Source organism: Centroberyx gerrardi, chromosome 10 (genome assembly GCF_048128805.1).
Source record: "Centroberyx gerrardi isolate f3 chromosome 10, fCenGer3.hap1.cur.20231027, whole genome shotgun sequence".
NCBI classification, from domain to species: Eukaryota; Metazoa; Chordata; class Actinopteri; order Beryciformes; family Berycidae; genus Centroberyx; species Centroberyx gerrardi.
The window spans coordinates 28501875-28573963 of NC_136006.1; the positions used below are offsets into that span (position 1 = coordinate 28501875).

The 72089-nt window shown below is 40.5% G+C and overlaps 3 protein-coding genes and 1 pseudogene across 3 annotated transcripts; all 4 read left to right on the forward strand.

The window, feature by feature from the left end:
- The first annotated feature begins 17300 nt into the window (after nt 1–17300).
- Nucleotides 17301–29420, forward strand: poglut2 (protein O-glucosyltransferase 2). Its single transcript, XM_071915731.1, has 10 exons — nt 17301–17788; nt 19176–19381; nt 20939–21144; nt 23381–23458; nt 23845–24017; nt 24727–24964; nt 25547–25756; nt 26223–26312; nt 28932–29036; nt 29310–29420. The coding sequence occupies exons 1-10, from the start codon at nt 17598–17600 to the stop codon at nt 29325–29327; spliced, it is 1515 nt and encodes a 504-aa protein (XP_071771832.1). The 5' UTR covers nt 17301–17597; the 3' UTR covers nt 29328–29420.
- A 797-nt stretch (nt 29421–30217) lies between these two features.
- On the forward strand, nt 30218–39163 carry LOC139924605 (testis-expressed protein 30-like; annotated as a pseudogene).
- Nucleotides 39164–39679: 516 nt separating this feature from the next.
- Nucleotides 39680–45094, forward strand: LOC139924620 (ADP-ribosylhydrolase ARH1-like). Its single transcript, XM_071915717.2, has 4 exons — nt 39680–39749; nt 40626–40983; nt 42339–42702; nt 43363–45094. The coding sequence occupies exons 2-4, from the start codon at nt 40659–40661 to the stop codon at nt 43772–43774; spliced, it is 1101 nt and encodes a 366-aa protein (XP_071771818.1). The 5' UTR covers nt 39680–39749; nt 40626–40658; the 3' UTR covers nt 43775–45094.
- Nucleotides 45095–46023: 929 nt separating this feature from the next.
- Nucleotides 46024–49057, forward strand: LOC139924685 (testis-expressed protein 30-like). The gene is made up of 5 exons (XM_071915792.2): nt 46024–46052; nt 46672–46908; nt 47427–47478; nt 48424–48638; nt 48808–49057. The coding sequence occupies exons 1-5, from the start codon at nt 46035–46037 to the stop codon at nt 48967–48969; spliced, it is 684 nt and encodes a 227-aa protein (XP_071771893.1). The 5' UTR covers nt 46024–46034; the 3' UTR covers nt 48970–49057.
- Nucleotides 49058–72089: the final 23032 nt, after the last annotated feature.

Below are 72089 nucleotides of genomic sequence, written 5' to 3' on the forward strand. Positions count from 1 at the left end.
ACCTGTTATACCTGTGGAAAGAAAACGGTTATACACTTACCTGACATACTTGTGAAGCACTTTGTGTTGTGAAGCACTTTGTTACCTGTTTTGAAAAGTGATATACAAATAAAGTTAGTATTATTACAAAACAACGAAACAAAATGGGTATACACTTACCTGACATACTTACCTGATATAGTTGTGGTAAAAAACGTTTATATACTTACACTTACCTGACATACCTGCTATAGCTGTGTAAAAAAAGTTCATACATTTACACTTACCTGCCATACTTACCTGACATACCTGTGGAAACAAAATGGTTATACACTTACCTGACAAACGTACCTGATATACCATGGAAACAAAACGGTTATACACTTACCTGACATACTTACCTGCCATAGCTGTGGTAAAAAACGTTTATACACTTACCTGACATACTTGTGAAGAACTTTGTGTTGTGAAGCACTTTGTTACCTGTATTGAAAAGTGATATACATATAAAGTTGGTATTATTACAAAACAACGAAACAAAACAGGTATACACTTACCTGACATACTTACCTGATATAATCGTGGTAAAAAACGTTTATATACTTACACTTACCTGACATACTTACCTGATATAGCTATGTAAAAAAAGTTCATACATTTACACTTACCTGCCATACTTACCTGACATACCTGTGGAAACAAAATGGTTATACACTTACCTGACAAACTTACCTGATATACCATGGAAACAAAATGGTTATACACTTACCTGACATACTTACCTGCCATAGCTGTGGTAAAAAACGTTTATACACTTACACTTACCTGAAATACTTACCTGTTATACCTGTGGAAACTAAACGGTTATACACTTACCTGGCATACTTGTGAAGCACTTTGTGTTGTGAAGCACTTTGTTACCTGTATTGAAAAGTGATATACAAATAAAGTTAGTATTATTACAAAACAACAAAACAAAACGGGTATACACTTACCTGACATACTTACCTGATATAGCTGTGGTAAAAAACGTTTATACACTTACACTTACCTGACATACTTACCTGTTATACCTGTGGAAAGAAAACGGTTATACACTTACCTGACATACTTGTGAAGCACTTTGTGTTGTGAAGCACTTTGTTACCTGTATTGAAAAGTGATATACAAATAAAGTTAGTATTATTACAAAACAACGAAACTAAACGGGTATACACTTACCTGACATACTTACCTGATATAGCTGTGGTAAAAAACGTTTATACACTTACACTTACCTGACATACTTACCTGTTATACCTGTGGAAAGAAAACGGTTATACACTTAACTGACATACTTGTGAAGCACTTTGTGTTGTGAAGCACTATGTTACCTGTATTGAAAAGTGATATACAAATAAAGTTAGTACTATTACAAAACAACGAAACAAAACGGGTATACACTTACCTAACATACTTACCTGCCATAGCTGTGGTAAAAAACGTTTATACACTTACACTTACCTGACATACTTACCTGTTATACCTGCGGAAAGAAAACGGTTATACACTTACCTGACATACTTGTGAAGCACTTTGTGTTGTGAAGCACTTTGTTACCTGTATTGAAAAGTTATATACAAATAAAGTTAGTATTATTACAAAACAACGAAACTAAATGGGTATACACTTACCTGACATACTTACCTGCCATAGCTGTGGTAAAAAACGTTTATACACTTACACTTACCTGACATACTTACCTGTTATACCTGTGGAAAGAAAACGGTTATACACTTACCTGACATACTTGTGAAGCACTTTGTGTTGTGAAGCATTATGTTACCTGTATTGAAAAGTGATATACAAATAAAGTTAGTATTATTACAAAACAACGAAACAAAACGGGTATACACTTACCTAACATACTTACCTGCCATAGCTGTGGTAAAAAACGTTTATACACTTACACTTACCTGACATAGTTACCTGTTATACCTGTGGAAAGAAAACGGTTATACACTTACCTGACATACTTGTGAAGCACTTTGTGTTGTGAAGCACTTTGTTACCTGTATTGAAAAGTGATATACAAATAAAGTTAGTATTATTACAAAACAATGAAACAAAACGGGTATACACTTACCTGACATACTTACCTGTTATACCTGTGGAAAGAAAACGGTTATACACTTACCTGAGAAAATAGTTGTGAAGCACTTTGTGTTGTGAAGCACTATGTTACCTGTATTGAAAAGTGATATACAAATAAAGTTAGTATTATTACAAAACAACGAAACAAAATGGTTATACACTTACCTGACATACTTACCTGCCATAGCTGTGGTAAAAAACGTTTATACACTTACACTTACCTGAAATACTTACCTGTTATACCTGTGGAAACTAAACGGTTATACACTTACCTGGCATACTTGTGAAGCACTTTGTGTTGTGAAGCACTTTGTTACCTGTATTGAAAAGTGATATACAAATAAAGTTAGTATTATTACAAAACAACAAAACAAAACGGGTATACACTTACCTGACATACTTACCTGATATAGCTGTGGTAAAAAACGTTTATACACTTACACTTACCTGACATACTTACCTGTTATACCTGTGGAAAGAAAACGGTTATACACTTACCTGACATACTTGTGAAGAACTTTGTGTTGTGAAGCACTTTGTTACCTGTATTGAAAAGTGATATACAAATAAAGTTAGTATTATTACAAAACAACGAAACAAAACGGGTATACACTTACCTGACATACTTACCTGCCATAGCTGTGGTAAAAAACTTTTATACACTTACACTTACCTTAAATACTTACCTGTTATACCTGTGGAAACTAAACGGTTATACACTTACCTGGCATACTTGTGAAGCACTTTGTGTTGTGAAGCACTTTGTTACCTGTATTGAAAAGTGATATACAAATAAAGTTAGTATTATTACAAAACAACGAAACAAAACGGGTATACACTTACCTGACATACTTACCTGATATAGCTGTGGTAAAAAACGTTTATACACTTACACTTACCTGACATACTTACCTGTTATACCTGTCGAAAGAAAACGGTTATACACTTACCTGACATACTTGTGAAGCACTTTGTGTTGTGAAGCACTTTGTTACCTGTTTTGAAAAGTGATATACAAATAAAGTTAGTATTATTACAAAACAACGAAACAAAATGGGTATACACTTACCTGACATACTTACCTGATATAGTTGTGGTAAAAAACGTTTATATACTTACACTTACCTGACATACCTGCTATAGCTGTGTAAAAAAAGTTCATACATTTACACTTACCTGCCATACTTACCTGACATACCTGTGGAAACAAAATGGTTATACACTTACCTGACAAACTTACCTGATATACCATGGAAACAAAACTGTTATACACTTACCTGACATACTTACCTGCCATAGCTGTGGTAAAAAACGTTTATACACTTACCTGACATACTTGTGAAGAACTTTGTGTTGTGAAGCACTTTGTTACCTGTATTGAAAAGTGATATACATATAAAGTTGGTATTATTACAAAACAACGAAACAAAACAGGTATACACTTACCTGACATACTTACCTGATATAATCATGGTAAAAAACGTTTATATACTTACACTTACCTGACATACTTACCTGATATAGCTGTGTAAAAAAAGTTCATACATTTACACTTACCTGCCATACTTACCTGACATACCTGTGGAAACAAAATGGTTATACACTTACCTGACAAACTTACCTGATATACCAAGGAAACAAAATGGTTATACACTTACCTGACATACTTACCTGCCATAGCTGTGGTAAAAAACGTTTATACACTTACACTTACCTGAAATACTTACCTGTTATACCTGTGGAAACTAAACGGTTATACACTTACCTGGCATACTTGTGAAGCACTTTGTGTTGTGAAGCATTATGTTACCTGTATTGAAAAGTGATATACAAATAAAGTTAGTATTATTACAAAACAACGAAACAAAACGGGTATACACTTACCTAACATACTTACCTGCCATAGCTGTGGTAAAAAACGTTTATACACTTACACTTACCTGACATAGTTACCTGTTATACCTGTGGAAAGAAAACGGTTATACACTTACCTGACATACTTGTGAAGCACTTTGTGTTGTGAAGCACTTTGTTACCTGTATTGAAAAGTGATATACAAATAAAGTTAGTATTATTACAAAACAATGAAACAAAACGGGTATACACTTACCTGACATACTTACCTGTTATACCTGTGGAAAGAAAACGGTTATACACTTACCTGAGAAAATAGTTGTGAAGCACTTTGTGTTGTGAAGCACTATGTTACCTGTATTGAAAAGTGATATACAAATAAAGTTAGTATTATTACAAAACAACGAAACAAAATGGTTATACACTTACCTGACATACTTACCTGCCATAGCTGTGGTAAAAAACGTTTATACACTTACACTTACCTGAAATACTTACCTGTTATACCTGTGGAAACTAAACGGTTATACACTTACCTGGCATACTTGTGAAGCACTTTGTGTTGTGAAGCACTTTGTTACCTGTATTGAAAAGTGATATACAAATAAAGTTAGTATTATTACAAAACAACAAAACAAAATGGGTATACACTTACCTGACATACTTACCTGATATAGCTGTGGTAAAAAACGTTTATACACTTACACTTACCTGACATACTTACCTGTTATACCTGTGGAAAGAAAACGGTTATACACTTACCTGACATACTTGTGAAGAACTTTGTGTTGTGAAGCACTTTGTTACCTGTATTGAAAAGTGATATACAAATAAAGTTAGTATTATTACAAAACAACGAAACAAAACGGGTATACACTTACCTGACATACTTACCTGCCATAGCTGTGGTAAAAAACTTTTATACACTTACACTTACCTTAAATACTTACCTGTTATACCTGTGGAAACTAAACGGTTATACACTTACCTGGCATACTTGTGAAGCACTTTGTGTTGTGAAGCACTTTGTTACCTGTATTGAAAAGTGATATACAAATAAAGTTAGTATTATTACAAAACAACGAAACAAAACGGGTATACACTTACCTGACATACTTACCTGATATAGCTGTGGTAAAAAACGTTTATACACTTACACTTACCTGACATACTTACCTGTTATACCTGTGGAAAGAAAACGGTTATACACTTACCTGACATACTTGTGAAGCACTTTGTGTTGTGAAGCACTTTGTTACCTGTTTTGAAAAGTGATATACAAATAAAGTTAGTATTGTTACAAAACAACGAAACAAAATGGGTATACACTTACCTGACATACTTACCTGATATAGTTGTGTTAAAAAACGTTTATATACTTACACTTACCTGACATACTTACCTGTTATACCTGTGGAAAGAAAACAGTTATACACTTACCTGACATACCTTATATACCTGTGAAAACAAAACGGTTATACACTTACTTGACATACTTACCTGATATAGCTGTGTACACATTTTTTATACATTTACACTTACCTGCCATACTTACTTGACATACCTGTGGAAACAAAATGGTTATACACTTACCTGACATACTTACTTGCCATAGCTGTGGTAAAAAACGTTTATACACTTACACTTACCTGAAATACTTACCTGTTATACCTGTGGAAAGAAAACGGTTATACACTTACCTGACATACTTGTGAAGAACTTTGTGTTGTGAAGCACTTTGTTACCTGTATTGAAAAGTGATATACAAGTAAAGTTAGTATTATTACAAAACAACGAAACTAAACGGGTATACACTTACCTGACATACTTACCTGATATAGCTGTGGTAAAAAACGTTTATACACTTACACTTACCTGACATACTTACCTGTTATACCTGTGGAAAGAAAACGGTTATACACTTACCTGACATACTTGTGAAGCACTTTGTGTTGTGAAGCACTTTGTTACCTGTATTGAAAAGTGATATACAAATAAAGTTAGTATTATTACAAAACAACGAAACAAAACGGGTATACACTTACCTGACATACTTACCTGATATAATTGTGGTAAAAAACGTTTATATACTTACACTTACCTGACATACTTACTTGATATAGCTGTGTAAAAAAAGTTCATACATTTACACTTACCTGCCATACTTACCTGACATACCTGTGGAAACAAAATGGTTATACACTTACCTGACAAACTTACCTGATATACCATGGAAACAAAATGGTTATACACTTACCTGACATACTTACCTGCCATAGCTGTGGTAAAAAACGTTTATACACTTACACTTACCTGAAATACTTACCTGTTATACCTGTGGAAACTAAACGGTTATACACTTACCTGGCATACTTGTGAAGCACTTTGTGTTGTGAAGCACTTTGTTACCTGTATTGAAAAGTGATATACAAATAAAGTTAGTATTATTACAAAACAACAAAACAAAACGGGTATACATTTACCTGACATACTTACCTGATATAGCTGTGGTAAAAAACGTTTATACACTTACACTTACCTGACATAGTTACCTGTTATACCTGTGGAAAGAAAACGGTTATACACTTACCTGACATACTTGTGAAGAACTTTGTGTTGTGAAGCACTTTGTTACCTGTATTGAAAAGTGATATACAAATAAAGTTAGTATTATTACAAAACAACGAAACAAAACGGCTATACACTTACCTGACATACTTACTTGTTATACTTGTGGAAAGAAAACGGTTATACACTTACCTGACATACTTGTGAAGCACTTTGTGTTGTGAAGCACTTTGTTACCTGTATTGAAAAGTGATATACAAGTAAAGTTAGTATTATTACAAAACAACGAAACAAAACGGGTATACACTTACCTGACATACTTACCTGCCATAGCTTTGGTAAAAAATGTTTATACACTTACACTTACCTGACATACTTACCTGTTATACCTGTGGAAAGAAAACGGTTATACACTTACCTGACATACTTGTGAAGCACTTTGTGTTGTGAAGCACTTTGTTACCTGTATTGAAAAGTGATATACAAATAAAGTTAGTATTATTACAAAACAACGAAACAAAATGGGTATACACTTACCTGACATACTTACCTGATATAGTTGTGGTAAAAAACATTTATATACTTACACTTACCTGACATACTTACCTGATATAGCTGTGTAAAAAAAGTTCATACATTTACACTTACCTGCCATACTTACCTGACATACCTGTGGAAACAAAATGGTTATACACTTACCTGACAAACTTACCTGATATACCATGGAAACAAAACGGTTATACACTTACCTGACATACTTACCTGCCATAGCTGTGGTAAAAAACGTTTATACACTTACACTTACCTGAAATACTTACCTGTTATACCTGTGGAAGCTAAACGGTTATACACTTACCTGGCATACTTGTGAAGCACTTTGTGTTGTGAAGCACTTTGTTACCTGTATTGAAAAGTGATATACAAATAAAGTTAGTATTATTACAAAACAACGAAACAAAACGGGTATACACTTACCTGACATACTTACCTCATATAGCTGTGGTAAAAAACGTTTATACACTTACACTTACCTGACATACTTACCTGTTATACCTGTGGAAAGAAAACGGTTATACACTTACCTGACATACTTGTGAAGCACTTTGTGTTGTGAAGCACTTTGTTACCTGTATTGAAAAGTGATATACAAATAAAGTTAGTATTATTACAAAACAAGAAACAAAATGGGTATACACTTACCTGACATACTTACCTGATATAGTTGTGTTAAAAAACGTTTATATACTTACACTTACCTGACATACTTACCTGATATAGCTGTGTAAAAAAAGTTCATACATTTACACTTACCTGACATACCTGTGGAAACAAAATGGTTATACACTTACCTGATAAACTTACCTGATATACCATGGAAACAAAACGGTTATACACTTACCTGACATACTTACCTGCCATAGCTGTGGTAAAAAACGTTTATACACTTACACTTACCTGAAATACTTACCTGTTATACCTGTGGAAACTAAACGGTTATACACTTACCTGGCATACTTGTGAAGCACTTTGTGTTGTGAAGCACTTTGTTACCTGTATTGAAAAGTGATATACAAATAAAGTTAGTATTATTACAACACAACGAAACAAAACGGGTATACACTTACCTGACATACTTACCTGATATAGCTGTGGTAAAAAACGTTTATACACTTACACTTACCTGACATACTTACCTGTTATACCTGTGGAAAGAAAACAGTTATACACTTACCTGACATACTTGTGAAGCACTTTGTGTTGTGAAGCACTTTGTTACCTGTATTGAAAAGTGATATACAAATAAAGTTAGTATTATTACAAAACAACGAAACAAAATGGGTATACACTTACCTGACATACTTACCTGATATAGTTGTGTTAAAAAACGTTTATATACTTACACTTACCTGACATACTTACCTGTTATACCTGTGGAAAGAAAACAGTTATACACTTACCTGACATACCTTATATACCTGTGAAAACAAAACGGTTATACACTTACTTGACATACTTACCTGATATAGCTGTGTACACATTTTTTATACATTTACACTTACCTGCCATACTTACTTGACATACCTGTGGAAACAAAATGGTTATACACTTACCTGACATACTTACTTGCCATAGCTGTGGTAAAAAACGTTTATACACTTACACTTACCTGACATACTTACCTGTTATACCTGTGGAAAGAAAACGGTTATACACTTACCTGACATACCTTATATACCTGTGGAAACAAATCAGTTATACACTTACCTGTCAAACTTACCTGATATACCTGTGGAATCAAAGCGGTTATACACTTACCTGACATACATACCTTACATACCTGTGGAAATAAAATGGTTATACACTTACCTGACATCCTTACCTGTCATAGCTGTGGTAAAAAACGTTTATCCAATCACGCTTACCTGACATAGTTACCTGTTATACCTGTGGAAACAAAACAGATATACACTTACTTGACATACTTACCTTAGATACCTGTGGAAACAAAACAGTTATACACTTACCTGACATACTTACCTTATATACCTGTGGAAATAAAATGGTTATACACTTACCTGACATCCTTACCTGTCATAGCTGTGGTAAAAAACGTTTATCCAATCACGCTTACCTGACATAGTTACCTGCTATACCTGTGGAAACAAAACAGATATACACTTACTTGACATACTTACCTTAGATACCTGTGGAAACAAAACGGTTATACACTTACCTGACATACTTACCTGATATAACTGTTGTAAAAAGCGTTTATACATTTACACTTACCTGTCATACTTACCTGATATAACTGTTGTAAAAAGCGTTTATACATTTACACTTACCTGATAAACTTACCTGATATACCTGTGGAAACAAAACGGTTATACACTTACCTGACATACTTACCTGATATAACTGTTGTAAAAAGCGTTTATACATTTACTCTTACCTGTCATACTTACCTGATATAACTGTTGTTAAAAGCGTTTATACATTTACACTTACCTGATAAACTTACCTGATATACCTGTGGTAACAAAACGTTTATATATTTAAAGTTACCTGACATACTCATCTGATATATCTGTGGAAACAAAACAGATATACACTTACTTGACATACTTACCTTAGATACCTGTGGAAACAAAACAGTTATACACTTACCTGACATACTTACCTGATATACCTGTCGAAACAAAACTTATATACACTTACCTGACATACTTACCTTATATACCTGTGGAAACATAAACAAGTATACACTTACCTGATAAACTTACCTGATATACCTGTGGAAACAAAACGGTTATACACTTAACTGTCATACTTGCCTGATATAGTTGTGAAAACAAAACGGGTATACACTTAACTGACATACTTGTTACATGCTGATAGAATTACTTGATTTACCTGTGAAAACAAAATTTTAAATATACATACCAAATATAATATATTATATTATTATAATATATAATATAATATAATAACGTGATGTACTTACCTGATACACCTGTTAAAATGAGTATTATCCTTACATATCTTTCCTTTAAAAAAAATAGTAACGTACTTAGTTGATTTAGATTTCATCCTTACAAATGTAAACATCCACAGTTCTTGCATGTAGACAGCGTTACACATATTAACCACATTTCCTGTGTGTAGACAGTGCTACACAGATAAACAATCACACTTACTGTATGGCACTACACATATAAACAGTCACATTTACTGTATGTAGACGGTGCTACACATATAAACAGCCACATTTACTGTATGGAACTACACATATAAACAACCACATTTACTGTGTGTAGACGGTGATACACATATAAAGATGCTTTGCAAATAACACCACGGCGGGTGAGACAAAAGCAACACAAAAGTGAACTTAAAACAGTTTTTGTCACTTCTCTGACACACACACATGCATACACACATGCACACACACAGAAAAACACACACACCGGTTAATGGCACGGCAGCCTAAAACCAAGCAGCAAAGACTAGAATAAAACGGAATAGAATAGAATAGAATAGATGCATGTCCTACCTTATGTGGGAAGACACCTCAGAAGTGTGCTCTTCTCTGCCACCCTGTCAATAACTCCATCTGGGTCCAAAACCATCAAAATGTCTTCTTCCAATTTGCCATCAGCAGGAATGCTCGGAGATGCTCTAGTGAAGTTGAACTCCTCCATCAGTTTTTGATGTATTTGAGTGTTGAGAATCTTCTCTCACAAGCCACTTGTGTGACTGAGAATGTTAACAAAAACTTCATCCATGTCAGTATCGACAAAGGACCTGATAGCAACAAATTGGTCAGTTCTTACACGATAAGCATGACTTGTTCACGAGATCCCATTCATTCCCGGTCCATTTACATCCTCTGTGTCCTTTGTTCAGGTTCTAACCAAATATTCATCCAAAATAAGTTTAACTCATCCCAGTGGGCAGCCAGACTCTGTAGCTCCGTCCTCAAGGCCTCAGTGGTATCTCTGCTGTCATATCTAAGCAGCTGTTTACTCAGCTCAACCAGCCCTCATGCAGGGATGCCTTTATTTTGGAGTTCAGGGAAGTTTGGGGGTTCAAGAAGAACAAAAGTTTTGTACACCTTCCCGTTCCTTTCAAAACGTTGGTCAGTGCTCTATGATTGTATCCAGGATGACATTATGAACCTTCATCTCGTAGTTGGTGTTTGCATCAGATATGCTAATGCTCTCATCCTCTGCTAAGCGCTAAATCACCTGGCCTCATCTTCCTGTCTTCCTCATCCTTCCACCAAGTAGCAACTTTGACGTACTGACATGAAAAACTGACAGTAAGTAGTGTAGTCTACATACAGTCTGTATGTAGACGGCGCTACACAGATAAACAACCACATTTAATGTGTGTAGACAGCGCTACACATGTAAACAGCCACATTTACTGTATGTAGACGGCGCTACACAGATAAACACATTCAATGAGTGTAGACAGCGCCTCACATACTATAAACAGCCACATTTAATGTATGTAGACGGCACTACTGAAATAAACAACCACATTTATGTAGACGACGCTACACATATTTTGACCACACTAGACGGTGCTACACAGATAAACAACTACATTTAATGTGTGTAGATGGCGCTACACAGATAAACAACCACATTTACTGTGTGTAGACGGCGTTACAGAGATAAACAGACACATTTAATGTGTGTAGATGGCACTACACAAACAGCCACATTTACTGTACGACGTACAAATATAAACAACTACATTTACTGTATGTAGACAGTGCTACACATAAAAAAACACATTTAGGCTACTGTATGTAGACAGCACTACACAGATAAACAACCACATTTACTGTATGGCACTACACAGATAAATAGCCACATTTACTGTATGTAGACGGCGCTACACAGATATACAAACACATTTATTGTGTGTAGACGGTGCTATAGAAATAAACAACCACATTTATTGTATGTAGACGGCGCTACACAGATAAACAACTACATTGCTTATTATTCCCTTTGATAGTTTAGAGTGGAGCAGGACTGTAGAGGAAATACGCTGTAATCCTAGGTTACTGGTTCAAATTTGTCTCAAAGGAGGAAGCTTTAGTGAGAGGCTGACTTTTATTGTCTAAATTTAATTAAATAAAATGCAATCAAAAGTTTTGTTTTGCTCTCCTGTAAAATGAGGAAAATGTCACTTACCTTTCATGTTAATCCCTCATTAAACTTGTCTGTTGTATCTTCTTACTTACCAAGTTACTTCTTTTCTTGCTATCCATCACTCAGCTTCTGTCCCTCTGTGAAACTTTGTCTCTGAATTTAATGCACCAGAAGCACATGGCATCACAAATGCTGCATTGTGACCTCACAGGCAAAATGGAAACAGAACACTGAAGCAGCAACATTTGAATGTAATTCCAATTCATATAATAACATGTTATATGAATGAATGAATGAATGAATGAAATCTTATTTCCGTGTCATGCCAAATGAATGGCCCATCCCACATGAGATTCCATGACACAGTGTTTTGCAAACAAAAAAAATTGCCATATAGGACAAGGCTGTGTTTCTGTTATGTAGAAAATGCCTGTAATTTTGTCTTTCTAAATGAATTCTAATTAAAATGCAATTGTCCCCCCCCAAAAAAAACAACAACAACAACAACATGTAGGCCTATTGCAAGATGCCACGAAAAAGACACAAATAATCCATTTCATACCATGAACCATAACTACAATCTAATCTTTATAGCATCTCTTTTACACCATTACTTTACATTTTAAAAACCTTTCTTTACAAAAATACATTTCCTGTGAATTGGCTGCCTATAGAGCCACTTCTCTGCATATATGCATTTCCATATTTATAATTATTTATACTCTGGAATCCAGTGCAGTATATTATCTAGATCTGTATATATTTCTGTTTCTTTTTTCTTATCTATTACTGACTTCCATGGCTTCACATCAGTGCATCAGTCAGGGTTCAACAGAGAACCATGTGCATACTGTACAGAAAAATATGCCCTAAATTTCGATTTTTAATTTTTATATACTACATATACTTTTTATTCAACGGATATACAATTTTTATATAGGTCTGCAACTCCTAGAGGCATCCTAGAGACCTATTCCATACATTTATTTTATTTTTATACCACTTACAGCCTTATACTGTGTTGTTATGTTTAACATGACTGACGTGAGAAACCGAGTCAAATTCCTTATATGTACAAACGTACTTGGCCTATAAAACAAATTCTGATTCTGGGAAAAAAAACAAAAACAAAAAAAAACATTCCTTGCCACAAAAAAATCGTCTAGACTTTTCCTTCCGGGTTTTCGTCCAATCATATTCTCGCTCGACGCTCATTCACCCAATCGGTTCCAGATGCAGTGGAGGAGCGACCAATCAGATCGCTACACCCCGCATGCCTGTCTGATCTGTCCCGCCCAGTGGTAGTTTACAGTTTATTGAGCCGATAGTCAGTAAAATGAACGTTTTTGGAAATAACGAGAAAGAGACAGCGACTTCACTGGACGGATACTAACAAAACCAATGTTACGTTTGCCAAAAAGAAAACATTGGCATTGCGCCATGGCGTTTTTCTAAATGGAAACTGCTAAAGAACGAAATAAACAACTACTATTGTATGTAGACGGCGCTACACAGATAAACAACTACATTTAATGTGTGCAGACGGCGCTACACAGATAAACAGCCACATTTAATGTGTGTAGACGGCGCTACACAGATAAACAACCACATTTAATGTGTGTAGACGGCGCTACACAGATAAACAACCACATTTAATGTGTGTAGACGGCGCTACACAGATAAACAAGCACATTTACTGTATGTAGACGGCGCTACACAGATAAACAACTACATTTACTGTATGGCACTAGACAGATAAACAGCCACATTTACTGTATGTAGACGGCGCTACACAGATAAACAACCACATTTATTGTATGTAGACGGCGCTACACAGATAAACAAAGTTGTTTATCTGTGTAGCGCCGTCTACATTCAATAAATGTAGTTCTACATTTATTGAATGTAGACGGCGCTACACAGATAAACAAGCACATTTACTGTATGTAGACGGCGCTACACAGATAAACAACCACATTTATTGTATGTAGACGGCGCTACACAGATAAACAACTACATTTATTGAATGTAGACGGCGCTACACATAAACAACCGCATTTACTGTATGGCACTAGACAGATAAATAGCCACATTTACTGTATGTAGACAGCACTACACAGATAAACAACCTTAATTTACTGTATGGCACTACACAGTCACATTTATTGTATGCAGACGGCGCTACACAGATAAACAACCACATTTACTGCGTGTAGACGGCGCTACACATGTAAACATGCATTGTAAACAACACCACAGCGGGTGAGACAAAAGCAACACATACAAAGTGAACTTAAAACATTGTTTTTGTCACTTCTCTGACACACACACGTGCACGCCCACATGCACAGACACACGCACCTGCCAACACCAGGATAATGGCATGGCAGCCTAAAACCAAGCAGCAAAGAATAGAATAGAATAGAATAGAATAGATGCATGTCCTACCTTATGTAGTCAGAAGACGCGTCAGAAGTGTGCTCTCTTCTGATACCCTGTTGATAACTACATCTGTGTTCTTTTTCCAACTTGCCATCAGCAGGAATGCTTGGAGACGTTCCAGTGAAGTAGAACTCCTCAATCAGTTTTTGATGAATTTCAAGGTTGAGAATCTCTCGCAAGCCACTTGTGTGACTGACAATGGTAACAAAAACTTAATCGATATCAGTATTGATCAGTTCAGTCTCACACTTGTTCCCGAGATCCCATTCTTCCTCTGTTGGTCACAAAGTCACTAAACATAAAACAAAACTTGCAAACAAAATGTAGTTGTTTTTTCTCTAAATATAATAGCCCAAACTGGCACCAAGTGGCCGACTGAGTGATAATTGCAGTAACATGGTATAATACACCATGGGGGCATTTTCAGTACACTTTTAATAGCCTACACAATATAACTGACTCACTTGTACTGATCACTTGTATGCCGAAGTTAACAAAACACCCTAACAATCTCAAAAAGCTCTGAAGTCATGTTCTATCAGGTATGTACTTTTGCCAATAATCAAAGCACATTAAATTGACAGATTTTTGACGTTAATAGAACATATCGGGGCTAACAGAGAGCCTAGGCTAGTAAATAGTGAATGAATTATAAAATATATTGTTTTCCCAGGGATATTAAACGAATCTTATAGCCTACACGTAGTAGTCTATTAATGGAGAATTGTTTAGAATTAGGTTTGAATGTTACTTTGATGTACTAGCCAACGGTACTGATGTTTGTGCTTGCGCTGCTACTAAGCTAGCTAATATTACAGTAACCGTGTGTGTAATCCCCCCCCCCCCCCCCCACCCCCCCCCCCCCCCACACACACACACACACACACACACACACACACACACACACACACACACATAGACAGGTTAACAAACTTAAATGAAGAGTGGCAGTAAATAGTAAAAGGTTGTTGTTCTTTTTTTCAAAAACACCACTGTGAGTAAGGAGATGGAACCTTACATAATATGCTCATCTGTTTTCAATCATAAAATGTCAATCAACCTGGCCTAATAAACAACATGCACCAATTTATAATTTTATAGACTCTGAAACAGGGCCATCCAGTGGTTAAAGGCTGTGACAGCTCACTGTGCTGCTTATTATTCCCTTTGATAGTTTAAAGTGGAGCAGGACTGTAGAGGAAATACGCTGTAATCCTAGGTTACTGGTTCAAATTTGTCTCAAAGGAGGAAGCTTTAGTGAGAGGCTGACTTTTATTGTCTAAATTTAATTAAATAAAATGCAATCAAAGGTTTTGTTTTGCTCTCCTGTAAAATGAGGAAAATGTCACTTACCTTTCATGTTAATCCCTCATTAAACTTGTCTGTTGTATCTTCTTACTTACCAAGTTACTTCTTTTCTTGCTATCCATCACTCAGCTTCTGTCCCTCTGTGAAACTTTGTCTCTGAATTTAATGCACCAGAAGCACATGGCATCACAAATGCTGCATTGTGACCTCACAGGCAAAATGGAAACAGAACACTGAAGCAGCAACATTTGAATGTAATGACAATTCATATAATAACATGTTATATGAATGAATGAATGAATGAATGAATGAATGAATGAATGAAATCTTATTTCCGTGTCATGCCAAATGAATGGCCCATCCCACATGAGATTCCATGACACAGTGTTTTGCAAACAAAAAAACTGCCATATAGGACAAGGCTGTGTTTCTGTTATGTAGACAATGCCTGTAATTTTGTCTTTCTAAATGAATTCTAAATGAATTAAAATGCAATTCCCCCCCCCCCCCAAAAAAAAAACAACAACAACAACAACAACAACAACATGTAGGCCTATGCAAGATGCCACGAAAAAGACACAAATAATCCATTTCATACCATGAACCATAACTACAATCTAATCTTTATAGCATCTCTTTTACACCATTACTTTACAAAAACCTTTCTTTACAAAAATACATTTCCTGTGAATTGGCTGCCTATAGAGCCACTTCTCTGCATATATGCATTTCCATATTTATAATTATTTATACTCTGGAATCCAGTGCAGTATATTATCTAGATCTGTATATATTTCTGTTTCTTTTTTCTTATCTATTACTGACATCCATGGCTTCACATCAGTGCATCAGTCAGGGTTCAACAGAGAACCATGTGCATACTGTACAGAAAAATATGCCCTAAATTTCGATTTTTAATTTTTATATACTACATATACTTTTTATTCAACTGATATACAATTTTTATATAGGTCTGCAACTCCTAGAGGCATCCTAGAGACCTATTCCATACATTTATTTTATTTTTATACCACTTACAGCCTATTATACTGTGTTGTTATGTTTAACATGACTGACGTGAGAAACCGAATCAAATTCCTTATATGTACAAACTTACTTGGCCTATAAAGCAAATTCTGATTCTGAAAAAAACAAAACAAAACATTCCTTGCCACAAAAAAATCGTCTAGACTTTTCCTTCCGGGTTTTCGTCCAATCATATTCTCGCTCGACGCTCATTCACCCAATCGGTTCCAGATGCAGTGGAGCAGCGACCAATCAGATCGCTACACCCCGCATGCCTGTCTGACCTGTCCCGCCCAGTGGTAGTTTACCGTTTATTGAGCCGATAGTCAGTAAAATGAACGTTTTTGGAAATAACGAGAAAGAGACAGCGACTTCACTGGACGGATACTAACAAAACCAATGTTACGTTTGCCAAAAAGAAAACATTGGCATTGCGCCATGGCGTTTTTCTAAATGGAAACTGCTAAAGAACGAACTAAAATGTATACTACCAGACGTCTATTCCTCCTCCGGTTATGTGGACATTACGCCGGGAATGGCAATTTTGGGGAGTGAAAGTCTGTAGGAAGGGACGGAATAGTAAAAGAATAACGGTAAAAGGGGAGTCGACGGAAAACAATGTCCCCGAGACCGTTTTCGTGGTTGCTGCTACTATATTGTCTGGGACTGTTCAGACATGAATTGGGGGCTCTGGCCGGGTCGGTACCCAGTGCTGCAAAAACTTTGGTATGGGGACCCGGACTGGAGCCAAACATCGTCCTTCCAGCTCGCTTTTTCTTCATACAGGCAGTGGACAGCTCAGGGAGAAAGTAAGTAGGCCTGCTGTGGCGTCGTTTTTGCAGCATTGAGTCCAGCCTCAATAACCTGTAAAAATTCGGCAAGTGATGTGGCAAGCAGTGCTGCTTTCAGTGTTCCTCGTAACATCTTGCCTCCGAGTAAATGACTTGTTCTTTCAAGTGCTAACGGTCGGAAATAATAACAAAATGGACAAAAGTATTTTAGAAATCATGTGGCACAGAGCTACTTGGCAGAATGAAGACGAGAAAATGTGCACCAGGCATGTGGTTTGTGTTATTTATTAAAAACAATAAAATGTATGATAACCAAAAGAGTGAAAATATAAATATGCTACAATACTAATTATTTTTTTAAGAATGCCATACAATAACACTGGAAGGCACTCAGTTACAGTGATGGGGAAAGTTACCTTTGAAAATAACTAGTTACTTTACTTCGTTACTTGCCCTAAATAGTAGGCTAGGCCTAACTAGTTGCTTTACTAAAGTTAGTCTTTATTCAAAGTAACTTAGAGTACTGTGAAGTTACATGCTTAAAAATGTGCCCTAACCCTAACCTCTTCTGGTGATGTCCTTACTCTTATTGTATAGAAATCATCACTGAGTACACAATCTACTGTTAACCTATCTAAAGAATACATCAACCTCTGAAAGGCAAGGTAGCTTTCATTCATTTAGTTACCATTGATATACAGTAAATTAGTAAGATCACAGATGTAGATCATGTCTGGTCTCAAAATAAACAGAGTGCAGAATGTACTCACAACACATTGGCAAGTGCTTGAAATTCAAATCTTCAGTATGATAGTGAAAGGTAAGCTTACAGTTAATAATGTTCTTACCCTTCTGTTCGATCAGTTCAAAGTAATGCCAATGTACAATGAAAGGAAAGTATAGTAAGTGCTTAACACGTGTAGTGCAACATTAAAGTTGAAATTACAAGATAACAGTGAGAGAGTAGACATGAAAGACAGTGCCCCAGGGAAGAAGATGTTATTTGGAGACAGCCTCTATTGACTCTTTTCACTGAACGTCTCCCTTGGGCCCAATGAAGGTGTCCCTCCCCCTGTGTCTAGTTGCTCAGTGGGTGTCATATTCACTCATGTTTGGGGTTCCAAGGCACCTATCTGTTACTCAGCTCCATTCATGCCTGCTACAAAAAAAACATAAATTGGTGTCTACTACTACTGAGGGAAGACACAACAACAGCATGACAATACTATGAAGCTATGAAATTGTGTCAGCAATGGACCATGTATCCTGTTATTCACCTACATTAGAAACAATTGTCCACTTCTGTACTAAGTCATATCCAACAACAAAAATCTTCTCAGGTGGTGGCCCCTCAGCCTAAAGCTTATCAAGAGGGGATTCATTGTCCATATTCCCTCCTCCACAGTTTTACAGCATCACCTGGTGAGAAGACTTTTGAAGTGAAGATTGAGTCTCCAGTGGAGCAGTTCACCAGAATCTGGGTCCAGGTCCTGGACCGCCAGGATGGTTCCTTCCTGGTTCGTTACAGGATGTACGCCAGCTACACTGACCTTCACATCCACGTTCTGCTCAACGACAAGCATGTCGCCAAGTCTCCATTCATTCTCAAAGGTAGAGCATAATCCACGGTGCCTAGGAAATATAATTTGAGATGAGGGAAATAAGATATAAGAAGATATTATCAAAGACAGACATACCGCAAAAACCCAAGGAGGCAAGTAAATATTCACATACACTTACAAATCTGTCTTACTAGTAAACATTATCACAAGTGACATTCATTTGTGTTTTGTTCGTTGTTCATTAACCCAAACACACAAAATGCCTAACCTTAACTTTCATCAATCTGTCTTTATTTATATACCACATTTTGTTCTGTATTGAACATAATAGAATTCAATGTGCTGCAGAGTAGCATCAGCTTGAGTAAAATAGACAGTAATAGAAGGGTTATAAAACAGTTGATATGAGATAGAAAACAAGCAGCCCAGCTAGCAGCAGGTTGTCATGAAGAGCAAGTTGTGTTTTGACATGTGATTGCGCCCCACTTGAGGGCAGGGCCAAGGGTCAAGATTTGTTCAACTGAAAACTTGGATATCCAATCATCATAAATTCTATGATGACAAAGTCACCTCATTAGCGTGGGTTTGCTGGCTTAGATCAAAGTGTGTCCCACACAGAGCTGCCACGTCTGCCAGGCTAACTTTATTAGGCATACCTCCCCATTTTCACAAACCAGACAGGGTTGTTTGGCTGTGACTTAGTATATAAAGCATGCATACAGTGTGGAAAGGTTCAGTTACTATTCGACTAAACATTTGAATGGGAAAGACATCTGATCTAAGCGACTTTGAACGTGGTTTAATCATTAGTGCTAGATGGTCCTGTTCCAGCATCTCAGAAATGGCTGACCTGGATTTAGAGTCTAGAGTTTACCAAGAATGGTGCCATAAACAACCAGTCAGCTACAGGCCTGAGGGTGAGAACATCTTGTTGATGTGAGAGAGTAAAATGGCAAGACTTGTTCAAGCTAACAGGTGGGCCACAAGCATGCAAATAACAGCTTAGTACAACACTAATGTGCAGAAGGGCGTCTCAACCCACAACTCGAACCTTGAAGCAGATGCACTTCAGCAGCAGAAGACTTTATCGACTTCCACTCCTGCCAGCCATGAACAAAAACATTAGGCTACAGTGGGCACATGATCACCAAAGCAGGGACAATTGAAAAGTGGAAAAATTACGCCTGGTCTGAGGGATCCTGGTTTCTGTTGTGTCACGCTGATAGCAGGGTCAGAGTTTGGTGTTAATAGAATGAATCCATGAATCCATCCTGCTTGGTGTCAACGGTACAGGTTGGTGGTGTTGAAATGGTGTGGGAAATGCATCCCAGGTGCATTTTTCAAATATATACTTCCAGCAGGATAATGTGCCACCATCTCAAGATCGTTCCAGGTAACATGATAGTGACTTTAGTTCAGTATCCAGATCTCAACCCAATAGATCATTTTTAGGATGAGGTGGAACGGGGTGTTTGCAGCATGATCATGCTGCTGAAAAATCTGCAGGCGTTTTTGCTGTATCCAAATACCATCTGATGACCCAGGACACATGTTAATACCAGGTGGAAAGGGGGTCATTCTATCTCCCTCTCTTTTTCTTCTGAAGGCCCAGTCTACCATGAGGGCTGTGACTGTCCCCAGCCGAGTGGTTCAGTATGGCAGGACAACATGCACTGTCCTGCCTCCTTCCCCCAGATAGACAGTGACCTGGCCCTCTACCCCAGAGTCGACCCGGAGCGCAACGCCCAGGAGATCCCACAGCGCTTTGGACAGCGACAGAGTCTCTGCCACTACACCGTCAAAGACAACAAGGTACCACAAGAGTGGGCTGAGTATTCCGCCAGATCTGCCAGACATAAAATAGCAGTATAGGGTGTGAAATGAAACAGTGAATATCAGGCAAAAGAACACAAACAGCTTCTGAAGACTTGTGTAAATTGTTTACCAAAACCATGTTAAAACTAGGGTTAGAACAATATGAGTTTTTGAAGGCTGATACCGATATTTTTAGATTGAAGCTGTCGATAGCCAATATTTTTAGCTGATACTCAGTATCTTTAATTTTGACCATTTTCATGTCAAAAAATTACAAGGATTAAGTGTTTCCCCCAGAGTTTTATTCTTGTCAGGGTGGAAAAGCCTCTGAAGCAGCATTTAGACCATCATGGGACACTAAAACTCTCCATTAAAAGCCTACTAATAAAATTCTTTCAGGTGAGTTAGCAGATCCTTAAGGCAGGGTGAGGCAGGTTTCATTGCAGGCTTTACAATAATAAAGACCAATATCAGTCTGCTGTAACACTAAACTGATATATTGATCCAACGTTAGTTAAAATAACAGTGATGAGGTCAAACTTTAGCTCTCTGTACCAATGCTCTTATTATTGACTGTAGTGTGATATGACTACTTAATGTAACATAACGTTATGTGCAGTTTCACCAGAAATTCTTCAGTTTTTCCACATAGCTTCATCAAAGGGTAGTATTTATTTCCTTAGGCTGGTAACTAGTCGGGGCCATATAATAGCAGAAAGTAAGCAGAAGGGAGTGCCTGGAGCTATAGTCCTATATGACACACCTGTTAGACCAACGCAGCAGCCAGGTATTGAAGGGTAAAGCCTTCTCAAAATACCACTTTCATTCCAGGTTGCTGTAATAGTGTTATGTCTAAAGCCGTATTCGCACGCTACTAGTATTACCTGGGGAGCTCCAGTAATTTGTCAGTTGTCTGTGATTTCCAGTCCCATGTGAATTTGTTGTTTTGCAAATTAGATATTGTGTTTCCAGGATGGCCAAGCTCCCCTTATAATACTAGTTCAGTGCAAATCACAATTCCACAAATTTTCGGGCACATCACTGGCTTTGGTGTAGGCTACATTTTGATCCAAAAAAATAGTTTTGATTCCTGCTTGATGATTTTTTTCAAAATGTAGTAATTCCACAATCATCCATTATTTTTGACTTGCTAAACTGACATGGCAGTATGAGTTTGTTTCTGGAATAGAATTCTATATTATGAAATCCAGCCCTTCAAGACAGGGCGGAAAATCTTACATTTGTGGCTTCCTAGGTTAAGGTCACATCATAATGATCAAATTTGCCATTTTCATTCTTGATACACATTGGTAAAAAAAATTATTCTTTACATGCACCACTGGGAAATATAAAGGTTGGGTGGTAATTCTCAATTACATAAAGTCTCGATGTGAACAGGGCTCAAGACAAAAAACAGCGGCAGAACTGTTAACACAACCAAAATGTGCCGTTTGTTAGCTGCGAGCATAAAGGATTCATTTTCATCTTCTTCCCATATTCCCTCTAAAAGGGTCTTTATCAGATAAAATGTGTCTTTATCAGATAAAATGTGATTCAAGTTACAATTTTCTGTGCAGTTTAGAAGTAATTGGAATTTGCTGCGAACATAACTCATTCATGTGAAAAAACAGACTTTTCATTTTTTGCCCATGTTATCCTGCACAAAACCTTGTCTTTATCAGACAAAATGTGATTATATTTACTATTTTCTGTGCAGTTTAGAAGTAATTGGAATACATGGAGCCTGTTTCAATGGCTCCTGCTGTAGGCTATTGTTTTTTTTAATTATACAGCTTGCTACTGATGTGGAGAGTGGAAATTGACACGTTATAATATTGTGAAACTTTGTTTGCAATATTTTATTAATACAATGATGCTAAATTATTTAGATTTCAAGGCTGCGTAATGAATTTCCACATAATGATGTTTATCAAATGATGTTTTTGAAAATGGCAGGAAGAATGGCCATTGAGGAGAGCTTGAAAGTCTGAGAGACCTTGAATCTCAACTAATAATCTATCTGTGGCCTTTTAATCCAAAACTGGTGTGATGAGTAGTGGTTGTGAAGCTGAGCTTGGGCTGAGATAGGCCTCTCTTTCAGCTTTCACAATGCTTTATTACCCTGTAAACTAAAGCCACAGTATAAGATTGTCCTAACCATCACCACCACTGTGGGTAAATGTATTTTTAAATCATTCTTGTGAAGTTTATATGATGTTTATATTGTCTTTAGGTCTACATTAAGACGTTGGGAGAGCATGTAGGTTTTAGAATCTTCATGGATGCCCTCCTCCTGTCACTCAGTAGAAAGGTAAGCACCAGCAGAAACGTGTAACACCGTCCTGACTGAATTCCTGAATTCTTTGCCCAGAATTTGATTAAGTTTTATTCATTGTTTCCATTTGAATGAGTAGACATAGACATGACAGATATTTAGATTGCAAATTTTGTTGCAATTCTGCACTCCATTCTCCCACTGGAAGGCTATGACTTTATACAGTGATGATGAGGCCACCTAGTGGTTTTGCTGTGCATTCTTGATGAATGTGCAAGCATGAGCAGGCGGCAGTGTCTCTCCTGTTATGTTCCATTACCTTCTGAATAATATTAAACATTTTTAAATAAACAGTGTTTCCCTTTATGTTGATTGAGGGATGCATCCTCCATATCCTCCCCTGTGGTGTTGTATTTGTCCAGGTTCGTCTCCCCGATTTAGAGTTTTTTGTTAACCTGGGCGACTGGCCGCTGGAGAAGAGGAGGCCCACGGAGAAGCTCCACCCTATTTTCTCCTGGTGTGGTTCCAACAATACCCGAGACATCGTCATGCCCACCTATGACCTGACTGAGTCTGTCCTTGAGACCATGGGAAGGCAAGGCTATGCATCCCTTTCATCCATAACACAAACATGTTCAGCTTTTCTGGTTATATAATCAAGCTAAATAAGATCTGCAAACTCTGGTCTAGGCTCACTATGATTGCATTGCGAGGGCAATCTATGCATTTTTTTGCGCCTCAGTTGCTTGAGTCTCCAAAACCTTCTCTTTTGCTTGCTTGACTTGCTGGTGATGATGCCTGCGTCTTCACATTTACGCAAAGTCTTGGCGGCACCTTTCAAAGGATCCAGCATACAGTACAGTAATTTGGGGGAGTTAGTGTTGCGAAATGTTAGTGAATTGGGTGCAATCTCAATTTGCATGGTCTTACTTACAAATAACTATTACATGAGTAAAATAATGAGAATTATATATGTGCCATTAGACACACTTAGTTAGTGAAAAACATGGCATTCTGATTTGGTCATTTTGGTGATATAGCGCGCTCTTTCCTGCGCAAACCTATAGTGAATCTGGGCCTCTATGTCTTCTTTAAGATAAAACTGAAAACTTGTAACAGATAACTTGTCATTATGCTGTAACAGCTGAGTCACACAGACACACTGATATATTCCACCCTCTGATTCTACATCTTAGTACCTGATATAAGTCAGTGTCTTCGACTGATTGTACCAATAGATGCAGAAATTCATTTACAAATTGCACAAAACAATTTGACTAACGCATCATCTGTCCCATGAGCAGAGTAAGCCTGGACATGATGTCGGTGCAGGCCAACACGGGGCCGCCGTGGTCAGAGAAGAACGCCACAGCCTTCTGGAGGGGCCGGGACAGCCGTAAGGAGCGTCTGGAGCTGGTCAAGCTGGCAAGGGCTCACCCTGACATGGTGGACGCCGCCTTCACGAACTTCTTCTTCTTTAAACACGACGAGAGTCTCTACGGGCCACTGGTCAAGCACGTCTCTTTCTTTGACTTCTTCAAGGTGAGACGGCCCCAGCAATAAAAAGATCTTAAGTGTTAAACTTAACTTGATGGAACTTGCAGACACCCTATTTTGTGCCAATGTGAATTTGAAATCAGGCTAATCATTTAAATGGCTCAAATGGATGAATTCTGGCTTAATTTTCCCTAATATCTCATGAAAGGAGACAGTATAGACAGCACAGACAGTGCAAACCTGCAAAAATAAGAAAATGGATGGAAAATTAGCTGAGTCTTAACACATTACAGGGCCATGAAAAGAAAACTGAGATAAATTACTAACGTCAATGTTAAATGTTCTTACCATGCAAACTGCATCCACCTCAGTTGCATCTAAATTCCATAGCAACTTTTCGCAACTAGTTGCATGCAGCAAACAATCAAAATCAGGAATTTCTACTAGCTCAGTGAGAATGTGTGTGAATGTGAACCGGGATAAATAAAGGTTAAGATATAGTTTCATTTTAGCTTCAACCCTTTTTTTATTAAAGTTTTTTATGGGTAGTTGTCTAAGGTAAAGTTAACTACAATAACATTGTCCTTCACCAAAACATATCATCTTCTGTTTCACCCCCACCACCAGTACAAGTACCAAATCAACATCGACGGCACCGTGGCGGCGTATCGACTGCCTTACCTGTTGGCAGGAGACAGCGTCGTCTTAAAGCAGGACTCCAGCTATTATGAACATTTTTACAACCAGCTCAGGCCCTGGGAGCACTACATCCCCATCAGGGCCGACCTGGGAGACCTGCTGGAAAAGATCCAGTGGGCCCGCGACCATGATGAAGAGGTGATGATGATGATGATGATGACGATTATGGCTGGATATTGAAAAACAGTACCTATTGGTTCTGTACCAGTTTTTGCCATCAATATGTAAGGCATGCGAGATGTATCAAAAAGCCTTGAAATTGGATTCTTACTATGGGAAGTTTTTTTTACTAGTTCATGTTCATTAGAAGTATTGGAACCGATTTCCAAAAATACCACTTCCTGATGGGGTGTGTTATTATGGGTGATTATAATAGGTGACGATAATGATGTTAATTTATTTCACATTTTTTTTAACTTCTTGTCATCTTATTAAAACATAATCAGCTCTTGCTATGTGGGAACCTAACCTAAATCAAGCCAGCAATACATTAAATGGGTTAGACACATGAGTTAGAGAATGACTGCATTTTCGTCATTATGCCTGAGTGGCTGTGATATTGATAACATATGTAAACCCTGCTATGACTCTTGCTGTCTTTCAGGTGAGGAAAATTGCAGCAGCAGGTCAGCAGTTTGCCCGCAATCACCTCATGGGAGACAGAATATTTTGTTACTACTACAAACTTTTCCAGGTAACGTTTCTACTAAAGTACATGAATTCATACATTAAAAAACTCAAGTTAGTTGTAAGATTCCCACCAATACAGACAGGGAAGATTGGCGGGGGGGGGGGGGGGGGGGGTGATGTGACAAAGAAAGCGATCTGAAATCAGTGCTAGTAATCAATACTACATTTGCATTTACTCTTTTAGCATTTAGCTGACAGTGATTTACAATGAGTGCAACAGTAGAATAAAAGACCTTTCACACCAAGTGCGAATTTCAGTGCGGATTATTCGCACAGAAATAAAGATAAAAAAAGATTTTGTGGGTTATAATGGAAGCTTGCACACCAGGGCGGAACTTTCGTGCGGCAAGAAAAAAATTCGGAACCACTTTGTCTTCTGCGGCATTCCGTCTGCGAAAATATACACTTGACCAATGAAATCTTTTGCTTTCTCTGATGTCACATTTTCAAACATTGTCCCAGGCTGAAATAAATATGTGTGGCTTTTGATCGCTAAAAGGCTTGGGTACGGGGATGATGGTAAACGCCCATCCAGCCTGTGGCCACACCGCCGTGCGCCTTTACGCACAGGTGAGGCAGAGGCACATGCTCTGATCCACGTTCACTCATACAGTGGACTAGGAAGGCTAATATAGATATAGGCACACATTAAATTATTGCCTGCCAAACTGAGAGTATGGTAGCACTTCAGACAACATGTAAACTATGATCTATTTTCTCCACAGCTGTAGCCAGCCTCAAACATCACCTCACCTCAAACACACTGCAAGTCGTTGCTCAGGGTCGATTGGCATCGCGTCATGTAAAATCCACTGCATAGGCTGTTTAACCAATTTAATATGAGTATTTTGGTGTATTTTTTTCTATTAACACTAGAAATGCCATGGGCTGGTGTTGAGATTTAAAATTTCAATTTATGAAACACTGGAAATACTATGGTCTCATCCTTCCATGACTTTTTCCAAATATTTGGGCTTTAAAGGCCTTTTCAGAATTCAAAAAAACGAGTATTGTACCTAAATAAATGTTTTTCAATTTTCTCCCTGCAACTAATTACACCAGTACAACGGGCTACAGGGCGTTGGTAGACAGATGTGAAGTCTCTCCCTCTCCTGCTCCTTTCTTCCACTGACCAACTCAGCGCCATCAAAACTCCATGTAAAGTAATTTCACACATATGATTACTCACATACCTTTAGAACAACAGTGTGATGAGACACAGAGCTCCTGGACATGAAACGTGAGATATTCTGTCTGTGGATAAACTGAAAGATTAATTGAGCAATATTGCGCTTCTGTATTTCCAAGGGACATCTGTGCGTAAAGCACGTCCCCAAAAGGATTTAATGGACAGAGCTCATTATATATCTACAAATATTTCACATTTAGCAAATGTTATCCATACTGGTTATTTCCTATTGTTTAATACTATATAACACTGTAAGGTAGGCTTTGGAAACGTGAGCTGCGCTGCGTAATAGCGCATTCCAAGGATTGCATGCAGTAAATTCACGATGATTGAAGGAGCCTGTCATGTTTTTTTAAATACCTTATAGTTCGTTATTGTTTTATCATTTAATTGCTCAGTTCTTTGTGCCGTTTAGTTGCTCAAGCACGTTTGGCAATGTGCCTGTAATATTTAATATAATGAAATAATGGCTACGCCTCCGTTTACCCGTATATATTGTATTTTAGAAATTCATACACAGATGCTGATTTGGTTGCGATGTTTTTTTTCCAAAGATGAAGTTTTTAGGTAGGCTGTGGTGTTTTTCCCTATAGGCTACATTAGGTTACTGATGCGGTCTGTTGGTCTTTGCTTGGCTGCAGAAGCCTGTAGTCCAGACAGAAGTTGAGTGATCCATCTCTCCATGGTCAACTTCTTTCTTTTCTATATTCATTTGGTTTCAATTATAAATGTTCATCATGGACTAATGAGTAGTCCTAAACACCCCAATGATATTATACCATTTTAACTTTTATGTAGGCTACGAGAGCCATAACTATAAAAAATACATACCGATTCCATAAGTAAAATAAATAATCACTTATAGGCTTTATGTGTGAGCACTGTTGTTGCTGAATCGTGGAGAAAGTTTGATTATTGAATGACTTTTGTGTTACAGCCACATATTTCAGTATGACAGTTACTGGCATGCTCCTGGATGAGCCTATAAACTCTCTGTGTTCCGTCTGCCTTTCCAAAATAGGATGGCCCAACACTTTCTCTTTACTGTTTAAAAGAATGAAGATAACCTTGTTGTGACTGCTACTTTCTATGGATTTCTCTCAGATAATAAACGCGATTTTTTTTTCTGTTGGCACGAAATTGGAACACCAGAATGTGAAAATGTCGCACCGGACTCCCACACGAATCTTCCGCAAATCCGTCCCACATTTTCATTTCGCACCAGTTTGGATTTTTAGATCTATAACATTTGTATTTCTTCTATTGCTATTTTATTACTTTCTCTTATTACTATTATTTTTAATACTTTTCTGTGAAGCATATTGAGCTGCTTGTGTATGAAATGTGCTATATAAATCAAGTTTGACTTGACTTGACATAATATTGATAAGTGACATCACATACAGTGCTGTAACTTCAGTTTTCTCCTTGTAGGAGTATGCCAAACTCCAGGTCACAGAGCCCAAGGTTCATGAGGACATGACGCTTGTAGAACAACCCAGTGATGACCTGTTCCCATGTTCCTGCCACAGGACGAGGGTAAGGAACGCCGTGGAGGTTCCCTCTCATCAGAGTGGCTGGCAGACACTGAAATTGTACATTTGATAAATAAATTGAATATTCAAAAACTCAAGTTTCAGTGAGTGAATGTTAAGAACAAATAATGTAGAACAAACTGTTTTGCTGTTCCGATTGTCCCACAACAAGAAGATAATTTTTTCTGGTGGCACACATTTCCCCCCAACTAATGCGACACTAATCCTTCCTGTCATATATAAAGTTTGTAACAGCAATCTTTTGTTTGTTTTACAGGCCAAGGATGAACTCTGAACTCCGAACTCATCATCCCATTATGAAATAATACTTATCATCTGATATCATCTGTCCCGCTCTGACATGAATGTTACATGTTACTTAACTCATTTTTATAATAAATATTTTTCTATGTTTGTATGTTAAAAGTGGTTATGATCTTCTCCTTTGGTCTTACACACATACACACACACACACAAACACACATGCCACAGCCTAAGATAGAATATGCTTTACAAAACTCAATATTCATATTCAGGCAGCAGGATGGTGTAGTGAGTAGGGAGGACCTGTAGCTGACCCTACAAAGAAAAGAGAAATTCTCCTGTGGGTATCATCAAAGTGTGTTTTCTATCGTTATTTTATCAAGCCAAGAGCCAGGTAGGGAGTTTGTAAAGTTGTAATGACCACTCCCGTACGCTAGACGTCAGTAATTTATAAAGTCAGACTGTAAACATTGGATTTTTTTTTTTTATATCCAGATAAGAAACATCCGGCAATGGATAAGTTTGACGAGGTAAATACTAATAAGCAAGTTAACATCTACAGTGTTATTATTACAATAAACCAGTCGTAGGCCTATCCTAGACCCGATATCGTTCCGTTTTCATTTATACAGAGAACGTCACGCCAAACTGTATTCAAAAATCCGGATAGCCAAACCTACATACGCTACCTCATAGAACATCACTTAAATTTTTTTTATGAATACATAGGGTCTATTGTATGGTTAAATTCGGCACACAACTGATTCACTAAGCACCACTTTATTTCAGTATAGTCTCAACTATTGTTTCAATTGCTGCCGCCCATCGCGTTGTATTTGGTAAAGGAAGATGGTGGGAATAACTTGGGAACTACGCTAAAAGTTGACATTTTATTGAACTAAGTGCCTCTTCTTGGACTGTATGTATGCCGAATATGAGAGTGGATCCTTACAATCTAGAAATGGTCTGGTGTTATGTTTCATGATGTATTTTTTATGGAGAATCAAGGCCATATTAATCTGAGAGATTTTTTTTAAAGGAGTTTGGCGTGACGTTCTCTCATCGGGTGGAGGATGGCACATCGGGGCTAGCTGGGAGTCAATACGTTATCTGTATAAGTTATTATTTATTTTCAGGACACAGTGAAGGTGCCAAGCATCTGGATGCTGCTGTGTGTGTCCCTGCCTCAGTGAATGATGTTCACACTGCTGTCATCCTCACACACGGTGCCGGTGGGGACATGAACTTCAAGCATCTGGTTTCTCTGGCACATGCTTTGGCTTCAAATGGGTTCATTTGTGTCCGTTTCACATGCAAAGGTTTAAACCTTGTTTATAGGGTGAAGGCTTACCGCGCTGTGTGGGTAAGCATTATGCAAAATATAATGGAAACAATATGGGTTTTTTTTTTCTGTGATAAAGAGTGAGACAAAAAAAGTAAAGGAAACATGAAAACAAGAATGAAAAACAAATAAATAAGCATGTGTACCTTTTGATATTATACATCTACTTATTGTAAATATTGTTAACCCTTTATGTGCCCACATTTTAAGGATAGTGTGTTTGAGGTGAAATAAGTATCTTCTTTAATCTCTCAGTACTAGGCTATTCAGTCATAAGCAAGGAAATAAACTAAGTAGGCTAAGTGAGAAAAATCACTCTTATATACAGTGTTCCTATAGTGATTCAGCCTAAAGCCTGTCTGGTACTCAACAGTGAGTTTATTGTAACGTTAATGTATTTTTGGTATCACTGCAGTATTCCTATGATAGTTTTGCAGTGATATTTAGACAGGATCCATATAAAATGTATCATAGGATGACTATATTACTAACTTTAGGTTACCAGGGTAACCCCGGTTCTCTGATGACTGAGTGAGGTATCTCATTATGGGAAGCGCCTTCTGGCGTGACCAATCATGGAAGCTCCAATAACACCACGTCTGTCGTGAGACAGACCAATCATCTTGAGATGCATGGGCCAGCCCGTCCCCCTTTATAAGCGCCCCCGGCGCTGCACCCGCCATTCTCAAGCGTATTTCTTCCACGTACCCTACGTATGCAAGCAGGGCAGTGTTGTGAGATACCTCACTCGGTTATCAGAAAACCGGGGTTACCCTGGTAACATAAAGTTCTCTTTCAAACCTCATTCGGTATCTCACTATGGGAGATGTGGCCCACTCCCGAATTGCATGCTCCAACCTCGACCCGAGACGGGTCGACACCACATGCCCTCCCCATGGGCTAGCACACAATGTGACATGCAAACACAACATGAACCCACACTCAGGACTGAGTGAGCCAGTGAAGGCTCCGTCACGTCCAGGCGGTAAAACCGAATGAATGTGTGTGGGGATGCCCAACTAGCAGCGGCACAGATGTCCCTCACAGAAATGCCCCTGAACAGGGCCCATGAGGTGACCATACCCCCGGTGGAGTGAGCCCGTAGACTCTCCGGGGGCTACAGTCCACGACTCATAAGCCAGAATAATAGCCTCTACCACCCAGTGTGACAGGCGCTGGCGAGTCAGAGCCCTCTCTCTGTGAGAGGGGGCCCAGGATACAAAGAGCTGGTTACTCTTTCTAAGTCCCTTAGTCCTATCCACATAGATGTGTAAAGCTCTCACAGGACAGAGTGAATTAAGCTGCTTCTCACTCTCCTCCGCAAAAGGCGGTGGGTGAAAAGCAAGCAGCACCAGCGTGGGGCAGCTGTATGCAGAATCGCTAACCTTACGCACGAAAGCCGGGTTAGGGCGCAGCATTACCGTCCCATAATCCGGAGAGAACTGCAAGCAGGATGCGTGCACAGATAGCGCATGTAATTCACTTATCCGTTTGGCTGACGTCAGAGCCAGCAACAGGATAGTTTTTAAAGAAAGCAACTTAAAATCAGCACAATCCAAGGGCTTGAAAGGCAACCCCGAGAGCACCTCCAAAACAGTTGGCAAGTCCCATGATGGAACTAAAGGTTTGCGCACGGGCCGCAGCCGGCGGGCTCCCTTCATAAACCTCTTTATCAGAGAATGCTGTCCGACCGGCGCATTCCCAAAACTCACATGGCAGGCTGAAATAGCGGCCAAATAGACCTAAATGGTGGAAAAAGCTTTACCATTGTCCAGTAAATCCTGCAGAAAGCATAACACATCTGGGACAGAACTCTGGAACGAAATGATGGCTCTAGCCTCACACCATCTCTCAAATACACGCCACTTGTTATCATATAATGATCACGTAGATGGTGCCCTCGCGCTTTGAATAGTCTCAATCACCCTCAATGGGAGACCCGACTCATTCAGATTTACCCTCTCACGTACCAAGCCCAGAGAGCCAGTCGTTTGGCGTGTGGGTGAAAAATCTGTCCGTGCGCCTGTGACACCAAGTCTGCGCGTAACGGCAGCGGCCATGGCTGGCTGTGAATGAGCTGCACCAGCTCCGCCATCCACGGTCTGCTGGGCCAATACGGGGCTATCAGAATCAAAGACAGCCGCTGCTCTCTCACTCTGATTAGTATCGGAGTGATGAGGCTGAGCGGGGGGAATGCGTACAGCAGCGCGTTTGGCCATGGGTGAGCCAGTGCGTCCGCTCCTAGTGGTGCGTCTCTGTTTCTTAACGAAAAGAACAGAGGACACTGCACGTTTTCGTGCGATGCGAAGAGATCTACGGACGCTCAGCCGAATCTCTCCCACACCAGGAGAAGCACTTCGGGGTTGAGCCTCCACTCGCCGTAGAGAGGATTGCCTCTGGAGAGTAAATCCGCCCCGCTGTTCAATACGCCGGGGACGTGCGCTGCGCGTAATGACAGCAGGCGCTCGCTGCTCCACAATATCAGACTCTGGGCCAGTCTGTGTAACTTTACGGAGCACGTGCCACCTTGCCGGTTTATATAAGCCACGGCTGTCGTGTTGTCCAACCTAACCAACACATGACACTTTCCCAGGAGTGGCAGGAAATGTTTGAGCGCTAGGAAAACAGCCAACAGCTCCAGGTAATTTATATGAGCATGACGGAGCCTCGGGGGCCAGGTCCCGTTTACTGACCTCCCCTCGAATACTGCTCCCCACCCTGTCAGTGAAGCATCCGTTGTCACTGTTTTCCTCATAACTACCGTTCCCAAGGGGACACCGGTAGTGAACACTTCCGGGTCTCTCCAATGACGGAGAGCCAGGAGGCATCCCGGGGAAACCCCCACCATACGTCTGAGGTGACGTTGTACGTCCAGACGCAGCGAGGATACCCAGCGCTGGAAATCCCTCATTCTCAGCAGCCCCTGAAGAACGACAGAAATGGCTGACGCCATCAGCCCTGTCAGGCGGAGGCAGGCTCGTAGCGAGATAGAGTTTCCCCGGCGAAACAGAGCCAGGTGTATGGAGCTTTTTTCCTATCTTTATTCAAGAGCGTGGTCTTTCAATTTGAGAGCATGATTTATTTATTTCACGTTAAGATTTTGTAATGCTTTCCCTCAAACCCTGCCCTCGCACTCAAATAGCTCCTGCTTGTGCTTAGATTTGCTCTGCTTCTGCTCTAAACTGTATGCTTGCACTCAGATATAATGTTGCTTGCACACAGATTTCCTGCGCTCCAGCTTCAGCCCTTCTCCTCGCACCGCTGCTTTTGTGCGCTCGTGAAACATCTGTTCTCAGATTTCTGCTCTGCTCTCGGATTTTTTGTGCAACAACCCTGTCAAAATTCCCCAACCAATAGAATGCCAGGTGTAGTGTTGACCAATGAAACGATCCCTGCCTCGTTGCGGGCGCGTTCGCTTTACTTCTTAGAGCGTCCCGTATGGGCGGTTACTCTTTAACCGGGTTCATCCACTCCCGCCCTCCGGGGCTTTATTAAATACGACTTTTGGAATAAAAGGACAGTTAATGTATATACCAGCGCCCGTACTTTTTCTTTTACTATAATAGCTAGATAAAATAGTAGCCGTATAGCACACCGGCCTCCCGTCGGTGTGCTAGAGGAGAAAACGACGTCACCTTCATGACTCAGGAGCGGGAGTCTCGCGGATCGCTGGCCAACATGGACCGCCAAAGTCAAGGACCTCAAGTAAGTTTTTTATTTTAATGGTGCTATTACTTCCTTCAAATTGAATTGGTTAAGTCATATTTGCGGCACAAGAATACATCCATGATAATATGCTTGGCTTTCAAGTGTTGTATGTTATGGGAACACTGTTGCTAGGCAACTAACAACAAAATGGACGTTGCCGTGTTTCTATTTTTCCTGTATTTTAGTGTTTAGGAATGGGAAAAGTACCAACAGCAAAAGTAACCAGCTAACACATTAAGACAGTAGAAAACAAAAGTAAATTCAATGAGCTACTACATTTTAAAAACGCATTTGGTGTGTTGTGTATATATCCTTCTCTTCAAATGATGTTTACTGTTGCTGTGTCAAAGTCTGCTCTATCAGAAAGGTTTCACATATTGTAAATACGGTAAACACGTCTTTATTGAACGTGAAATCAATAAATCATGCTCTTAAATTGAAAGACCAGGCTCTTGAATAAAGATAGGAAAAAAGCTCCATACAGGTGCTGGTGAAATTTCTCCACCCGAACTTGTGACATAAAAGCCCGAAAAGAAACAGGGTCTATTTCGAGGCCCAAATACACTATACTCTGAGTGGGAGACAAAACGCTCTTTGCGTGATTGACACTGAAGCCCAAGCTGTAAAGCCTGTCTAACAGCGCCTGAGTGTCTCTCTCTGCTTCCTCCCTGCTGGGAGCGCAGAGGGGAAAGTCGTCCAGATATGACAGCACTCTGAGGCCCGTGGCTCGCATCAGATTCAGAGCTGCTTCCACACACTTGCTGAAGACTCTCAGGGCGAGTGACAGCCCGAATGGCAGAGCCTGATATTCGTAGGCTACACCCTTGAAGGCGAACCTGAGATATTTTCTGTGTGCTGGATATATGCTTATGTGAAAATAAGCATCCTGCAGATCCACTGATGTGAACCAGTCGCCTGGTCGAATCGAGCGGAACAGAACATTGTGTGTGAGCATCCTGAATTTGTATTTCCGGAGGTGTGAATTGAGGAAACGTAAGTGCAGAATTGGACGTAATGAACCTCCCTTTTTCGGGACGAGGAAGTACCGGGAGTAAAAACCCTGACTCCTCTCCTCCTCCGGCACAATTTGAATTGCCCCTCGGCTTAAGAGAGAAGAAATTTTGCTCTCTAAAGCCTCTGCGGCTTCCCCCGTGGCTTCTGAGAAAAGCACACCATTGAAAGACGGTGGTTTCGCTGCGAACTGGAGCCTGTAACCCCTGACAACAGTTGTAAACACCCAGGGGTGAGCTGCGCATGCACGCCATTCTTGCGCTTTGACAGCGAGAGGACCTGGCGGCCTGATGCTCAAAGCTGCCGCTGCCTTAGCCAGGCAGCTGAGTGATGAAACGGAGGACGCAGTACAGGGCGTCGTCTGCCTGTCTTTCCCCCTGCACCCCAAGGAGGTTCTATATTAATCCCCCAGGACAGACACAGCTGGTCTTTCAGCAGCGGAGCGAGGACCTCAGGGGGTTGCCCTGACAGATGCCTGTGCTGTTTGTGTCAGGCACAGAGGACAACATGTGTGATAGGGTGAGAATGGAACACTGTTTTGGGGCTTTTTATACCAGAAAGAAGTCTTAAAATGTCTTAAATCGTAAAATTCATGGTCTTAAATGGTCTTGAATACAGTTATTTACACACATATTTGCTGTAAATTCACATTTGTTTTCTTCATATTCTAATATAATCAATTGTTATACAGTATATTGCATATATATTGATATTTCTATATTTTTCCACACTGCGTATATTTACGATTTTTGGTATATTTTTATATCGTACATATTCTATATTCATTCTTTCTGTTTCAGGAAGTTCTGCTTGTGTTATTTTGCACACAATGCTGTAATCCATACTTTTAATTCATGCACTCTACTTCACATGTTCTAGTATTGAAATTGTCGGTTGCACGCTTTCGTTTCAACATTATTGTTTGCTATAACAATCGTCTTGTGTTCTAGGTCCTTTTTGACGGTGTGGTAAAGGAAATGAAAGCTCCAGTTGAGGTTTTCTGGCTTTACTTACTTCCCTTTACTTACTTCCCTTTAAGTAAGTACTTCCCTTTAAGTAAAGGGAAGTAAGTAAAGGGAAAGGAAATGAAAGCTCCAGTTGAGGTTTTCTGGCTAAAAGGAGGCAGCCATGGTCTTACAGTAAAGGGAAGGTCTGAGGATTCTGTACTGGATGAGGTGAACTTTTTGTATTGTTGTACCAGTTCTCTTTTGTTGTCGTTTATATCTTCACTGTGAAATAAATGATATATTTTTTATATAATCTTCTGGTCAAGCTGTTGTTTTTTTTTTTGAAAATAATGAATTCCAGTGTAGGGAATTGCAAAATGACACAATGCTACCACAGAAACACTTTCTTATAATGTCAAAGAAAAGGCAAACATTTTTTTAACCCTTTAAATTTTAGCCCATTTGTTTCTCTAGCCTATGGCCTGGTGGTTGCGTTCACAGCTCAGTGAGACAGGCTTGACCTGTCCATAAAAAAAAACTGAAAATGAAAAATAAAATGATGTTGCAGGGTACATTGACTTAATACACCCAGTTTTTGGGAGGTTGGCCCATTGGTCGCCTAATGAGAACATAGACACCAAAATCATCCATTGTGTCCCTGGCAGATTATTGGCTCTGATGTTCCATGCTAACACTTTAGCATGCACTATGTTGAGTGATAGTAGGCTCCATGCTAACACTTTAGCATGCACTATGTTGAGTGATAGTAGGCTCCATGCTAACACTTTAGCATGCACTATGTTGAGTGATAGTAGGCTCCATGCTAACACTTTAGCATGCACTATGTTGAGTGATAGTAGGCTCCATGCTAACACTTTAGCATGCACTATGTTGAGTGATAGTAGGCTCCATGCTAACACTTTAGCATGCACTATGTTGAGTGATAGTAGGCTCCATGCTAACACTTTAGCATACACTATGTTGAGTGATAGTAGGCTCCATGCTAACACTTTAGCATGCACTATGTTGAGTGATAGTAGGCTCCATGCTAACACTTTAGCATGCACTATGTTGAGTGATAGTAGGCTCCATGCTAACACTTTAGCATACACTATGTTGAGTGATAGTAGGCTCCATGCTAACACTTTAGCATACACTATGTTGAGTGACAGTAGACTCCATGCTAACACTTTAGCATACACTATTTTCAGTGATAGTAGGCCACTAGCATAATCTTAGAAGTGAGAAAATGAGAACTTGTAGCAGCTCTAAACCAAAATTGTACGTAATCTTAAATGATATGTGTAGGAGATGGTAACTATGATACAAAAATAACACTACATAGTTTAATAGTACTGTTTTTAACTACCTGGGGCTGCTTACACTGTTTCCACAATGACGGTCACATATTGTAATGTAAGATAAGATAAGAACTTTATTAATCCCAGAGGGAAATTCAAGTTGTTACAGCAGCAAGACACTTAAGACAAAACAGTGTAGCTGTTTTCCTTGGTTACTTATGGAGACATTGGGGTATTTGTACTGTACAAAGCTGCACTGTTTTTTTCACATCTGGCAGAAGATGGAGACAAAGACAGACAAAATGCCACAGGGGTTGCCACCGGAACACACTGGAGGAGATTGTTTGAAAAACAGCTTCTGGTGACATCTGAGAGATAGATCTATCCAAATCTTCAAGTTTATCCCCAGTGGTCTCCTGTACAGTATTTGCTGTTTAGGGCCTCCATGTTTTGCTGCTCAACATGCTATGGGATGACATCAAACCTAATATGCCTCTTCATTGATGCCAAGTGGACCTGCTTCCAATGCACATAATGGGAGCATGTATAATGGTACTGTAAGCCAATCAAAGTAGAATACTGATTGCAAATAAAATATACCCAGATTTATAGTTTGACCAGCTTATTGGTATATTGGCTTACTGCTATAATGGTAAATAGTCTTTTGACTAACAATAACAACAAATTGAGGGAAGTTAATCAGTGCAAAACATCAACAGCAACAATGTTTATCCCTTTAACAGTCCCCTCTCTCCTTATTTCACCCTCTCTTTTTAAAGTGCAACATTTTGGAATAAAGCTCCAAAACCTAGTGGCTTGTGAAAAGTGCTATAGAAATAAAGCTAAATTGAATAGAAAAACCATTCAGAATAATCCTCTCTCTCTCTTTCTCTGAGGTTTATAAATGTATGATGTGTATGTTTATGAATTGTGTAAGCTTTTATGAATGTGATAACTATCTGCTAAAATATTGACATTATCATTAAAACCACAGAGACAGGAACATTGTCATTTCCATAATTAGTTAAGCAGTTTAGTTATTCAGTATTAGCCTAGGCCTAATAATCAAATTACTGGAATCATTATGATCATTAATCAAAGTGCATCAAAGACAGATGTACACAATATACTGTAAGTAGCAATGATGTTGCAAATTCGCACCTCCAGAGTTTATAGTACAACAGTGGCACTGAAGATCATATTTCAGATTCAGATCATATTCCAAACATAGGCCTACAATAAAAACAGACAAGTGTAATTTAATTAAGTATCAGCTTCAGGTGATTCCGGTGGCAGAAGTTGTGAAACTGCTGTTGCATTTTGACTATGGCCGTTTCCTGCTTAGCGTCACCCTGCGGTTCACTTGCAGTTCGCCTCGTCATCTCATTCACTCCCACACAGTTAAGACGCGAATGTTCTGCTTCACACCCACGGCTAAATGTTTTAAATTTGTTGCTGCAGACCTCCAATGTCAGGCCAATCTCCGCTGTCAGGCCACCTCCACGCTCAGGTCTCTTCTTCGTCAGTTATTTTGAACTCCCAGTACGGTACCCTCTGAAGCTGAGGTTCCGTGAAACTCGCCACAATTTCATTTCCAGTCTTGTCGCCGAAGCGCATTTTCTTTTCAAAATAAAAGCCCCGCGAGGCTGCCCCAAAAAACACGGTTGTGAGTGGTGAAATCTCCCCTAATTAATGATTTAGCAAAATGTTTAAGGGGACAACGTAGGCTATTTCATGACTGTCTTATAGTTTGGGGATAGTGCTAACCGGGAGAGATGTAATATCAGAACAATAGAAGTTGCAGGAGATATCTCATCCTTCCCCTCCGTTTCTAGCTGATGTTTTCATTAATTTTGTTTACTGCTTGTTTTCATTCATTCATGCATACGCTTAATTATTCACACGTACAAAAAAAAATGCATTAGACATTTCAAACAAAACACTGATTAACCGACCTACAACAACGTCGGAAAAAGATAGTGGTGGCACTGTCCTGACAGCGGTGGTAAAGAGCAATTAAAATAACCAACGATGAAGAAGAACGTTGGGCTGCGTCATTAGAATGAGAGAAGAAGAGACCTGAGAGGTGGAGCTGACAGCGGAGGTTAGCCTGACCAACACGGGACGACTGGGGAATCAACGAGGTAAGTTAAATTGAAATTATTAACAGCAGCTCTTCACTCTTTTCTCGCGAACAGAAACATATGAGCTCCTCATCAGATTTAGGGCACATTTTGTCTCGATAGATAAAGAATACAATGGTTCCCTGATTGAAGGGAGAGAGGTGTAATGACAGGTTTCTTGATTAAAAAGGAAGTGAGTAAGACTTCCGCTGTAGCCTACCATATCACAAATTGTCCATAATATACTGTGTCAGTGGGGGTTGATAGTGTTGTCGATACTGTTACCTTTCCTGTCCGTTCCGAACCGTGCTGCAGGGCCGAAGAAGGCTACTAATGCCGCGACTGTGCGTCTACATTCAGCGTAAACCCAAACCCAACTATCCTAAACAGTCGTTATTTGAGAACAGTCGTTATTATTTCACCGTCTGTCCAATTCAACGTTTTTGTCAAAAAGTAAAGCTACAGTCTATTGTGCTTTACTAGTAGCCTAACATTACAACCTAACATTACAACGTCTTGAGCAGTGAAATTGGCAGAACTGATTTACTGGCATTTCGACACCGGCTACTTTTCACACATGACGGTGTGCCGTTACGTTTACGGCAGGCTGCATGTGTGAAAGGGTCTATATAGTATACTGTATGTAATGAGCACATTACCCACTGTATGAGCACCCTCCTACCACAACACTGTGGTAGGAGGGTGCCTTCAAACAAAAACACAGCCTCGGCCCACACCTGTGTTTTTGAATGCAGAAAGCTCTGCGCCATGGCTTTTTCACTCATTACCATGGAGCAACCCCTGCTGATATTTACTAGTCATATTATGCTTCAGTAAGGCAGAAATATTACACAGTGAACTTTTATAAGGTATTTAAATTTTTTTCTTTTTTCACAGATCTGTCTTTTGCCCTCTCTACAGCCAGATATCATGTCTGATCAAATTCCTCTGAAGGAGAGATATGAAGCTAGCATGGTCCTCAGTGGTGTAGGCGATGCCCTTGGGTACAACCATGGCAATTGGGAGTTTGAGGCAGATGGAGAGGCTATTCATCGCCAGGTAAAAGAGCGAGGGGGTTTGGCCAAGTTGAACGTCAAGGACTTCCCAGTCAGTGATGACACGGTTATGCACTTGGCCACAGCAGACGCACTGATTGAGGTTGGGAAGAAGGCAAAGTCAACCTTACCAGACCTGTGTCGGGAATTGGTGAAAAAGTACATAGAATGTATGAGAGACATGAGTGGACGTGCAGCAGGTAAGTTTTAGATAAGCTCAAGTGAAGTAAAAAGTCAACAGTCAAAGATGTATACCACAAATTGCCAAAAATTAGCTGGACAAAATCTAGCCAAAATAATCAATTTATTAACACAAATGCATAGTGTCAAACTTAAAAGTGCAACAATAACAGAAAAGGAAAAAAGAACGCTCGATAAGCAGATGTTTCAGCTCATGCTTTCATCAGTGCTCTAGAGAGAAAACACATTACCCATTAAGATAAGACTTTATAATTAGAGAGAAAATTCATAACAGGTGAATCACTTAAACATCCTTAAATATCCTCATACTTCATAATCCGATCAACGATCAGCCTAGGCTGATACGATCAACCGAGCTCATTAACCAGAGGTGAAGATCAGTCGGTGATTACAGTCCCACACCCTTACAATGAATATCACAAAGCATTCTGAGTTCACTTGTAAAGCAATAAAAACAATGTAATAAAAACAAAGAATCAGTGGATATAACCTTTATAGAAAACAGCTCAAACTGAGATCCTCGTTCATACCATTTCGAGCAACATTCGTCTACAGATAACCTCAACTGAAATGTTTTCTTTACACTTAAACAGTTACTGCATGATCCCATGGTTTGGGGTCTGGGGGAGTGTTTCCTTGAGGACGTAGGTTTTTCTCAAATCAAGAAACAATAGCCAAGACCTGTTTTTTGTCATCAAGATCAAAGTCTGCTTGGTCAAAACTGCTCCTACATTGAGAGACAAACTTTGTGGACTCTGTCCCAGGCTGATTTAGCAGGGCTGTGATGTTAAGTTTATTGCGGTGCATAATGACAAACAACAGTTTGTGGGTCCACAAGGTCTCTTGATGACATCACAGGTTAGAGTCTTTCCTTGCGATCATGTGCTGGTGGGGAAGTCAATTTGAGGAACTTTATTCAAACAAATGTTAGGTTAGTCTGGCTAACGGCAACGTGCATGATTATGTGTTTTCTGACTGTTGACTGACACAAAACTTGATTTTTTGCCTTGTTGAGAAGGTTAAAGGTCACCATTGCATCATAACTCGGAAACTCAAGTAGCAAAAGTTTCCAACTTAATCGTCCAACTTTGTAGGACGTTCATGTGAAATTTCCAAGTAGGAAATTTGTTTTTGCGATATGTCCGATAGCACATGAATGCACAATTTGCTCTCTTGTTTGGCTTTTGGAGAGACTTGTTCATGGTCACAAATCTCAATGGAATTGTCCAAAGCATAACATGTTTTGTGATTGATGTTTTTGTGTTTGTGTGAGTTTTTCCCTTTAAGCTTATGCCCAAACAGTGGAGAAAATGCTGAAACATACACCACACTCTTGGTTCTCTTTCTTCTGCAGGCTTGACCTGCATGTCCAGCGTCGCCCTACTTGAAAGGAGAACTGACGGAGACTATAAGATCCCCTTCAACAGGGGTGGCGGAGGTTGTGGCGCGGCCATGCGGGCCATGTGCATTGGCCTGCGTTTTCCCAAGCCAGAGCAGGAGCACCACCTGATTGCAGCGAGCGTGGAGAGCGGCCGCCTGACCCACCACCATCCCACCGGATACCTGGGGGCCGTGGCTGCAGCCCTGTTCACAGCCTATGCAGTCATGGGGACCCTGCCTGTGGAGGCATGGGGTCACGGCTTGATGGAAGTCTTGGAGAAGACCAAGCAGTATATTAGAGAGTCAGGCCACTGTGTTGACCAGAACCTCCACAGCTGGTGAGTGGGGAGGGCTTTCATGTATTTTGTATATACTCTAGATGAGCTCAAATGTGTCACAGCAAGTTATGAAACGGAGTTTTATGTATAATGATTATTACACGGCTTTGCTGAATTCTCAATTCTGATTGGCCAGTGAAGGCATTTTGAGGTCTGTTCTGCCATCTAATCATATCGCTCTGCAGTCAAGAAGTCTAGTGGATTTTGTTGATCAACAGCGAGACTCGGCATCACATTACGGTCTTGATCCACCCAGCTGGGGCTTATTTTGTAATAATGACCGACTCACTGTACATTATCCCATATTTACCTTTTTTTTTTTGTTTGAATGGCACTGTATCAGCATCCAGCAATGGAATAGCACATGTGACAGAAGACTTAAAGAGGCATTAAGTGATCTATGACTTTTATCAACCTCTATTGGCGACCAAGGAAATGCATCAACATCAACATAGGTCTCTGGATTACGGTGGCCTGTAATTGACATAAATAATATAGTCAAATTTTCCCAATAGAAATAAACAAGCTAGCAAATCAGTGCAGAAATTGGGAATGTCTTGAAATTCCAATGGGTGGGGAGTTTTTGTTCCAAAACAGAGAAAGTGAGTTCTGGCCCGTGTAATCTTGTTACAACCCGTTTTAAAAGTTTGTATTTCACAGGGGCTACTTTGAGAACGCATGGATGACATACCTGACACAGAGGGGCATCCTTGATGGGAAAAGCAAAGCCTGCTTTCCAGAGTGCTATGGTGTGAAAGAAAGAGAGGAATTCTACCGCCTCATTGCTTTCCGTAATTGCGGGGGCGCCAGTGGACATGATGCCCCTATGATAGCTTATGATGCTCTCCTGAGTGCCGGGGACTCATGGGAAAAGCTGGCCAATCACGGGTTCTTCCATGGTGGGGACAGCGATTCAACTGCTGCAATTGCAGCCGCTTGGTGGGGGGCCATATATGGCTTCAGAGGAGTCCCAGAGCTTAACCACAAGCGGCTAGAATACAGGGATAAACTGATCAAGGCAGCACAGCAGCTTCTTCAGCTGAGTAGTAAACCTTTTAATGAAGAAGAATGAAGGAAACTCGAAGATGGCTAATTCTACAGTCAAGTCCACAGGCTGTTAAAGAGTACTTCAACACTAAATTTCATAGTGACTAAAATTGCTGTAGCACTGCTCTCTGGGTTGAAACGTTCAAACATGTTGCACTTCTGGCCACACCCAAATCAAAGCAGGTATTTTGCCTTTGACATCACTGATCGGGGTGTGGCCAGAAGTGCAACATGCTTGAAAGTTTCAACCCATAGAAAGCAGTGCAGCAGCAATTTTATGCCCCATGTGATTTAGTGTTTATTTACTCTTTAATGTAAAGTAGAACCTAATTTTATCCAAACTAACCACCTTACCAAACAGGCGTTAAGAGCCAACAGTGCCGCAGTCTGAAAATATAGTTTCTACATTGTGTGTCTTTCTTGCAATGTCCTGATTGATACCTGCAGCAAATGGTATTTGAAAGGCAGATAATACTTTTTGCTGTATCTTTGCTTAGTTGTTATGTTGAAAAGCAATAGAAATGAAATAATAGGGGCTGAATCTGCCACATGACCTATGTCGCATGTCATCCCTCTTTCTTTCTCCCAGTCTTTCCTGTCTCTCTACTTTCAACTATGTAATAAATGACAAAAAATTATAATTTCTTTTGTTAAGAAATTGAATCATAAAGTAAAATTGTTAAATTGACTGTATAAGGTAACCCAATCACTGTGAACTGTGCACAAAATGTCTTAAACGCAAAATAGTAATGGAACTGAAAAGATTGTTGTAGTAGTCAATTCAGTCAGAATTTAAAATAGGATTATACTAAGTGCACTTTATACTACCTGTCTTATCTTTACTGTAAATACAGTCTTAATATCTATCATTAACTTTTTAGTGTCTTATCTTTATTTTTCAGTGTCTCTGTTCTCACATGGTTTTTAATGTCTGTCGGTTATTTTGACTTGACAATGTAAGAAATAAAATGTATACTGTGTCTTTTTAAATGAATAGTACACTCTGTTCTTTCTTCCCTTTGTCCTGCAAAGTGGAGTGCCCTTTGTCCTACATACCACAATAATGTAATGATGTAATCAGTGCTTGAATGTATGCATGTTCACTATCTATGATTATGTGTGGTTTTGAGTGATTCTGTAGGTGGACACGCAGTTAGAAGTCCGAACTGGTGGGTTGGTTTTGAGCCAAGTGGGTTTGGCTATGGGCCAAGATTTATGGTTTTGTTTACTTCAACCTATATAAGTGGATCCTCAACTCCTGTCTTTGTCACTTCTTTGCTACTTGTTTGGTACATTGAACTGAACCATGCATGTATGAATAAAGAATCCACGGAAGACTCTTGAACCTTTGCTTCTTTATTTAGACCCACAACGGGTGAAGTAAAACTTCGCCTTTACAACTTGTCTTGTTATTGTTCACTTTTATACTACCGGTAATTTTTGTGTTGGTTGGAAGTGGATAGGAGCCATGTCTTATCTTACCATATCTTTTAACATTATTTTTTTCACTTAGTTATTCAAATTTTTATTCCTGTTTTGGATAATAAGTACTACCTTGTGGATTCACCTGTGGAATTGTGAATAAATCATTTTGTACTTTTTATGATGTAGATGTTCCTGACTGAAGTGATATTTGGTGCAAATAGATTTTTGTGCTACTTCTGTGATCTTTAGATCGTTTTTGAAGTTGGGGTCATTGTTTTTTTCAGTATATGGACTTACTACAAGATGGAGCCATTTACTGGTACTGGAACTCTGAACTCCGAACTCATCATCCCATTATGAAATAATACTTATCTGATATCATCTGTCCTGCTCTGACATGAATGTTACATGCTACTTAACTCATTTTTATAAAAAAAAAAATTCTATGTTTGTATGTTAAAAGTGGTTATGATCTTCTCCTTTGGTCTTACACACATACGCACGCACGCACACACAAACACACACACACACACACACACACACACAAACACGCACACATACACACACATGCCACAGCATAAGATAGAATATATGCTTTACAAAACTCAATATTCATATTCAGGCAGCAGGATGGTGTAGTGAGTAGGGAGGACCTGTAGCTGACCCTACAAAGAAAAGAGAAATTCTCCTGTGGGTATCATCAAAGTGTGTTTTCTATCGTTATTTTATCAAGCCAAGAGCCAGGTAGGGAATTTGTAAAGTTGTAATGACCACTCCTGTACGCTAGATGTCAGTAATTTATAAAGTCAGACTGTAAACATTGGATTTTTTTTTTATATCCAGATAAGAAACATCCGGCAATGGATAAGTTTGACGAGGTAAATACTAATAAGCAAGTTAACATCTACAGTGTAATTACCGGTATTACAATAAACCAGTCATAGGCCTATCCTAGACCCGATATCGTTCCGTTTTCTTTTATACAGAGAACGTCACGCCAAACTGTATTCAAAAATCCGGATAGCCAAACCTACACACGCTACCTCATAGAACATCGCTTAAATTTTTTTTATGAATACATAGGGTCTATTGTATGGTTAAATTCGGCACACAACTGATTCACAAAGCTAACTAACTAACTTTATTTTAGTATAGTCTCAACTATTGTTTCAATTGCTGCCGCCCATCGCGTTGTATTTGGTAAAGGAAGATGGTGGGAATAACTTGGGAACTACGCTAAAAGTTGACATTTTATTGAAATAAGTGCCTCTTCTTGGACTGTATGTATGCCGAATACGAGAGTGGATCCTTACAATCTAGAAATGGTCTGGTGTTATGTTTCATGATGTATTTTTTATGGAGAATCAAGGCCATATTAAACAGAGATTTTTTTTAAAGGAGTTTGGCGTGACGTTCTCTCATCGGGTGGAGGATGGCACATATCGGGGCTAGCTGGGAGTCAATACGTTATCTGTATAAGTTATTATTTATTTTCAGGACACAGTGAAGGTGCCATTTGGGACAAAGCATCTGGATGCTGCTGTGTGTGTCCCTGCCTCAGTGAATGATGTTCACACTGCTGTCATCCTCACACACGGTGCCGGTGGGGACATGAACTTCAAGCATCTGGTTTCTCTGGCACATGCTTTGGCTTCAAATGGGTTCATTTGTGTCCGTTTCACATGCAAAGGTTTAAACCTTGTTTATAGGGTGAAGGCTTACCGCGCTGTGTGGGTAAGCATTATGCAAAATATAATGGAAACAATATGGGTTTTTTTTTTCTGTGATAAAGAGTGAGACAAAAAAAGTAAAGGAAACATGAAAACAAGAATAAAAAACAAATAAATAAGCATGTGTACCTTTTGATATTATACATCTACTTATTGTAAATATTGTTAACCCTTTATGTGCCCACATTTTAAGGATAGTGTGTTTGAGGTGAAATAAGTATCTTCTTTAATCTCTCAGTACTAGGCTATTCAGTCATAAGCAAGGAAATAAACTAAGTAGGCTAAGTGAGAAAAATCACTCTTATATACAGTGTTCCTATAGTGATTCAGCCTAAAGCCTGTCTGGTACTCAACAGTGAGTTTATTGTAACGTTAATGTATTTTTGGTATCACTGCAGTATTCCTATGATAGTTTTGCAGTGATATTTAGACAGGATCCATATAAAATGTATCATAGGATGACTATATTACTAACACTATTTTTCTGTCAATAACTTGCTATACGCTCTTTCTTTTTGCCAGGACTACTTGAAATCACTAGAGAAGTTCACCATAAGGCACATATACCTTGGAGGTAAGCAACAATAGACACACAGGTATGTGTACACACAAGTGTAATGTAAGGCCATGTATTAATACAGCTACTAATATTAATGGGTGAAGAATTTGCATGACCTAACTACACAATAAAGTTGCTTACTTCTTAACTAGTGAAAACCAGCTTAGTGCCAGATTAAGCCCATTTATAAAGAAGAAGTCCAAAGAACAATATGCAAAACCTAAATCAAATGATCGAATTGTAAAATGAGATAATTTACCTTATCAGGAAACCATGACACTTGAAATGAATCTTCTACTAGTAAGTCAAATGTTTCCACAAGTAATTTCAATTGTATAGAATGGAAAATAGAAAAAGTAATCTTACAATGCAGCTGCAGTGAAAAACGTACGGGTCATCAGCTGGCCGATAAAGGTTACCTCCACAGGCATTTTAGATGTGCAAATCAGCAAGGACCTCATGAAAATCCTGCAGTCTCTCAGCCACATCAGCACGTGTATAAAAATCATCTTAGTTGACTGCAGTTGATATACTCTTTTTCTCAACTCAAACCAGTAAATTTTATTAAAAGGGGAAAGCCACTGGAACTGACCTATAGGTACTCATTCTCTAACAGTAATTGTAAACCCATAAAGTAAGAAAAAAAAAAAAGATTTTGCTATTCCCTTGAAGACCTGTGAATAAATAGGCTCACAATGCTGAACGAGAAAGCCAATCCTTTTATTCCAAATATAGTTTATTACGAAGATCAAACCGCAAAATACAGTAGCACATCCTGAGCAGGATTATCTGTCTGTATCCTAAATAACTGCTTAATCAAAATGAACATGTGACATCAAAAAGTTCCTGTAACCATTATATTTGGTTTCCAACATATTTTTCATTTGTGTAAGTATGAGCTGTGAGACTAACAAACTGCCATCATCATCATCGCGTCATCACTGTGCGACCCGTCGGCAGGCAGGTCAATGGGAAGTCGTGCTGCCGCTGCCTTAGCCAGGCAGCTGAGTGATGAAACGGAGGACGCGATACAGGGCGTCGTCTGCCTGTCTTTCCCCCTGCACCCCCCAGGACAGACGCACGCCCATCAGCAGCGGAGCGAGGACCTCAGGGGGCTGCCCCAACAGATGCCTGTGCTGTTTGTGTCAGGCACAGAGGACAACATGTGTGATAGGGTGAGAATGGAACACTGTTTTGGGGCTTTTTATACCAGAAAGAAGTCTTAAAATGTCTTAAATTGTAGTATTAAATTGTCTTGAATACAGTTTACACAGATATATATATGCTTTTGTTCCAACGTGAATGTTTACTATAGTGATCGTCTTGTGTTCTCTCTTTGCCTAGGTCCTTTTTGACGGTGTGGTAAAGGAAATGAAAGCTCCAGTTGAGGTTTTCTGGCTAAAAGGAGGCAGCCATGGTCTTACAGTAAAGGGAAGGTCTGAGGATTCTGTATTGGATGAGGTAAACTCACAAGTCATCACCTGGATTATAAAGCAGACAGCATAGACTACCTAATGTTATGTGATTCTTGTTTTTTGTATTGTTGTACCAGTTCTCTTTTGTTGCCGTTTATATCTTCACTGTGAAATAAATTATATATTTTTTACATAATCTTTTCGTCAAGCTGGTTGGGTTTTTTGAAAATAATGAATTCCAGTGTAGGGAATTGCAAAATTACACAATGCTACCACAGAAACACTTTCTTATTATGTCAAAGAAAAGGCAAACATTTTTTTAACCCTTTAAATTTTAGCCCATTTTGCAGGCCATTTGTTTCTCTAGCCTATGGCCTGGTGGTTGCGTTCACAGCTCAGTGAGACAGGCTTGACCTGTCCATAAAAAAAAACTGAAAATGAAAAATAAAATGATGAGTACATTGACTTAATACACCCAGTTTTTGGGAGGTTGACCCATTGGTCGCCTAATGAGAACATAGACACCAAAATCATCCATTGTGTCCCTGGCAGATTATTGGCTCTGATGTTCCATGCTAACACTTTAGCATGCACTATGTTGAGTGATAGTAGGCTCCATGCTAACACTTTAGCATGCACTATGTTGAGTGATAGTAGGCTCCATGCTAACACTTTAGCATAAACTATTTTCAGTGATAGTAGGCCACTAGCATAATCTTAGAAGTGAGAAAATGAGAACTTGTAGCAGCTCTAAACCAAAATGGTAAGTAATCTTAAATGATATGTGTAGGAGATGGTAACTATGATACAAAAATAACACTACATAGTTTAATAGTACTGATAACTACCTGGCAGAGGCGGCCTTAAGCATCTGGGGGCCCGTTTCAAGAGCTAATGTGCGAGAAAAAAAAAAAACATAAAAGAGAAAAGAGAAAAAAAAGCGAGGATTCAAGTTGGTTTGCATCGCTAATGGTATATTTTCAGACTTCATTATGTGCACTTTCAGCATCATGGACAGCTCAACATAGAAATAATCCAAACAATTCAAACAAACAATTACAAACCAAACAATTTAAAACTGAAACAATGACATTTTTGCTTTGGAATGAGAAGCCTCGCCCTTCTCGGCAACTACTAGTCTGCAAAGCACATGTGTTATGTATCTGCTGACATAAATACAGCTTAAACAATTCCCTCAAATTAAATTAACAACAAAAGCAATGCCATATTTTGTTTGGGAATGAAAAGTGTCTGAAACTACTGGTTGTTTACAATGAATTGCGCTTCGCGCTCTTTCAGCACCGTGGACAGCTCACGTCAGGCGAGCAACCTGTACTACGAAGCAAGTTCAACATACCCAGGATATCTTTTCGTTATCTGGCTTCACTAAGCCTAACAACTGCAATCACGCTAACCGGTCACACGACGGTGGTTATCAACTCGGTAAATCAACCCAGGTTTTCCCAATCTAGCTATGAGCGCGTTCACATAAAAGAGGCGGGGTTTGTAACAAATAGCCAGTCACATGCAACATGGACAGATCCAGATCAGACAATTCGGATAAGATAAGATGAAACTATTGATCCCCGTGGGGAAATTAGATTGTTGCACAGCAAAAGTAATATGATTCAGCGGGGAAAAGGACATAGAATATAAGCGCAAAACTATAAAAATAAGTAATAGCCTAAAAATAGGCAAAAATAATAGAATAGGATAATCAAACAATAAAAGCCATAGACAATAGACCTAATTATAGGATAATATAAGCCCTAATATTTCCTGCTGACATTTTCAACACATGGGTATCGGAAAGAAATGGATAGCTACTAACATTGGGTTCTTCTCTCAAGAAGAACAAATTCTTATAATGAATAACTGTCAGCATTACAAAACATAACCGCGAAAAGTAAAAGTTGTTTCTGCTTCCAAGGCTAAAAGGATTACTGGAGGAACTGCCCCGTCATTAGGACACAGTGGGCATATTTTTCACTGATAAAATAGTTTGTGGACACATTGAGGCTGTAAAAAGATTTTCTATTCATAAAGTCGGCCTCATGTTCTTCAGGGCTGCGGTAATGGAATATGAATAGCCGACAGTGAACCAAACACTCGGGAATCCAATTAAATAAAGTCAGCGCAATTAATATATGCAAAGTAACTTTAATCCATTAATAATATGGTCAGTTAAGTAGCCTACCTGCTATATCTCCGATATAATAAGTTATCATGGAAAACAACGTGATTCTACTGGTCTGTAAACACGTCGCCCTGCGAACAGCACTTCTTACTGTCTGTTAATTCAAAAATGGGCTAACAGTTTTCAGTTTTTTATTGTGATTTTCATTTGTATATTTGTCCATATCGGGATCCTGTAGGAATGGTGACTCCCTGTTTCCAGAGAGCTGACTGGTCAGAAGGTGGGCCTTTCATACGTTTTGATCCAATAACCTGAACTTAACCTGCTCCGGAGCAGGTTAGCCGTGCAGCATAAGTTACCATGGTGATCTACTCCGGTTAAAAGTGAACCACCGTCGTAACCCTGAAAACCCAGGGTTAAACCTGAAGTTACCTCGCTAACCCCAATAAACAGTGTGAAGTGGGTGAGTTGGGTGAAGTGGGTGAATTATTCAATGCTTGCATGTCAGTCGGGGGCCCTTTGGGAGTGCGGGGCCCGTTTCAGTTGAAACGGGTGAAACATAGCTAAGGCCGCTACTGCTACCTGGGACTACTTACACTGTTTCCACAACAATGGTCACATATTGTAATGTAAGATAAGATAAGAACTTTATTAATCCCAGAGGGAAATTCAAGTTGTTACAGCAGCAAGACACTTAAGACAAAACAGTGTAGCTGTTTTCCTTGGTTGCTTATGGAGACATTGGGGTATTTGTACTGTACAAAGCTGCACTGTTTTTTTCACATCTGGCAGAAGATGGAGACAAAGACAGACAAAATGCCACAGGGGTTGCCACCGGAACACACTGGAGGAGATTGTTTGAAAAACAGCTTCTGGTGACATCTGAGAGATAGTTCTATCCAAATCTTCAAGTTTATCCCCAGTGGTCTCCTGTACAGTATTTGCTGTTTAGGGCCTCCATGTTCTGCTGCTCAACATGCTATGGGATGACATCAAACCTAATATGCCTCTTCATGGATGACAAGTGGACCTGCTTCCAATGCACATAATCGGAGCATGTATAATGGTACTGTAAGCCAATCAAAGTAGAATACTGATTGCAAATAAAATATACCCAGATTTATAGTTTGTCCAGCTTATTGGTATATTGGCTTACTGCTATAATGGTAAATAGTCTTTTGACTAACAATAACAACAAATTGAGGGAACTTAATCAGTGCAAAACATCAACAGCAACAATTTTATCCCTTTAACAGTCCCCTCTCCCCTTATTTCACCCTCTCTTTTTAAAGTGCAACATTTTGGAATAAAGTTCCAAAACCTATTAAGTGGCTTGTGAAAACCAACACGGGACGACTGGGGAATCAACGAGGTCAGTTAAATTGAAGTTACTATGAGCAGCTCTTCACTCTTTTCTCGCGAACAGAAACATATGAGCTCCTCATCAGATTTAGGGCACATTTTGTCTCGATAGATAAAGAATACAATGGTTCCCTGATTGAAGGGAGAGAGATGTAATGACAGGTTTCTTGATTAAAAAGGAAGTGAGTAAGACTTCTGCTGTAGCCTACCATATCACAAATTGTCCATAATATACTGTGTCAGTGGGGGTTGATAGTGTTGTCGATACTGTTACCTTTCCTGTCCGTTCCGAACCGTGCTGCAGGGCCGAAGAAGGCTACTAATGCCGCGACTGTGCGTCTACATTCAGCGTAAACCCAAACCCAACTATCCCTAAACAGTCGTTATTTGAGAACAGTCGTTATTATTTCACCGTCTGTCCAATTCAACGTTTTTGTCAAAAAGTAAAGCTACAGTCTATTGTGCTTTACTAGTAGCCTAACATTACAACCTAACATTACAACGTCTTGAGCAGTGAAATTGGCAGAACTGATTTACTGGCATTTCAACACCGGCTACTTTTCACACATGACGGTGTGCCGTTACGTTTACGGCAGGCTGCATGTGTGAAAGGGTCTATATAGTATACTGCAGTGATTCTCAACCTTTTTCATATCAAGGACCACTAAATTAGTCCACGTTAGGGCCACGGACCCCCATTTGATGAGATTTTGTCTCTCAAACCCAAATCTGAGAATCCAGAATTATATCCAGAATTCCATGACTATCTGTATTGTAGGTAGAGATAACAGTGAACTATGATCAAAATAGTGATTCTTCTGCATTCTCTAAGTCTCTAATTGTGTTAACTTCTTGTAAATGAAATCATGGTGAAGTTTAACAATTCATCAATTTGCTGGGGACCCCCTGGAACTCCCTCAAGGAGTGGTGGTCCCCGGACCCCACGTTGAGAACCACTGGTATACTGTATGTAATGAGCACATTACCCACTGTATGAGCACCCTCCTACCACAACACTGGGAGGAGGATGCCTTCAAACAAAAACACAGCCTCGGCCCACACCTGTGTTTTTGAATGCAGAAAGCTCTGCGCCATGGCTTTTTCACTCATTACCATGGAGCATCCCCTGCTGATATTTACTAGTCATATTATGCTTCAGTAAGGCAGAAATATTACACAGTGAACTTTTATAAGGTATTTAAATTTTTTTCTTTTTTCACAGATCTGTCTTTTGCCCTCTCTACAGCCAGATATCATGTCTGATCAAATTCCTCTGAAGGAGAGATATGAAGCTAGCATGGTCCTCAGTGGTGTAGGCGATGCCCTTGGGTACAACCATGGCAATTGGGAGTTTGAGGAAGATGGAGAGGCTATTCATCGCCAGGTAAAAGAGCGAGGGGGTTTGGCCAAGTTGAACGTCAAGGACTTCCCAGTCAGTGATGACACGGTTATGCACTTGGCCACAGCAGACGCACTGATTGAGGTTGGGAAGAAGGCAAAGTCAACCTTACCAGACCTGTGTTGGGAATTGGTGAAAAAGTACATAGAATGTATGAGAGACATGCAGCAGGTAAGTTTTAGATAAGCTCAAGTGAAGTAAAAAGTCAACAGTCAAAGATGTATACCACAAATTGCCAAAAATTAGCTGGACAAAAATCTAGCCAAAATAATCAATTTATTAACACAAATGCATAGTGTCAAACTTAAAGTGCAACAATAAAAGAAAAAAAAACGCTAGATAAGCAGATGTTTCAGCTCATGCTTTCATCAGTGCTCTAGAGAGAAAACACATTACCCATTGTCACAACCTGGCTCGTAAGGCCATGACAAGAGTGGGAGACACACCGTTTTCAAAGGTTTAAACAAAGTAATTTATTTTAAACAAACTGAAATCAACTAAGCTCATACAAAAACATATGGAGTGTGGAAGTCAGTGGAGTCAGTAGTGTAGGGTGTGCATGAGTGCAAGTAGTGTGTGAGTGTTGAAAGGTGCATTTAAACAAAACAGAAAGAACTAAAGAGAAAACCAGAACGGTCACAGCCAAACGGGAGCCTGCAAGGGGAAGAGAGAGAGAGAGAGAGAGAGAGAGAGAGAGAGAGAGAGAGAGAGAGAGAGAGAGAGAGAGAGAGAGAGAGAGAGAGAGAGAGAGAGAGAGAGAGAGAGAGACCGGGCCCAGGTGTTCCCAGTTGATGTTGATGATCCCCTGCCCCTCCCACCAGGTATGTGAAACACAAATAGCAAGCCAGATGGCAGGAAAGGGCAGGGGTCGTCACACCCCCCCCATAAAAAGGGGTCCCAACGGGATCCCCACAGTATAGGGATTCACATTACACATGCAGCATAATGAATGGTCAACAATTACCCATACCCAACCTAAGGAAAACTCCACATTACCCACACGTCCCCACACCCTCCTGACACCTCAGCAACTGGATCCTAGAAGCAAATTAAGAGGGGAAAAAGAGAGCGCAAAACACAGGTACTGATGGAGGTTCCAAACAAAAAAGCATAGGCAATTAACCCACTGGGGCACGGGACAAGGCATCTGCCACAATATTCTCTTTACCCCTAATATATCTAATATCCAACCTATAAGCCTGGAGCAACAGAGCCCAGCGCATCAGCCTCTGGTTAGGACAGCGCAACGAGTTCAAGAAGGTCAAGGGATTGTGGTCAGTATAGACCACCACGGGCCTACCTCCTGTGCCAATGTAAACTTCGAAATACTGTAAAGCCCAAATCAGAGCCAAAGCCTCCTTCTCAATCACTGAGTAGTTAAGCTGATAGGAATTGAATTTCCTCGAGAAGTAGCAAACAGATCTATCAATCCCATCCTCGCCTTCCTGCAACAAAACTGCCCCGGCACCCACATTACTGGCATCCACCTGGAGGTTGAAAGGATCATCCAGGCGCGGTGCAGCCAGCACAGGAGCCGAACACAACAAGGTTTTCACGTTCGCAAATGCACTTGGACACTTGGAGGACCACACAAATTTCACAGTGCCTTTAAGCAGATCAGTTAACGGCGCAACCACGGTTGAAAAATTCTTACAAAAGCTACGGTAATAGCCAACAAGCCCAAGAAACCGCATCAATTCTTTTTTAGTCGTGGGGGGAGCATACTCCTCCACTGCCCGCACCTTTTCGCGCACAGGACGCACCTGACCCTGTCCGACCACCCTGCCAAGATAAGTCACTGTCGCCTTGGCAAACTCACACTTTGCCAGATTAACAGTGAGACGCGCCTCGGCCAGGCGATCGAACAGGGCCCTAATTCGCCGAACATGAGCATCCCACGAGTCGCTGTAAATCACCACGTCATCCAAATATACCGCGCACCCCTCCAACCCCGAGACCACCATGTTCATCAAACGTTGGAAGGTTGCCGGCGCATTCCTGAGTCCAAAACTCATTACCGTATACTCGTACAGCCCAGATGGAGTAATAAAAGCCGAAATTTCACGTGCACGCGCAGAGAGTGGGACCTGCCAATACCCTTTTAACAAATCAAATTTACTCACAAACTTTGCAGGACCCACTTGATCTATACAGTCCTCCATGCGCGGCAGAGGAAAAGAATCAGGCTTAGTGATGTCATTTATTTTGCGGTAATCGTTGCAAAAACGTGGAGTTTTATCAGATTTTTCGACTAGCAGACTGGGAGATGCCCAACTGGAGGAAGAAGGCACAGCAATGTTATTCCACAACATGTAGTCTACCTCAGCATCTAACACCTTGCGTTTCTCAGATGACACTCTGTAAAAGCGCTGCCGAATTGGTTTAGCATTCCCCACATCAATATCATGCTCCAACAAATGAGTGCGAGATGGCGTATCCCCAAACAAAGAGGGATATTTGTTAATCAGCTCGACCAATTCACTTTGCCCGGGCATGGGCAAATGCCCCACCAATGCATCCACATTACGCAGAGACTCAGAATTTTTTAACCTACCGCACACAATAGGATCATCCAAACCCCGGGCGTCCTCCCCATCACGCTCTGCCACAGCGTGCCCCTGGACTCTCGACCCGGTCCCCACCGCAAGAGCAGGACTAATCTGTACCCCGGAACCCCCCACGCACAGACGGCAGCATTAGTCACAGCACGGGAGTAGTACGGCTTCAACAAATTTACATGACACAGCTGAGTAACTTTTCTGCGATCAGGAGTTGCAATCACATAGTTTTGTTCGGACAATTTATTCAAAATAGAGTAAGGACCCCTAAACTTTGCCTGGAACGGAGAACCGACGATAGGGAGAAGAGCCAAAACCTGATCTCCAGGGCTAAACTCACGACGCTCTGCCCTACGATCATAAAGTTTTTTCATTTTTTACTGTGCAGTTGCCAAGTTTTCCCGCGCCAACTCGCCTGCTGCGTAAAGGCGCTGCCTAAACCCATTCACATAATCCAAAAGACCTACAGGCGGGTCAGCCTCTTTCCAATCCGCCTGTAAGACCGCAAGCGGGCCGCGCACTGTGTGCCCGAACACGAGATCGTTTGGACTGAACCCCGTGCTCTCCTGTATTACCTCCCTAGCGGATAGCATGAGCCATGGCAACCCCTCTTCCCAGTCTCGGTCCATCTCTGTACAATAGGCACGCAACAGCGATTTCAGCGTCTGGTGAAACCGCTCCAACGCACCTTGACTTTGTGCGTGGTATGCGGACGCACGATGGTGTTTAATACGCAGCTGTTTCAGAACCTGTGCAAACAAGCGAGAAGTGAAGTTAGAACCTTGATCACTCTGCACTACTGAAGGAATGCCAAAAATGGAAATGAACTGGGTCAGCGCCTTCACCACAGACCTGGTGGTTACCGTGCGCAATGGATAAGCTGCAGGATACCTTGTGCTCTGACACATCACAGTTAACAAATACACACTGCCAGCCTTAGAACGAGGGAGAGGGCCTACACAGTCGATGATCAAATGGTCAAAAGGCTTACCAACTGCTGGAATTGACAACAGGGGAGCCGGCTTAATTTTCTGGTTCGGCTTCCCTGTAAGTTGACAGGTATGACACGTTCTGATGTAAGCAGCAACATCACGCTTTAACCGAGGCCAAAAAAAATACCGCAAAATGCGGTCGTACGTCTTCCGCACCCCAAGGTGTCCTGCTTGATCATGAGACACTTTTAACACTGCCTCACGGAATTTAGTTGGCACCACCTCCTGAACAATTGGGTCACCCACAAAACTGACACCGCAGGGTACCCATTTCCTTACCAGCAGCTCCTCCTGAAGAAAATACCCCTGACCAACACTTTTCAGCTCGCCCACCGGACGAACCAGATCAAACATCCCCACAAGAGACGGATCAGCGCGTTGCTCCTCCACCAACTCACTGCGGGAAACAGACAAAGGGAGATCAGACAGTGAAACCATAACATCCAAGTCCGCACTCTTACTTGGCTCTGGCACAGCTGAAGGTGACTCAACCTCAACCCGACTCCGAGCGCGTGTCACTGCGCATGCCGAAAACACCTCTGGGTGCGTAACTGCGCTATCGTCCGACTCCCCTGACAGGAGCGGCGTAGCAGTAACCACAGGAGGCGTTGGCACATCAGGCCAAACTTTACTGCCAGCCAGATCATTACCGAGGATCAAAGCCACCCCCTCAACAGGCAGCGCGGGACGCACACCAACCTCCCCCTGCACCAACTTGGAACCAAGCCACAATTTATGGATAGGTACGGGCAACACACGCATCCCCATCCCTCTCATCAGAATAGTATCCCCCGTGGCCGACTCTGATGTAAACGGCAACACAGATTCCAACACAAACGAGTATCTAGACCCTGTGTCACGCAAAATTTTAATCGGCACCTTCTCCCCGCTGCCGCACATTGACACAAACCCCTCAGTGATGAAAGGTTTAAAATCATCATAGCTGTCAGATTCCACCACCTCACAGCCGGGCTCAGCGCAGTGAGAGACACTAGAGCAGAACAACACCGGAGCAGGAGCAAATCTACCCTGGGAGCCAGGTTTACCATAGCCCGAAAAGCTAGACTTGGACCTAAGGACAGGGCATTCATCCTTCCAGTGACCCAGTCCATGACAGTAATGGCAAGTCCGCGCAGAATCTGGTTTAATACGCGAGCCTCTAGCCACGTTTGACGCCGACACTAGCCCCCCTTTATACTGGCGCATCCTGTCATCACGGGAGCGCGCATCACCAAAGTTACTTTTATGCGTCAGGACATAATCGTCAGCTAAAGCTGCTGCTTCCAGAACATTAGTCACTTTATGCTCATTCAAATACATAGCAATCCGATCTGGAATGGAATTTTTAAATTGTTCCAAAACGATCAAATCACACAGACCTTCAAAAGAGGTTACTCCTGCAGCAGAACACCACCGACTAAAGTGAGATGACAAATCCCGAGCAAATTCAACATTAGCTTGTTTATCTCCCCGTTTCCAGGACCGAAAACGCTGACGATAAGCTTCGGGAACCAACTCATAGGCTTTCACTTTCCCATAGTTTAAACTATCAACTGCACTCAGCGCAGAATATGCGGCCTGGGCCTTACCAGTTAACATGCACTGGAGCAACAACGTGCGCTCCGAATCCAGCCAACCCCTCACATCAGCCACCCGTTCAAATAAAGAAAAAAAAAAAAATATATCAGGATCTCTCTCATTAAATACAGGCACCAAACGCAAACTACTGCTGATATCAAACTTGCCCTGACCCAACTGTCCCTGAAAAGACACTTCTTCCCCAAGTGACACATCCCCTGCAAACGCACCCTCTTTTACCAACTCCAATTTTTGCTGCTGCAAGTTTAATTTCAATCCCTCAGTCACCTGTCTCATTTTTTCCCTCTCAGTTTCATATTCTTGTCTGACCCTTTCCAAAGCAATCTGCTTGCCTTTATCACTCTCCAGTTGCAACAAAAGTAACTCCTTCTGCTGCTCAAAAGTAAGCCCAGCACCCATCTCAGGAGTCCCAACTGGACCCGCACCAAAGTTAAACTCCTCAATCAAAACTGCTTTTTTCACCAACCCCGTTGCCACAATAGCCTTAATGTCAGCCTTACGGCTGTGGCCACCCGCATCAACCCCATAATATTCAGCTATCTTCAACAGCTGTTGTTTGGTGCACTTATGTAACAACCCCCATGACGGAGTACTAACAAAATCTGAGATTGAGGCCATAACTACACCACTGGGTTACACAAAAAACAGAGAGCGCAGCGTTGATCACACAAACACAACCAAAATGAGGCAACCAATGGACCAAACAGAATGCACAGTGTTAACCACCCCAAAAAACACACAGGAGGCAAATCTAGCCCCCAAGGAGTTCCCCCTCTAACTGCCTAGCCAGATCCAATTAACACTCACCCGTAGTCTTCATGCAGCTTGCGGCAGGTTTTTAAGCACTGAAAACCAGCAGGTTTGAAAGGCGACCTGCAACAGGCAACCCCACAAATTCCCCTGGACGTGCACCCGAGACAATCGTCCGAAGACAATTGACACTAACCACGTTGCCACAGCATTAGCAAAAAAAACAAACCTGACGCAACCCAAAGGGGAAACGTCACTACAGCCTAACAGGGGAAACCCCTAAACACTGCGCCTTGAGGTGGCAACACTTACCTTCTCTTTGGACCACACCAAATAGCCTCCCCAAGAAAAGAACAAATCCTACTACTAGCTGCCACATGGTGCGTCTCCCAACCAAACAATCCAACCCGGCCAAACTCACACCAGGACCAAAGCAACTAATCAGTGCACCAACCAAATCAAGAAACGGACGAGCCCCCAATTTGTCACAACCTGGCTCGTAAGGCCATGACAAGAGTGGGAGACACACCGTTTTCAAAGGTTTAAACAAAGTAATTTATTTTAAACAAACTGAAATCAACTAAGCTCATACAAAAACATATGGAGTGTGGAAGTCAGTGGAGTCAGTAGTGTAGGGTGTGCATGAGTGCAAGTAGTGTGTGAGTGTTGAAAGGTGCATTTAAACAAAATAACAGAAAGAACTAAAGAGAAAACCAGAACGGTCACAGCCAAACGGGAGCCTGCAAGGGGAAAAAAGAGAGAGAGAGAGAGAGAGACCAACAAATATATATACACTGGAGACACCGGGCCCAGGTGTTCCCAGTTGATGTTGACGATCCCCTGCCCCTCCCACCAGGTATCTGAAACACAAATAGCAAGACAGATGGCAGGAAAGGGCAGGGGTCGTCACACCATTAAGATAAGACTTTATAATTAGAGAGAAAATTCATAACAGGTGAATCACTTAAACATCCTTAAATATCCTCATACTTCATAATCCGATCAACGATCAGCCTAGGCTGATACGATCAACCGAGCTCATTAACCAGAGGTGAAGATCAGTCGGTGATTACAGTCCCACACCCTTACAATGAATATCACAAAGCATTCTGAGTTCACTTGTAAAGCAATAAAAACAATGTAATAAAAACAAAGAATCAGTGGATATAACCTTTATAGAAAACAGCTCAAACTGAGATCCTCGTTCATACCATTTCGAGCAACATTCGTCTACAGATAACCTCAACTGAAATGTTTTCTTTACACTTAAACAGTTACTGCATGATCCCATGGTTTGGGGTCTGGGGGAGTGTTTCCTTGAGGACGTAGGTTTTTCTCAAATCAAGAAACAATAGCCAAGACCTGTTTTTTGTCATCAAGATCAAAGTCTGCTTGGTCAAAACTGCTCCTCTAACATTGAGAGACAAACTTTGTGGACTCTGTCCCAGGCTGATTTAGCAGGGCTGTGATGTTAGGTTTATTGCGGTGCATAATGACAAACAACAGTTTGTGGGTCCACAAGCTTGGTCTCCTAAATCAGTATCCACTTCAAAGTTGACAGATTAAATCTAAACTTGGTCTCTTGATGACATCACAGGTTAGAGTCTTTCCTTGCGATCATGTGCTGGTGGGGAAGTCAATTTGAGGAACTTTAGTTAGTCTGGCTAACAGCAACGTGCATGATTATGTGTTTTCTGACTGTTGACTGACACAAAACTTGATTTTTTGCCTTGTTGAGAAGGTTAAAGGTCACCATTGCGTCATAACTCGGAAACTCAAGTAGCAAAAGTTTCCAACTTAATCATCCAACTTTGTAGGACGTTCATGTGAAATTTCCAAGTAGGAAATTTGTTTTTGCGATATATCCGAAAAAATGATCCTTTTTTTTTGTTAAGAAATTGAATCAAGTAAAATTGTTAAATTGACTGTATAAGGTAACCCAATCACTGTGAACTGTGCACAAAATGTCTTAAACGCAAAATAGTAATGGAATTGAAAAGATTGTTGTAGTAGTCAATTCAGTCAGAATTTAAAATAGGATTATACTAAGTGCACTTTATACTACCTTTCTTATCTTTACTGTAAATAGTCTTAATATCTATCATTAATGAGAGATTGAGATTGAATTTGTGTGAGTTTTACTCATAGATCATAAGAATTGCCAATTAAATATGTTTTTTCCTCACATTCCGGTGTGATCCAGCATGTATTTGTTTATTTTCTTTACAGTTGCCCTGATTCAGTCTATTCAACCACTGCCTCAGCCTGGTGGCCTAAATGCAAGTCTTATTCTTATCACAGGATGGCAGTAGCAACTTAAAAACCAACCTAAAAACAACCAACCTCTCTGCCACTAGAAGTCTCTCTTTCACTCTGCACATACATCACACGCTAACATGAAATCCACACATTTGTTTACTTGAGGCTTGTTTTCAGTGACACATCAGAGTGTCACGTTCCACAGAAAAACACACACACCCCTGTCTACACTACATTTACCTCAAGTCTGAACAAGGTGGTAGTGGGCAGCAGCTCCAGGTTTCCCAACTTCCTGTGTAGGAAGATTTCATGAGGTGTCCTGGCTTGACACAAAATGAGAAAAAAGAGGGTTTTGGATTGTTAGACTTTCTTTGGCATCCACATTCTAAAATGCTGAATTAAAGTATGCAAATTTCTGATTTTAATGGACCAATGTCATACAGTCATATAGCCTATTTGGTATGTTTGTTGATACACTACAGCCTCTTTGAAACCAAAATCTTGAAGTGGCAATAAACAACAGCATTTGAACTAGCCAAATCCCTATTCATAGCCATAAACTCACTTGGCACTTGTGTGCATATCAGCAATAGCATTTAGTCACTTCTGATATACTGTAATGGTCAAAACTTAAACTGTTAACCACACTCATAGAAAAAAAATATATGCCCAAACACTAGCATAACATATAGTATGCACACACACACACACACACACACACACACACACACACACACACACACACACACCTCCCTCCCCCTGGCCTGTGTGGTTGTGTTTAACCCAACATGTCTGGAGCTGCTGTTACACATTCCTGTGTCTGCCTGTGTGACTCCTGCTGCCACTGTAATTGCAAGAAGCTCTTTTGCCTCTGGCTCTGTTTAATGGGCAGAAGACACAGCAGGCAGAGCCGAACTGTTTCTGCCCAGCTCACACACACCTGATGGGAGAGTCCTGTTAGAATGGCTGGGAGTCATGGTGGAGCTGGCTAGACAAGAGTAACACTGTATATGATACTGATATTTTGTTATCGCTGCTGTTGGATGAAAACCTGGTGTCTCCACAAAGTTAAAGTTGCACTAGGTAAAATCTTTATGTGGAAATATACCCGTCTTATAAGCCTAAATCACAAAGCGGGGCTGCAACAGAGATGCACACCCCATCTTCATTAACTGCGACCACATAGATTCACCATATTTAAAAGAATAGAAGCCACATTAAAGCCGTCCTCCACTCAACTTTACTTCTCGAAGTTTTCTCCCCAAACCGGATAGCATGTTCTGCTGACGTAATGCTTTACATCCCAACGCTATGGCCACAACTAAACATACCGCACAAGTGGCTTGTAGTTCATTTTACCCGCAAATTGAGAGGTAGCTAAAGATGGAGAGTGAAAGCGTGCATAGTGAGCACGTCTCTGAATAGAGTTTTGAAGTAGAGGATTACTCTCCTCCACAGTCACCTGACAGTGATTGTTCGGTGGCAGTCATTAGCCCATATTCATTTGAAGACCCAAGTGCTGCTGGTGCTGCTGCCCCGCCACCATCAGGCAGATCACCGCAATGTGTTGTAATGTGTCTCAATGGTAGCAGGCTAGCTAATTTGGCTAAATTACTAATAACTAGTCACTAAGCTAAAATTACCTTGTCGAAGTCGAAGTAGGAGGCTACAATTAGACTTTACATGTCTTCAATCAGGATGAGCCTGCACAACCCTATGGCACTTCGCCATATAAGATGAGCATACCTCCACTCTACATCCAGTAAGTCTTCAGCAACTGGAGCAGTAGGGTGACAAGTTAGGGCAGAAATATAGTTTACTTTAATTACGCGTACGCGTTCGCAAGATGGCTGTCATGCGTATCCTGCGGTCTTCGGAGCATTCTTTGTCCTCAAAAAATAAAGCGTATGTGAACAATGCCATTCGCAACGCAACCACTTTGCGTACTAGAGTAATAAAATTGAAGTATGTTTCCAGCCTTGGAGAGTGAAGCCTCTGTGTGAAATAGAACAATAGTTACATATGCTAACTTTAGTTCTATGATCACAGGCATAGCCCCATATTGGCTTATGGGGCGAAGCCCGATTATTTCACCCCTTGCTGTGTCAGTGGGGCAAAGTGTTGAAGGACTAACAAGACTGCTGTCAGTTCCAGTGGGTTGATGTGACTGGAGGCCACACGCCACCTACTGAGAGCAGTTATGCTCTCTCGCGAGGTCATCAGTGACTTTCTCACTCCGTTGAATGGAGGTGGAACACACTGAAACTGAAGTGCATAACCTAGTCGAAGCATTCTGTCAATTCATTCTGTTAGAACACATCGGCTCCGCCATTCCTGATAGAACTAACAATAGGGAGGCTAGATGGCTTTGATTTTTACGTGCCATTACTAGCATCCCAATGGTTGCTCGAAAAAAGCACCTGCCAGAAACTTCATTTAGTGTCGCCTTCCCTTGTGGCTCAAACTTTCATTTTGTGTCCTTGGCCTTAGTATCATGTTCATGCCACCACAAGAAGTTCCAATAAAGTCTTCCGTTTTCACAAACCGCAGGTTTTGGGAGCTGGGAGTTGGCCTACAGCTAATGCTACCACGCTGATGACGCCGACCCTTCAGAGTAAAGGTTCCTTGGCAACATACCAAAACCTGTGAGAGAGAAGGACATGATACTAAGGCCAAGGACACGAAATGAAAGTTTGAGCCAACCAAGGAGGAGGTGTTTGGAAGGCAATACTAAATGAAGTTCTCGGTAGGTGTTTTTTTAGAGCAACCATTGGAACGCTAGTAACGGCACGTAAAAATCAAAGCCAATCTAGCGTCCCTTTGGGGCTAGGTGGAGTCAGGTGGAAAGCCATCATCACTGGCGTCATCCAAAGGCGTCATCAGGTCATCCTCATCCGGTAGAGGCGGGAGGGCCGGAGTAGGAGATCCATGACCGTAGCAGAAGGGCTCAGGAGAGCCGTCGCCACACTCTGCCTTGCTGTCATCACAGCTCCAGGGAGTGGTGGAAATGGATCCAGCGATGCCGGTGCCTCGCAGATGAAAGACTCCAGCAGTCGGTGCATTCCAGTGTTTCCGCTATCCCCAGAGATGCATGCTTGGCACCGAGGCATTGGAAGCACAACTCAATGGCGACCAGTCCGGGGCATGTTGGGTAGTACTTAGCTAGCAGAGTGTCAGATGAAGCCATCCTCAGCAGTGTTGTCGTCTTCAGGCCCTAAAGAAAAGTGGAGGTGAACGTACGCTCGTCTGATATATAGAGTGAAACGCCATTGGGTCGTGTAGGCTCATCCTGTTTGGCTGAGCACGTGCATGCAAATTTCAGTGCACTGAGGCAACTAGATGAGTGGTTAAAGGATCATTCCGGTGTTTTGCATGTTTTAGCCCATTTACTACACGGCGCGCATACTTTACATTACTACCGACCATTTTCCAAAGTATACCATACTTTTTAGATTTTTGAATATCCATTCAAATTCCCTACTTTTTTCTTTAATTCAAGCACTCAGGTGATATACCTGAAAATTATCTGCTGCTCCAGCTAATATTCGTGCCCAGGTTTAGAAGTCATGGACGTTTGAATTTTGTTTGTTTGTAAAACAATCTTTTCTTCGGGAACTATTTTCTGGCGGAGACGTACATTCTGTTGTGTGGCTGTCTGCATGGAAAGCATTTACGAGTTCCACAGAGAGAATGGTGCATTCATATGCTATCGGATAAATTGGAAAAACAAAACTGCTTGGTAGACTATCATAACTTTTTAAAGCAAGAATCCAAATCCAAATCATCCTTTTCACAATGTCCATGTTTGCATATCATTTGTCTTCTGGGTTCTTCCTGCAGTGAACAAGAGGTATCACTAGTAGCACAATTTTGTGACATGGCACGGAACCAACATATTGCTTTTGTAGTCTGTTTAAGCCTATATGGTTTAATGTTTTACATTTAAATCATGGGTCTCAAACTCGCGGCCCGCGGGCCAATTGCGGCCCGCGAGACGATATTTTGTGGCCCCCACCTTAATATGAAAGTTTAATGTTAGTGCGGCCCGCGAGTTTTATATGGATGGCACTTTACAGTATTGTGTGCGGAGCTGAACGAACCTACCAATCACGGTGGGGTATATGGCTCTCGGGGGTGGGACATCGACCGGGCTTGATGCAAGCAGAGAAACATTTCTCAATGAGTGCAAGTTACAGCAGCGTTGCCATGGAGAGTTTTCTTCCGTGCCTGGCTGGCTGCCTCGTTTCTATTGGGCACACGTGGACATTCGTCCCAGCGCGCTGCGTTCAGAACACTTCCAAAAAAAAGTTTTTTAAGTTGCTGCCCAGCGGGACATTATACGTATATATGTCTCTCTCTGACAAAATAAATCAAAGTGATGCGTACGCGGCGGGATAAAAGAAAAGTAAGGAACTCAATGTAGCCTAATGTAGTCTGCAGTCACATAGCGACACCTGTCCGTCGACAGTCCCCGGTAACCCGGACCAATTATAGGGTCGCACCGTTATTTGTGGGTCATTATTTTTTATTTGCATCGCGCTATTTGCATTGCCTCACACGATGAACACTACATATATTTCTATATGATGTCATTTGTTTTTTTTGTTTCTATGACTACTGCCAGGTCTCTAGCAGCAAGGAGTAGGCAAGAGAAGCCATGTTCAGAAGAACAGTTCATGTTCTTCAATGTTCCATTCATGTTCAGGACAATTCATATTCAGAAGAACCCATTGAGGTTAAAGAACTGTTAATAAAGACGTTTAAATCTTATTTTGTGTTAAAAAATAAAAATAAAGACATTTGAGAAGATTGGAATTTTTTTAACAAAGCTTTTCTTGTGGAATACCTGATGCGGCCCAGCCTCACCCAGACTCTGCCTCCAGCGGCCCCCAGGTAAATTGAGTTTGAGACCCCTGATTTAAATGGTTGCATAATCATTTATCAGTCAAATTAACATTCCAGATGTTACTATTGCTTTGTTTTAGCCTGTTTTCATGGTTACATTATTCAAAGCTTAGAAATATCAACATGACCCAAGAAAAGAGGATTTCCTGTCTACTCTTCAATCTGCTCGACTTGGCAGTGTGGTAGGATTTTGGGAAGACAGGCACACAGGACAGTGTCTTTTCTTTTTCTTTTCTTTTCTTTTATTTTAAAGGCTGTACAAAACTCATTCCACCCTTAACTACTGAACATGTTGAAACACAGCCAGTCTGATTTAAAACCAAAACAGACGCCATGTGTGCTGTATGTCAACACCATGTGATGCCCTTGGCCTCTGGAACAAGCACTGCTCTTTATCAGTCACCACAGAATTACACAGCCATTTGTCATACATTCCTTCAAGGTATATGTCACAGTGACTCCATACACACAGTCACACTCGCTTATTTAGCAGCTTAACCCAACAGTGATATCTGACTTGAACAATTGCATAAACTATACATTTGAGATAGCAAAAGATGGGTAACCACAGTTGGTACGGAGGTACAGGACGTTGGCTGAAACTCTTCAAGTTGCAGGGTTCCATAGCTGCGATGTGGTTAAAATGTCAAAGGAGGCAGAATCAAAGTAATTGGCTACTATTTAATTTTAACCATGGTACTTTCAGTCTCAGGTTTCTGAGATGTAAGAGTAATTGCATGTCCCAGGCTGATGTAGACCACAGCAAAAAGTATGTAGATCATAGAATGATTTAGCATTTCCTTGATGTTTTTCCCCAATATCTACAGAGGTCCAGAATGTTTTCTGAACAATGCTGAAAAATGTTTTTCTCATCCTCATTCGATAACAGTCAAAATATTTCAAGGGCTTTAAAGTAAATCCAGCTAACCGAAGGCACATGTTATCACTCAACAACATACAGTACAGTAGATGAAGAAGAGTTACATCTGGGCCAAAGGTGCTGTATCTGATTGGACCCATTTCAGTGACTAAATGGAGTGTATTTTTGTACAGTCAATAAACTGGGTCAAATACCACCATCCCTTGCATGATTGTGAACACTTGGGATAGTATTACTCCTTAAGGCTGTAAGGCTGACAAACAGGAAGTTACAATAATTAATAAAAACACAGTCATGTCCTCCCCCACACGTCCCACCAGATAACCTTAGTCATCATCCCCTCCACCCCGCCTCCCTTCACCACCCCTCTCTTCCGGTAACAACTACAAGGCCAAACATGTTGTGACCCGTGAACAGTGTAAACTTAGCATTCATATTTCATTGGGGAAGAGAAGGCGGAGAGCTGAGGGAGAGTCGAGGGAGCGGGGACGCTGTGCCAGTCTGACGGCCTGGCTGAGAATCAGTGTGTTTTATTCATGCCGGGGGGAGTCTCCAGGGGGAGGGGTGCACACACACACACACACACACACACACTCCCTCCATCACCTCACCCTCAAATGAGAGCTGACATCCCTCTGAGGGAATGGCACAGCTGTCTCTGACCTTGTCTTCCTCAGCAAAGAAAGGGAGTCCATTTTGAAATGAAATACTATATAATCTATATATAAACTATATAAGCTTTGTTGTTGTTTTCAAAGACCCATGAAGAGTTTGACTGTACACAGGACAGTGCCTGTCTGATTGTATAAGACAGATTTAAAGTAGCAATCTATGAACTTTTCATATAAATAAATGTTGCTACTTTCTATTACTGATTGCTATGACACAATAGTGTTTAAACCCACAGCCAGTTCATGAAATCTTTTCCATTTGCTGTTGTAAACACCCAGTGTCTAGTAGCTCTTTCTTGGGAAAAATCAACTGACACATAGGAATGCGTTTTATGTTTCCTGTTTGTTTGGAATAAATAGCTCAATAACTATATGAGCAGCGATATCCACCATGGCTGAACAGACAAAGAAAAGAGCGCCACCTACAGAAACTCAAACTTCATCAACAGAAAATCCAAGCTCCGCCCACACTGTTTGATTGACAGGTGCTCTCTGGGAGGTGGAGTGCAGAAACACCACAACACACACATCTTTGGTGCTCAGCGCTCAGCTGAGCACCAAAGATGGAGACAAAGTAAAAAAAAGAAAAAAAAGAGGATCACACAGATTACCACTTTAAATATTGGATTTGTTTCTAGAATGCCACCACAGACTCTGTTCCATTCCACTGTTCGTAGGTTGGAAATATTTGGTCAAAATGGCAGCATGCCCGCCCTCAAAAGCCATTACCTCTGAACGACTCACCTGACAGCTCCTCTGTTCCTAATTTGTTGCCATTAAAGGTAAGCTATTCCTGAGGAATCTACCATCATCTGATCTCCATTAATTTGTAAGGCTTTTGCCCTGTCCTTAACCCTCCCACCTACAAAAAGAGAGAGAGAGGAAAAAAAACAGCTCCCTCCTCAAAGTCACAGGACCTCAATGGGAAGTGACAGGTAATGGAAGTGGAACTAAAGCTAATCACCTCCTCTGAAGCAGTTCAAAGCTAGAGGACGGTGTGAGGGAAAAAAAGATTATAATTTTGGTTTGGCCACTGAGAGCTACGGAATAAAAAGCCTGAAATCAGTGGATAACAGGATACGCAAACAGGCCTTACAAATATCACTTTCTCCATCAGAGTAACTGACTCTGATGAAGGCACAGTCAGTGTTGAAACATTAGCCACTGTGACCCACCTAGTCCTGAACACAAGCCAATGAAATCTTACATGCTACTAACCCTAACCCAGATTGAAACTGTTAAGGTTGAATGTATAAGGGCATGGTTCATTGACTGTAAAAACAGATCCACACAAGTATTCAGACATGTCTCAGATGAAACAAAAACACAGTTTATATAACCCAACTGTCAAGCACATAACTAATGTGAGAGGCTAGTCGTCAGGTTGCAGCGTGTTAGATTGTGTAAGAGAGGAGACTGTCAAACAAACTGATCAATGAGTTGGGAGGCCAAGACGGCAAGAACACAAGTATCTGAAGTGGACTCATGTTGGGCTTCAAACGCCTTGAACCTGTCCTTAGGAGGTATGGCCGTCTGGTTGTACTTGACAGCTGTAATGCTGGTGTGCAAAGGAGTAAGGTTCACTCTAAAAAGATTGATGACAGTCATATAAAGTTTGTACCACTCTTAGCAAAGATAGTGAAAACCAGATGTGCTGATGAAATGTACAGAGAATACAGTCAAATTGTATGAAAAATAAAACTGGACATCATCAACATCATGTTGTGATTGAGAGTTTTCTTGGTGTCCAGCCCCCATGAATTGCAGTCTTTAGCATTTTTTGAATTTGCATGGCGATTCATAGCAGTCTGGACGCAAGCCTAGCTGTGACTGATTCACTGACATAATTTATCGCCCCAACCGATTGGTGTGTTAGTCAGTTGTCAAAATCTCTGACCAATCACAGTAGCAAAGCAGATTGACGTAATCTGCCTCAGACATCGACCATCGACCCCTATGAATCGTCATGCAAATTCAAAAAGTGCTAAAGACTGCGATTCATGGGGGCTGGACACCAGGCAAATTGAGAGTCAAGACCAGACTACTTTCTTGCTGTAGTGTATGTATGTAGTATGGCAGACTTTAAGCACTGAGCTTCAATGCCACCAGACAAAAAGCTGTCAACCAGTAAGTAGGTTCTATACTGAATGGCAGCCTGCCCATCAAAACCAGCGGGACCCGCCAATTATAAACCACCACCTGCTGGGCTGGAGGAACTTCAAGACACCTCTGTACATGCCATCTCCTGACTGAACCCAGGTCAAAAAACTTAGTCATGCACTTAAACTTCCTCAACTTTGTGGACGCCTTAAGCTAAAGTTGTAACAGCAGGTTATCATTCTTAATTTGGCATGTGCTACCAAGGAGAGGAAAGCATCTCTGTCACGGGGAGATGTGTCACATGGGATTTCCAGTATTTAAGTATTTAAAAAATGTCTTAACCCAGCAAACATTTTAACATTGAATAGATTGATTTGATGGCCTGCACCAATGCTGAGAACCCGTATAAATATAGCGCCAATATCAAAGTTGAGATGACTGTAGTCATCCATAGCTGCTACCTGCATCATTTTGTGAAATCAGGACCTAACTATCTTTCTGATATCAGTTCAGAACCGTTTCCAAAGCTGTTTTAATATGAGTTTTTACCGTGTCATAATATATTGTGAAAATGTCGTTCTTGTATGGATTGGCATTGAACCTGCAAGTCATGTAAACCAAAGTGGTTGGATTTGGCCTCCATGTTACCGTCTGTCAAATGCTTGCTGGTAAGCTTTGAGAATGTACTCTGTGTACTGTGTGGATTCCAGTGGAGAATTACCCACAATCCTATAAAAACAAAGGATACACCAATTTAGAGATTGTGAATGACTTGTGTTACTGTGTAACATCTACTTTAAAAAAAAAACTTCATGAGTAGCCAGAAATCTTTTCTGCTACGACTGTGTATGAACACGGTCTTGACAGGAAACATTAAGGTGGAGGGAGGTTTTCTAAGTTTTAATGTCTGACAGATTTCCTGGAATGATAACCCATAAATATAATACACATAACACAAAGCAAGTTAGCTAGCAGCTCCATGTCAACCATCTCCAAAACAACTGAAGTAATCAGAGATTGGTTATTAGAAGCAGAGACTCTCTAAACCCACAGCTCATCATTTTTGTCACTTTAACATTTTTATCTTAGCTATTCGTTAGCGCTGCTTTATTCTGAGATAAATAAACAGAGTCACTGTGAAAGTTATGGCATGTTTGGTAACCATTTATTCTGCATACAAACCACAAACCACATACACATTAAATCTGTAGACATTGTTTATACAAATAGGTTTTAATAGCCCCCATGGGAGGCAATTTGCTTTTTTTATTCACTTTTGCTAGCATCTGTTTATCTCATGTACACTATCCAGCTTCACTTCATTCTCACACAAAATGATTCACTCACGTTCTTGTCTTGTACAGCAGTTATGAAATGTAGGTCATAGAGAGTGAAAGTTAGCAGTTGTTACTCCTGGGTGTTTGCTCCTCAGACAAAGCAAAACAACACGGTTGGCATCTCTCTCTTCTGAACACTCACTCAGAGACACAGAGAAAGAGAGAGAGGGGCGATCAAAACAATGGGAAATGAGGAATAAGATTGGAGAAACTGAGTAAAATACATTTTTAACGGTGAATTGGAAATTGAACATTAGAACTA

What these genes read in the sequence shown, in the direction of transcription:
- poglut2 (XM_071915731.1), top strand. Translation starts at nt 17,598, where the DNA reads ATGTCCCCGAGACCGTTTTCGTGGTTGCTGCTACTATATTGTCTGGGA. An exon ending in GTGGACAGCTCAGGGAGAAA is followed by an intron (nt 17,789 to 19,175) that starts GTAAGTAGGCCT and finishes CCTCCTCCACAG; the next exon opens with TTTTACAGCATCACCTGGTG. An exon ending in ACACCGTCAAAGACAACAAG is followed by an intron (nt 21,145 to 23,380) that starts GTACCACAAGAG and finishes TATTGTCTTTAG; the next exon opens with GTCTACATTAAGACGTTGGG.
- LOC139924620 (XM_071915717.2), top strand. Translation starts at nt 40,659, where the DNA reads ATGTCTGATCAAATTCCTCTGAAGGAGAGATATGAAGCTAGCATGGTC. An exon ending in CATGAGTGGACGTGCAGCAG is followed by an intron (nt 40,984 to 42,338) that starts GTAAGTTTTAGA and finishes TTTCTTCTGCAG; the next exon opens with GCTTGACCTGCATGTCCAGC. An exon ending in GACCAGAACCTCCACAGCTG is followed by an intron (nt 42,703 to 43,362) that starts GTGAGTGGGGAG and finishes TGTATTTCACAG; the next exon opens with GGGCTACTTTGAGAACGCAT.
- LOC139924685 (XM_071915792.2), top strand. An exon ending in AAGGCACATATACCTTGGAG is followed by an intron (nt 47,479 to 48,423) that starts GTAAGCAACAAT and finishes ACCCGTCGGCAG; the next exon opens with GCAGGTCAATGGGAAGTCGT. An exon ending in AGGACAACATGTGTGATAGG is followed by an intron (nt 48,639 to 48,807) that starts GTGAGAATGGAA and finishes CTCTTTGCCTAG; the next exon opens with GTCCTTTTTGACGGTGTGGT.